General features: G+C 37.0%; 3 protein-coding genes across 3 annotated transcripts; 1 reads left to right on the forward strand and 2 right to left on the reverse strand.

Moving 5' to 3' along the window:
• The first annotated feature begins 9,141 nt into the window (after nucleotides 1-9,141).
• Nucleotides 9,142-13,497, forward strand: LOC145058061 (auxin response factor 18-like). The gene is made up of 13 exons (XM_079005984.1): nucleotides 9,142-9,577; nucleotides 9,958-10,061; nucleotides 10,191-10,286; nucleotides 10,368-10,424; nucleotides 10,499-10,651; nucleotides 10,737-10,821; nucleotides 10,928-11,018; nucleotides 11,106-11,270; nucleotides 11,366-11,479; nucleotides 11,552-11,624; nucleotides 12,082-12,405; nucleotides 12,927-13,114; nucleotides 13,221-13,497. Exons 1-13 carry the CDS (start codon nucleotides 9,541-9,543, stop codon nucleotides 13,360-13,362), a joined length of 1,629 nt encoding a protein of 542 aa, XP_078862110.1. The 5' UTR covers nucleotides 9,142-9,540; the 3' UTR covers nucleotides 13,363-13,497.
• Nucleotides 13,498-13,921: 424 nt separating this feature from the next.
• Nucleotides 13,922-16,199, reverse strand: LOC145058062 (putative E3 ubiquitin-protein ligase RHA4A). Its single transcript, XM_079005985.1, has 3 exons — nucleotides 15,057-16,199; nucleotides 14,899-14,981; nucleotides 13,922-14,499 (listed from the first exon to the last, which is right to left on the reverse strand). Exons 1-3 carry the CDS (start codon nucleotides 15,306-15,308, stop codon nucleotides 14,151-14,153), a joined length of 684 nt encoding a protein of 227 aa, XP_078862111.1. The 5' UTR covers nucleotides 15,309-16,199; the 3' UTR covers nucleotides 13,922-14,150.
• A 6,088-nt stretch (nucleotides 16,200-22,287) lies between these two features.
• Nucleotides 22,288-24,894, reverse strand: LOC145057891 (Translation elongation factor EF1B/ribosomal protein S6 family protein). The gene is made up of 2 exons (XM_079005803.1): nucleotides 24,456-24,894; nucleotides 22,288-22,692 (listed from the first exon to the last, which is right to left on the reverse strand). The coding sequence occupies exons 1-2, from the start codon at nucleotides 24,792-24,794 to the stop codon at nucleotides 22,453-22,455; spliced, it is 579 nt and encodes a 192-aa protein (XP_078861929.1). The 5' UTR covers nucleotides 24,795-24,894; the 3' UTR covers nucleotides 22,288-22,452.
• Between the last annotated feature and the right edge of the window lie 47,195 nt (nucleotides 24,895-72,089).

Genomic DNA, 72,089 nt, shown 5'->3' on the forward strand with positions numbered 1-72,089 from the left:
CTAGGCAAAAGTGAATTGATGCAATTCCATGAAATTACACTTTGTACCCTTGCGAAGACGTTAGTGGAGCGTGTGTGGTTAACCGGCACACTAAATGGTTCTAAGCAAAGGTAGCAAAAGGTGACTCAATGTTTATCATAGTTCGGTGGAGCGTGTGTGGTTAACCGGCACATCGAATAAGTGACTGTAACATGTGGGGGCACCATGTAAGTTTGCATGGTTATTCACACCCGCTTTGTGATCCTCGGTATCCCAGTCACAAACTAGAGGGGCATATCGAGATTTAAACATGCCATTGAAATGTTCAATGAATCTCAAAAGATCTAGGAATTTTCAATAGATTTAAAACTTAAATTTCTTTTCGTTTTTCATGGTGGAAATTGGTAAATCGTCATTTACCTACCTTCAAATAACTAGATTACGACATCCCTTTTCTAGGTTGTAGTATATTGTGTTGGATCCTAGCCTCGATGTTTCATTTGGGTGTCACATCGAGGATTCTAATCAACTAACTTGAATTTGTTTTCTCTGGTTTTGTAGATGTCAAAGTATGACAACTATGGCATTCCCAAATCCCGTGGAACAAGCTTTCCACATGAAGATGATATTCCACGACTCGATCGAGGAACTAAGAGATCATGCTTCACTTCCTCCACCTCCTCCTATTATTCTCCCTAACCCACAAGTTCAAAAGATTGAAAAGTTCAAACTCAATCAAGCCCTTTTGGCAACTAAACATGAAGAAGGAAAGTCAGTGTGTGCACACATCCTAGAGATGAAGTCACACATTGATAGATTAAGAATTTTGGGATCTGTTGTCTGTGAGGAGCTGGCTGTTGACTGGGTTCTTCAGTCACTTCCTGACTCATATAGTGAGTTCGTAAGAGAGTACTATATGATGAACCACGACGTAACCCTCATTGATCTCACCTATATGTTTATTGTTGTTGAATCAGCAATGATTTGGCGCACTGCAAAAGCAAAGTTGATTGGTGGATCTACCTTCCGAACCTCTATGGATATAGGCAATAGCAACGAAAGGCATGCCATGATCAAAAAGTTTGATCATAAGAGAAAGGCAAAGTCAGAAGTAGTTCCGTGTGCTGTTCCAAAGAAGTCAATTTGCTTTTATTGCCAAGAGAAGGGGCATTGGAGATGAAGCTGCCATATTTACCTAAGAAATCTAAGAGATGGGAGAGTCAAAACGTATGGCTCTGCTTTAGGTAAATTCCATTAACTAACTCTTCCTATTCTAGATTCTTAATACATGATGTGATAAGATTACATTTGATGTTTTGTAGGATCGAAGAAAGGAAATGAAGCTTAAGGGAAGAAGTGAGCAGAATCTAATCGTGAAGAAATGGATTTCGATCGCATTGCTTGAAGATTGGATTCTTGAGCTACTACTTAGAGTTAGAATAGATTGTTAAGAAATATGTATTAACATAGTTTTTCAATGAATTGCATTGTAAGGACAAATTTTTCCGCAATAAAATAAAATTTTATTTTATCTATTTATTTATCCTTGCAATGGCGTGTATGAAAAATTGATGTTTGAATGTTTCTGTTATTAGCAATAATGGATTTGATTCTTAATTATGTTATTTGTGGAAAATGTCGATATTTTACCAAATGGGGAGAGTTTCTCATCGCCCAAGTTTCAAGTGGATAGAAACTTGGAATCATGCAACTTGGTTGCACGATGAATGAGAAAGTTCATATTTGAAAATTAGACTAATCCATTGACAAAGTGTCAGGTGAAGGACTAAGAGATCTAGTACACAAAGTTGTGTGTTGATCAAGTCCGCCACAAGAGTGACAAAGATATTCTTCATGATTCACTAAAGGTTTAGTAAATATGATTATACTTATAAGATTAAGTGTGATTTTGAATTGATTGAAAGAGTTTAAATCAATAGCAGAACGAATAAGAAGAATCCAGTAGGCAGAAAGATAAAAGTTTCTCTATTCTAAGAAGAAGGGAGAGTACCTTTTATTATGTTTTATGATAGGTCTTAATGATTAAGAACCATATCTCAATTGATCCTCTAAGTGAGTCTTAGTACAATTGCATGTCTAAGAAGAGGAATCAAGAATCGAAGAAATGGTTAAATCAAAAGGTCAATCATACTTCGTTCTAAAAACAAGTCTTAGAGTTAAGATTGTGACATTGAGTGACAAGTATTAAGAAGGTTTATAACATTCATCAAATGTAGAATTTGGAAAAAGGTTTTCTTATTCTTGCACATTTGAAATTGCTAAGTTGTGATGTCTTGGATTAGACAAAGACAAACGAGGACAAATTTTGTGAAGTGTTTTGTCTTGATAAAAGCTACACTAACTCTTGAATATTTGTTTGTCAAGAAATGTTTATTGACAAGAGAATCTTATATGTCAAGGAGTCAGTGGGAGTCTTAATGGTCTTGAAAGGGTTCAAGAACAAATCAAAATAAACCTTATCGAACATCACTAGCACACGACTTGAGGTTTACAACCTATCGTGTTGACACTATCTTGTTTCTGTGTCGTTCCAATCGAGTTAATTATGAATATGAGTTCTATGAGTTCTCATTTGAACGCATAAAAGGCAAGCACCTTGATCAATGAAAAGTACATTGATAGGAAAGGGTGAGCTGCTTAACTACTTGGAAGACATGGTGGGCAGCCGTGTTACCATAAGGCAAGAGATCAAGATTGAGAAAGTTCGGTCCATATGAGTTTGGATTTGTCGCAAACTTTGGTTTTGACAAATTCACATGGATAGGAACACATACACCATAAAATCTAAGTGTCATAAGATTCCCTCCTTCATAAAAATGACTGTGAGGAAATGCTTTCACTAAGAGAGATTTTAAGAAGATAGTGATTGTGAAAATTGGATTCTCGAATTCGATTATGGTTACGGTATCCCATTCCATGATTCGAATTGTGAGATTTGGCAATTAGTCTGAATTGTTTAGACACATATGTGAGCTATTTAAGGCAAAGGTGTATAAGTTTACGAAGCTTAGATAAAGGATTATCATGTCAAAGCTAGTAGGAGCATAAGTGTTATACTTATTCGATAATAATCATCATGATAGTAGGAGCCTAAATGTTGTGCTTGTATGATTATTAAAACTAGTATTGCAAGTTAGCAATATTAATTATAGAAAACAAGAGTTATACTTTGCAAAGTCGTAAGGGTTGAATAGTTGTTTTGCTATAATTAAGGGAGAGAATATTATGCTTCATTTCAAATCTAAAGGCTTAGGTTGTGGAATGTTAATAAATTTAGTCAAGGATACATAGTGCGTTCTCAAATTTCGATTATGATCATGGCATCCCTCTTCATACTTCGAATTGTGAGAACGTGACACATTAAATATTATGGCAGAAGATTGATAAAGTATCATATCTTTATGTAATACATTATGCATCGTGTCTCATACGCTTCGGGTATAGGATCGATTGCAAGCGTTATAATATTTAACCATTCTAAAATTTTCCAAATGTCTAGCGCATTTAGAGGGAAAAAGGACAAGAATCGGTTTTGACTAAGATAATTAAACAACTATCACAGGATGATCCAAAGTTCGCCGAGGATTGGTCGCTTGTGAGTAGTTGGAAGTATAGTATTGGATGGACCATATCGACATTATTATGAATAGATAAGATTCTATTAAGAATGAGTTGTCATATGGAAAATATGGAAATGGTTCCATATTAGGAGTTGGATATTGAGAGTCTATGTCTAGATTAGAAAATTTTATGCAAAAGGATGTTCAAGGAATATATTTTGAGTGAGAGACATCATGTCTATGGAATTGTATTGTAACAATCTCAGATAGAGGACTTTGTAATTTCATTAGCAATAGTCATTGTGACTTTTGTACTATGACATTATGAAAGGATCATTGCATAAAATGTTAGAATCTAGCATATTCTATAAGTGGTAAGAATTTGATATTCTTTCAGTTGTGAAAAAGGATTAGGAGTTGTGAAATGAGTATGATTGGAAATGTGTTCATTTGATCTATTTCACAAAGTAAGAACCGTAGGTAAACATTGTGTACATGCTAAGAGCATGGGACAAGTGTAGTAATAATTCAAGTAAGAAGTTGATTACCCGAAACAACAAATAATGAGTAATCAATATGGTGATAGATAAAAGGTGTTTTATTTATACTCAAAAGTTTGGGGCCATAAGGGCTTAGTATTATTCTTGTGTTTCACTTTGCATGTTTTGACTTCCTGAATAATTTAATTGGTTCAGAACAGTCAAATTATTCGAACGGACCACAGTCGTTCATATGTTGGAAGTAGGTATGAATGAAGACTATCGTGAATTGGTGTGTGGATTGTCTAAAGTGTATTAGACATAAGCAATTGTTTGCTGCAACGTTCATGAGTGCTTATGAATATGATTTGAGCATTGGATTAAACCCACACTCACTTGGATCACTTCATGAATTGTATCACGAGTGATTGGTGAGACGATAACATCTTATATTCTTGAAACCGAGATGTGTGAGTTGTATCTTGCGAGTCGGTTACACATTGATAACATGTAAACGCACCAGTAACTTGGTGTTATAAAACATATTGTTGTGTGTAATTCGGTAAGTGAGTGCAAGCGAGCATTGAGTCAAAGTTTATCCGTTCCTTTTATTCAAAGTAGGATAAAAGCGATATCTTTGGGCCCCTCGATGATTTAGTGATGACACCTAAGCGCTTGGCCGAGCCGGGACTAATTTGATGTGATCAATTGTAGTCTGTTGCCAGTCGTCATAAATCGGAAGTCGGGAAATAGTATAGAGAGAATGATTAGAATTCATGTCTTATATCTATACGATATCTAGAATGGACGAATATATGATCCCTTATCTAAAGGACACGCGTATCTGATAAGATCAGAGTTGACAACGACTTTGGAAAGCTACGATTGCAGATCAGGATCTAAATTCAAACGCAGAATAGTTATTAGACTTATCCAAGCGGGAGACTGTTGGATTAGTGTCTAAGTCCATAACTATTTTGATATGTACTTGACCCGATGGTGCATGGTCCTTTTGGGTTGCCTTCACCAAAGCAACTTGATAGGAGAATTATGGAGAGAAAGGATTAATTATGATTTATTAATATATTATGAGAATAATATATTAAAGGAGAAATCATATTGTTTAATTAATATTAGTCAAGAATTAATAAGAATTAAGTTTGTGGCTAAAAGACATTAATTAAACTTAAGGGACTAGAACTGTCAATTGTGTGATAGTTGAATATTGGGCTAATGGACTCCATATTAGAGGGGTGGACAAATTCTATGGGGAAACCCATTAGAAATCGTCCTAGGCCTCTAAGGAGGGAGTCCATGGGTTGCTTAGGGCCTAAGCATCCAAATTAGGGTCTCCTTGTTAGATAACCCTAATAGCCTCACTATTTAAAGGACCCTTGAGACTCAAAAACGTGGTGAACTTATTCCTTAGGGTTTCCACACGTTTTGGGCAACCTCCTATTTCCTTATTCTTCATCCTCTTGCTCTTGGTGTTTGTGAACCATTAGAGGAGTGACATTTGTGACTCTAAGCTTTCTAAAGTCATTACAAGGAGGGTTTGAGATTGTTATTGCTACATAACAATCAAGGTAAGATCTAAATCCCATTCATAAGTTAATTTAATTAATTGTATGCTAGAACTAGGGTTTAAAGTCTTGGATGAATTGCATATACAATAGAGAAACCTAGATCCAAGCATTAGGGTTTGTATGAGCACATAGGATGTTCTTATGGCCAAAACCCATCAGTATGAACAACTCGTCAAGTCCCTCCACTACTAGATCTGAGCCCTAACTCACCGAGTCCATTACCTACTCACCGATTCCACCCTAAACTCTCAAACGGGGAAAAACTCGGGAACTCGCGACTCGACTCGTCGAGTCTGAAGAACGACTTGTCGAGTCCTATGCATGTCATTACTATATAGTCGATTCTGCTCGAATCCAGTGCATTCCATTCATAGATCTGGGCTCCTAGGGCTGGTTTTTCACGTAAAGTTTCTAACTTTACGTGCATACATGCTAATATGATGCTCAAATACCCAAAATAAGCTAAAAGAAGACATCTAAGCTTGGAATGGAAACTTGGCTCAATAAAGGGGGCAACCTTGAGCTTAAGAGGCTCTGGAAAGCTTAGATCTGAAGTCCATTCATCATATCAACTCTTAATTCGACCTTAAAGTCTAGAAAGGGCTCAAAATCAACAAGAGCAAGCTTTTCAAGAGATCTAATTGATAATAAGCAAAGGTTAGAGCTTGATACCTCAAAGGGGACTGAAATGCAACAAGAAATTCGGATCTACTTACTCCCCTTGAATACTTCTCTTCTCTCTTCTTCCTCAAATCCCCAAGATGCACTAAAAACCTTCACAAGTGAGAAAATGCTCCAAAAATGCTTAAGAACGGCTAGGGTTTCGTATGGGACTCTTTGTGGGTGAGGGAGGCTGGTCTTGGGGCACATAAGATGTTTAAATAGGGTGCAAACCCTAGAAATTAGGGTTTCATCCAGACTGGCAGACTCGCCGAGTCCGAGAATATAGACTCGTCGAGTCGCCAACTTAAACCGCGTGCAATCCTGTCTCTACTCGACGAGTCGGGCTACTGACTCGTCGAGTGCCTCTTAAGAAATAAAAATTATTTTATTTAAACCACATACCAGAAATGGGGCGTTACAGATTAAAATACATACCTTTTGCTACAATAAAATATAGGAAACCTTGATCTTCAATTCTTCATTGGAAAACAAGCACCAATATTATAGATATCTCTAATGGCTAACACTTAAAACCCTAGAAAAATAGGAACGAAATAGTAGAGAATAGGGAGGAAAGAAATTTTGATTTTTGCCTTTAAAAGGATAGGGTCGAATTTTGTTTCCCAATGGTCCCTATTTATAGCTAGTGGATCTATATGATAAACCCTAATTTGAATAATTAAATAATAAAATTTAATCTATTCAAAATAGTTACCGTTATTAGTTACCAGGAGGCTTGTAGAACCTTTTTGGAACTCCTAGAAACCATCCATACTAAGGATGGTTCTAGAATTGTCTTCCTGGTTCAATTATGAACAATTACAATTCAACCATTTCACATTTTGATTAATTCTAATTAATCCAAAATTAATTCATAATTAATTCTGATTAATTCTAATTTAATTCTAAACGATTTCTAATTAATTTATTAATCATATAATAAATTAACAAACCATTTCCTCACTATCCTAAAGGCATTTCTAGATATTTCTAGTTATTGAGATCAATCCAAAAAGGACTTTGCTTTTATTCCATAAAAGTTATATCAATTTAATTATGACATTAGACACTTAATCCAATAGATGTGATGTGAAAAGATGAATTTAGGATTTATTAATGATTATGAATAAAACCTTTTAGTAAAACCTACACTCTGATTTTTCAAAAATAATTATGGTTGGACTTTCAGGATGTTACACACACACACACACAGAGAGTTAACATAAAACTTAATCAAATGTCGTTACCATTAGTAATAAGTCAATTGGGGTCTTGTTATTATTGTGAGTGGATGATGCCTAATATTAAAATCATTTTTAATAAGTCAAGAGTGGTCACTTGTCGTTACTGTTAGTAGATGACGCATAATGAATTCATGATCCATGAGCAGGAAAGACGTCGACTTATAATTGGTCTTGCTCGAGGAGATGAAAAAGAATTAGGGCTTGCTTTCTCAATTCACATCTATGAGCGATGATTTATCTATCTCTTGCTCGCTTCGATTGGACTCTGGCAGCTTAGGGAAGAATGATGGTTCGCTAACAAGGCTCCTAAATGACCGCTCAGAAGGTCTATCGCTTTTTTTCCCAATCTATCACTCGCTCGTCCCTCTCTCATGAAAGATTGTCTCTCCTCTCCTGGCTGGCCAGGAAAACTCTGGCATAAAGTCATTATTATTTCCTCTTGTCTTCGTTATTACTCATTTGACCTCGAATCACCATTAAGTACATATATTTCCACTTTTATTTTTCATTTTCTTTTATAAAGATGTTGAGTTGACATAAAACTTGACCAAATGTGAAAAGTATCATCCAAATACGATCATTCTAAATAATCATATGTGTTGCAATGAACAAAATCACGAAGAACAAAATATTTGATACCGATTATATGAGAGTAAAAGTGATAACAATTGGTAGGAGAAGTCTAATGGGGAAGTAGAAACAATGGCAAAGGCATACCGGGGACTAAGAAAAAGAAACACAATAAATAAATAAAATATAGAGTAAAAGTGATAACAATTGATAGGAGAAGCCTAATGGAGAAGTAGAAACAATGGCAAAGAGATGTTAGGGGATTAAGGAAGAGAAACACAAAAAATAAATAAAATATAAAAATTCTTTGTAAAAACATGGTTACAAGGTTTGAACAGAAGTCTTTTTATGTGACACAAAAAATAAATAAAATATAAAAATTCTTTGTAAAAACGTGGTTACAAGGTTTGAACACAGGTCTTTTTTGTGACACTTTAAGCCTTACCATCTCAACTCCAAGTGCGTTTATTTTGTAAGAGTATTTACATTTATATTTATCTAAAAGGCTAAAACTATACATACACTAATTGTAATTTTTTTGTTTAACTGAGATCATATTTGTTGGTTTATTTGGTACAAATATGATTTTTTTTTTTGTAATTTTGTTTATCGCAGAAAATATGATTATTTAGTTTCACATTTGATTAAGTTTGATGTTGGAATTAATGTACAAAAGTCCTGTTATTTTGGAAAATTTTTTAATAAAATCCTAAAAGTTTTTTTTTAATAAAAAAATCCTGATTATTTAACATTTTACCCAAATTAATGAAAAAATCATTTTTTATATTTGAACATACAAATTATATGATTTTTCTCAAAATAATAAGAATTTTTTGTTAAAAAAAGTTTAGAATTTTTTTGAAAATTTTCTTAAAAGTCTAGGAAGTTTTATGTAGGTTTTCCTTTTATGTTAACTCAAAACCGAAAACTACAAGTGGCATATCCGTAATTAATGGCAATTAGAAGGTCAAAGGAGTGATATTGAAGAAGACAAGAGAAAAGGAGAATGACACTATACCTGACTTTTCGTGGCCAATCCTGTTGCCTGCTCGTGGAACAGGAATTCATTACGCGCCGTCTACTGGCGTAGTATATAAATCAATTTCTGGGTTAAGTAACGGCGTTTTCGATCATATCCTGGATTCTGGAGAGAGAGAGAGAGAGAGAGAGAGAGAGAGTCTTGGAGCTGAAACCTGAAGCAGCAGCATCATCAGTTCTTCTGGTTTTCTAATCTGTTTATTTGTAACTGAAGATTGGCGATTCAGGGTTTCGATTGAGCTGATTAAAGTGTTATAAACTTATAAATTTATTTGGGATGTTATGATCGTAAGTATGCATATAATGTGGCGAATTTAATGGTTTTGGAGGTTTATGTTTATAGAGATTTATGTAATACAAGAATTTGAGTTGCTTGTGTCGTTTAATTTACGTTTTGACCATGGAGAATCGGGGGTCAGCATCTCTCTCATCTGAAGGTGAAACTTCTTCGCCTATTTATTCTTTTGATAATTTTCAGGGCTATGATAATTTTGTTGAATATTATTCTTCGAGTTTTTGTTTGAATATGTTATTGACGTGTTCATGGGGATGATTCTCCTCGGTCACGAATCCACTCGGTCTTCTTGACTCACGACTCAAATCCTCAATGAATTGATTTTGAATATCAATATTCAAGGTTGAAATCTTGAACAATAAGAATACGATTTCAAAATCAAAATTGGACTCTGATAATGTGTTGGAAGATTCAATGATTTTTGTTTTATATTGATATATCGTTTTCTATTATAATCAATTATGCTGAAAGTGTTATATTCTCTGTGGATTTGTCGTTTGATTCGATTATGAGCAATGGAAGATCTGCTGTATAAGGAGCTATGGAAGGCATGTGCGGGTCCACTAGTAGATGTTCCAAGAGATGGAGAAAGAGTTTTCTACTTTCCTCAAGGCCACATGGAGCAAGTAAGTATAATTAAACTTGTTAATTTTCCTTCAAAATCTCTCATATCCTTTATATTTTCAACATTCTTTTGACCTTCAACTTCTATTATTCTTCTTCTTAAATCTTGATTATATACGGTTTTTTCTCAGTTAGAGGAATCCAATAATCAGGAAATCGATCAGAGTATTCCTCACTTCAATCTCAAATCAAAGATTCTCTGTCGTGTTGTTTATACTCAGCTTCTGGTAAGTATGTACACATGTTGTTCTTACAGTGTGTGATTTGGATTATGAAGTTTTAGAATCTGGATTTTGTTACCATTACAGGCTGAACAAGATACAGATGAAGTTTATGCTCAAATCACTCTACTTCCAGAAGCAGATGTAAGAGTTCACATCTTTAAATTCTTTTCAATTTATAACCTTTTGTAACTGTTTTCTTTTGTAATAATGGACAGCAAAGTGATCCTACTAGTCTTGACAAATGCATTGATGACCCTCCAAAGGCAAGTATTCACTCTTTCTGCAAAGTCTTAACAGCTTCAGACACAAGCACTCATGGTGGTTTTTCAGTGCTCAGAAAACACGCAAATGAATGCCTACCTGCATTGGTAATTTCACTCTCTTTCTTTTCTTCTAATTTCATATGTTTTCAACAGTTTAATTTTCTAATTTTTTTGAAGTATTTTTGTTCAGGACATGTCTCAGCCTACTCCTACTCAAGAACTTGTAGCTAAAGATCTTCATGGGACTGAGTGGCGATTTAAGCATATATTCAGAGGTCATTCATTATGTTCTCATGTTTATATGTTAGTACAAATTATAAAACATATATATTTGTGTTTTTATTAAAATTTAAAAGTAAGATCTTTTTTTTGATTGACCAGGTCAACCGCGAAGGCATTTGCTTACAACAGGATGGAGTACTTTTGTTACTGCTAAAAGATTGGTGGCTGGGGATTCATTTGTATTCCTTAGGTATTAATCGCAATGTTTGACTGTTTTTCAAACATCTAAAAGACTAACATACCCTTTTCTTTTGTTTTACTATGTGATCATTTATAGGGGCGAAAATGGAGAATTACGTGTTGGAGTCAAACGTGTTGGTCAACAACATAACTCCATGCCATCTTCAGTGATTTCAAGCAGAAGCATGCGCCTTGGTGTTCTTGCAACTGCTTCACATGCAGTTTCTACACAAACCAGATTTGTTGTTTACTACAAACCAAGGTTTTTTTTTTTTTTTTTTTTTTTTTTTTTTTTTTTTTACTTGATTCCATAAAAGTGAATATTTACTGTATTAAACACTTGCTGTAATTTTACAGGACAAGTCAGTTTATCATAGGCTTGAACAAGTATATTGAATCTGTAAACAATAAATTTAGCATTGGCATGAGATTTAATATGCGGTTTGAGTGTGAAGACTCTCCAGAAAGAAGGTAAACATAATATTTATAAGCAACTGATACAAAAATATACTTTTCCATGAAAATTTTCTTCATATTTATTAGGTTTACGGGTATGATTACTGGAGTAGAAGACCTTTCTCACCAATGGGAATGCTCTCAATGGCGCTCATTGAAGGTAAACTAATCACACAAATTATTTCAGGTTTTTTTATTTAGAATAAAAACACAAAAATAACCACTTTTAGAGGTGACATTTTGCAAAATGGCCAACCTTTTTGGCTTTTTATGCAATGGCCCACTACAAAATTGTTTTATGCTGCAAAATGGGTTTTTTAATGGTGTCCCCCACAATATAACTTATATATATATATATATATATATATATATATATATATATATATATATATATATATATATATTGTGAAACTGTTCTTCATATACTCTGCAACATTCCAAAAGCAATATTGCAGCATAAAATGATTTCCACATTGAGAAATTTGTGCAAAAAATATAAAAGAAAATGTCATTTTGTTAAAAACCCCCCACCCATTTGGGTCAAATTTGTAAATTTCAGTTTTTGTACACTAGTCAAAGGTTTGACCTTTGTCTTAAATGCATGACGTACACTACAGGTCCAATGGGTTGAACCCACATCAATAGTGAGACCAGACAGGGTTTCACCATGGGAGATTGAAACTGAAACTCACGCCACCACATTTATTCCAACAAGTTCGGGTCAACCCGTGGGCGTGGGAGTGGGACCCAACAAAACTAAAAGGCCTCGACCTCCGGTCAACCTCCCTCTCCCTAATGTTGACTTATTAAAGAAGTCTGAAAACGTTTCTACTTGTAGATTATTTGGTTTTGACTTAAAGATTGTAGTCCCATCTGTTGAAAGACATGAACCTGACCAAAAAGATTGCAAACAAACTGGTTTGACCCGGACCCGCACTAAGGTACAGTTGTCAATTCAAGTCTTTTTTTTTTTTTTTTTTATGGTAATATGTTTTTGTTTCGCCTGCATTTAAATGGGTATGTAGAGTAAGTTACAATTTTGGTACCTTAGTATTTTTGATTTTTTCAATATTGGTCCCAAAAGGTTTTTCTCTTGCAACTTTGGTCCGAAAAAGTTTTCTCTTTCAATTATGCTCCTTATTTGAGGTTTTCTAATGTTTTTTGCTTCTTGTTCCAAGTAAAATAGATGTAGGGTAAATTACATTTTCAGACTCATATTTTGTTTTTTGTGATTTTGGTCCTTATTCGAGCTTTTTCATAATGTTTTTGGTCCCTGTTCTAAGTAAAATGATTACTTTTGGGACCAAATTTACAAAAATCGGTTATACCCAGGGACCAAAATTTGTCATTTTACTCTGAACATGGACCAAAATCGTTACAAGAACGTAAAATAAGGACCAAAATTACAGAAATCAGCTATACTCAGGGACTAAAAATGTAATTTACTTGTTAATGATTGAAGGTTCAAATGCAAGGAGTAGCAGTGGGTCGTGCAGTGGATTTAACAATGCTAAAAGGGTACAATCATCTCATAGATGAACTTGAAGAGATGTTTGAAATCAAAGGGAAGCTTCGGTCAAAAAGTCAATGGGAAATTGTGTTTACTGATGATGAAGGAGATATGATGCTCATGGGTGATGATCCATGGCAGTAAGTAACCATGTTTATTATATATATATATATATATATATATATATATATATATATATATATATATATATATATATTTTACTAATTATTGAAAGTTCAAATGCAGGGAGTTCTGTAAAATGGTGAAACGGATTTTAATATGTTCGTGTCAAGATGTGAAAAAAATGAGTTGTGGAAGCAAACTGCAACTTTCTTCCTATTTAGACAATGAGCTTTCTGGGTTTAGCTTGGAGGCTGCTGAACATTGACAAAATTGCCCTTTTTTTATTTTTTTTTTTATTTTTTTTATTTTTTTTTATTTTTTAATGTTTTAGTCTCTTGAAATCAGGTGTTTGAATGTTTGATGTAGTTTCTTGTGGTTGTAATTTATGTTATTTGCTTAAGCCTTTTTTTCCTCTGATGTTGGATAAGGTGTTGTCTAGATAAAAAAAATGTAGACAAGGGCAAAAAGGTCATTTCGCATTAACTTAAGGGCCCAGCTGTTAAGTCTAATGATCCAAGGACGAAAAAGTCACTTCTGTCTGAATCTTGTTCTGTACAAGTGGTTTTCATCTTATTGGTCATTTTTTTTATTATATTTGATTCGAGAGTTCTTAAAAGAGAAGAAACACAAGGGCAATTACCATTTTGCCCATTTTGCCCGGACTTAACAGGACCAGCTGATGGTGTAAAGTCTAATGATTCAAGTACAAAAAACGCATCCATGTTTTTTGTAATTATATTTAATTTTGGGGTTCTTGAAAGAGACAAAGAAGATAGGGGCAAAATAGTCAATTTGCATTGACTTAATAGTTAAGATGAAAAAAGTGACAAAAGGTGGCCAAATCTCATATCTTGTTTTCTATCGTAGTTCATAGGTCACAGTTTATTTGTAATTAAAGCCTAACTATTACTACCAAAGTCATGAGTGATCTTGTACGTACATACAACTTGGATGACAATTGGTACAACATTGAAGCATGTATTATTGATCTAGTCTAAAGAGTAATGACTATTCTACCCTTCTAGCAAAATTACTTTCATGCAAATCCAAGAATCATGGATAAGGAACATTAATAACAACAGATTCTTGATTTGGATGTGACTTGTCGTCCATACTTGAACTAGATGATGACCCTTCGTCAAATATGATGATCACACTATGTTCTGAAGGAACTCTTTGTAAGCTCGAACTCATGTTGGTCATGGTGGCTGGTTCAGGAACCACTGGCGGCTCTTGGTGGCTGTCTTTGGCGGCATTATTGACGACTGAGCATCTGCAGAGTGGACATGTGGTGTTGGAATGGAGCCAGTTTCTAATGCAATCACCATGGAACATGTGATGGCAGGATGGTATTTGATGTAGCTTCTCATTCATCTCAAAATCTCCAAGACAAACACAACACCTTCAAATTGAATTTTCATGGAGTTTCCATTAGATTTTGTTACAATCCATTGATGAATGACTTTTTTAAAACAGTTTATGAAGAATTTTGATATTCTTGTGGAAATGAATAGATATACTATAGTATATAATTCATATTAAGAATTCATTCCCACAAGAATGTTCTTAATATTGTGATTTTAGTAACTCATGTTGGTAGTAAGAGTGGGTGTGGGACCCAGAGTGGCCTTACTTTTTTTTAGTTTATAAGAATGTGTTACTTTTCAAATTATCACTTACAAAATTAGTGTTTTTCACATCTTTGAGGACACTATGGTTGGTTTGTAATAAAAAACTACATGCAATGATTCAAGAACTAGTCGATCACTCAAAAATCTAGCCTCAAGTATGGGATACGTACATTGAATCCTTTGTGTATAAATCTTCATCAAACAAGATCACACTGAGCTTGTCTTCAAGGTTTATCTTCGATCCCATATCGCTCTATAAGAAAAATAGACAACATAAGAATTAAGATGAGAGAGAGAGAGAGAGAGAGAGAGAGATGCTTATACATACATATTGATGAAGAGTTGAAGAATCAGCTTGATTCCTTGAGGTTCTTAGATGGAGTATAGATGAAGAAGACGAAGAATTGGTGTTGCTAAAAGTTTTTTTGAGGTAGAACAAGTAAAACAAGAGGAAAAGTATTATGGAGAAGAGTATTGGGATGGAAAATATGAATGCTTGGTATAATTTCATTTGAAGTGCTTGAGAATACAAGTGAGAGCCAACACCACCACTTGTACTTGAAGATTGAAGGTACCCCATTGCCTTTTTAACTACTTAATTTTCTTCTGGTCACCAACCAAAATTAGTCTAGATATATCACAAGAGTGAAAAGAAAGATCCTTCTTCGGTTTCTATTATAAAGACTAAAATAGACCCTAGTGGTGTTTTCTTGATTTCTTGATCAAGCTAGGATCTGATCAGTATATGGATGTGAATGTAAACAGATAAAGTAGGAATCTTTTGACAGAAAGAGAAGGAGGGTGTCTTATGGTTTGTGCTTTCGAACACCTACTCAAAGCTTATATAGGAAGGGAATAAAGATACTTTTATCGGTTTTGTACACGAAACTTAAAGAAACCCTAGTGGATTGATTGCTTCTTCATGGAATGGGAACCCGAGTGTACGGATGCAAGTTAAGTGAAAGTTAGTATCTTTTAGTGGAAAAGAAGACGGGTTTGTGTTTATAAGTACCAACTCAGAGTTTACAAGCAAAAGAGCGAAAAGATGCTTGTTCCGTTTTTATGCATGAAACATAAAGAAACCCTAGTGGATGTCAAGTTACTTGATTGAGTCAAGACATGAGTCTATAAATGAAGCTGAATGAGAAAGTGAAAGTTAGAATCTTTTGGGAGATAAAGAAGGCTGTGCTTCTTTCTAGTGACCAACTTATCAATTGATATGAGAATAGTTGAAAGACCCTAGCTTGTTTGGTTTTATATATGAAAAATACATAACAGAATCCCTAGTGGATTACTTAATTGAGTGAGTAACCAAGGGATGGGGTGTATATATGGAACAAGCTATAGTGGATCATGTTTGATGGAGATTACATGGGTTGTGAGTTAGATATGAAAACGACAATGAAAAAAGCAAAAACAAAGGTGAATATGATCGGTATAAGTAATGGCTTTTGACATGAAGCAACAATTGATCAAAGGGAAACATTATGATTATTCCTTCCCATCACAAGCTCATTATAACATGGCACTAAGGACCAAGGGACCCTCCAACATTTCACACACACACACACATTATATATATATATATATATATATATATATATATATATATATATATAAATTACAAACATCACATCATTCATATTGGTGCACTAAACTAATATGCTTAATTTCACTAGCAAAGGCTTGATCTTGGGTAGGTATTTAATTTGCATATAATAGAGCATGCAATCTCTTTTTGGCATACTTTGTGCGAGATGGACAAAAGATTTTATACCCTTTTTTTAGATGTATTATATTCAGTAGTTTGAATATATGTTGTCATATCAAAATTTAAGTAAAAATCTGTTTATATAATGTTGCAAATTGTTAATTGTTTGCGTATAACAACATAGGTCGTATACATTTACTAGTTCCATTGTGACATGAGAGTAATGTAAATGAATTAAAGTTCTATCAAATCACATGTAAAGATTGTTATTAAAGAAAAACACAATTCCAAGTTAAAACGGATTTCACATTTAATTTTAGACAAATAAAAAATAGTATGTAAAGGAAGTATGACTTGATGTCATGTCTCTCTCAAACAGTGTTGTATCAAAATGGGCCACCAAATAAAGATTCTCTACATGCATTTTAATCTAGAGAGTGTCTTAAATTCCTCATATTTGATTTGTTTATAGCTTTATATACTAAAACCAAGTGCTCCAACCTTTTCTTTACAACTCATAATTACTCTTTTTTAAAATGATTTTAAATACCAATTGTTAAGTTTCAAAAACCATTTCTCTGATACAGTTTAATGAATGTTAAAGTACGTTTGTAAATTAAAAAATAAAAAAAAAACAAAATAAAAAAAAAATTTGTATACAACTGAATATTGTTTTTTTCCCTATCCACTCCTACCCATGTCCATACTCCATACCCAAACGTAAACCTAAGTCGAAAAAAAAACAGCAAACAATTTCTTTTTTTTCATTTCGATTATCTGGTTAACCAATTAACCGTTTTATAATCCTCATTTGAAATATATTAAAAACACATATATAATTCAATACATATCAATAGAAGGCAAACGGGCAACAAATTGCACCATTAGCCCTTTCTGAATGACAAAACTAATTCTTTTGAATACATCTATGGATCTAGGAGATATAACATTAGAATGCATGACCCGTTGGACTTTGTTGAGGAGCTTCACCGTCTTTGGTGCGAGAAAATCAAATGTGTCAAATGCAAAAGGCACAAACACATGTTGATTTTCTATACATGCATTCTCGTGTTTTGCCACTTTGCACGCAACGACTTTCAAAGCGGTATGCCCTGCTATGAAACCCCCGCTCCTCAAACCGACGAGAGGAGAGACCCTAGTAAGATCCACACAAGTGTGTTTCCCTCCTACCCATCTAAAGACCAAAATGTCAGCCGACCTGAGTATGGATCTTCGATCCCGCGGGTGCGTCAAAAAGTTCACTGACGCTTCTTTCTTCACGGAAATACCAGCATGCCAAGAAGCATCAAAGAGAACATCCTAAACCACATCATGTCGGTACTTGAAAGCATGGAGCTCTCTACAATGAACAACATGTTCCCCAAAAGTGCCCAAACATGCCTTACGGCAAACTGGCATATCTCGTCAATTGAGAATAGAGGAATCATGAGGCGGTAACGAATGATAGTTCGGTACTCCACATGAGACATATGTTGGCCAAAGCCATCAATATGGATAGTTAGCAGAAAATACTGAGCATGAGGTGCCCGACGACACTCAAAAAATGCTTTATGTCTAATAGGCATGTCGAAGTCGACTTCCATATCTTTGACGATTTTGCTAAAAAGGGCACGGGCCAATGCTTTTTGGGATTTAGGGGGAGGGTGTCCTTATTAGTGAAACGGCTACAGTCGAATCTCGGAATCATATCGCGAAGACAAGTCAAAGCACATAAGTAATCAGAGTCCATACCATATATGCCACTGCCACGTAAGATGTGGTCTTGTAATGTCCAAGATTGGGCCCTCGAGGCTACAAATGCATAGGAGAAAACCTCGTATGCTGAGTATAAACCCAAACCACCGAAACGAATAGGTAAGGAAGCCAAACGCCACTAGATGTCTCTAAAGAAGGGGCCTCCACATACCACCATATCCTCGATAGACCCGTGCAATCCTTTATCAAAGAACAAAGTTGCATCTTCTATATGCATCGGTTAGCATGTCCTTAAACCAAAGAAAAGTTTTGCAAAGCCCATACATGAATGAAGCAAATGGAGCTCACTCTGCAAGTCACATAGTTGTGGAAGAAGACCCATCAAGTCAACAACATTAACTGCTCTCTTCATGGCCAGCCCGCTAATAAACCTTGCGTCTCTGCTTACAGCCCCCCCCCCCCCCCCCCCAAGGAGCTTCACCCCCAAAGAAGGACTCCCTATATCCGTCGAGAATAAATCGGCACGAAGCTTCCTACCATCACAGGAGGACCAAAAAATCTTCGTTTTCTTGATGTTTAACTCAAGACCCAATCCTGGACCATTCGCCTGAATACTGTTCAACACGCTAGCCACCTCCTCTGAATCCCCAATGACAGTCCCATCATCTAGATACCAAGCATGGAGAATGAGCTTACAATTGTTTCTAATCTTGTGTACAAGGGAGTGCAAAATGAGGGCAAAAAAAAGAGGGCCCAAGGGGTCACCTTGTAGCACCCCAGTGGCAGACCGTATATGTTGGTCTCCTATATAAAGTCTCGATGCTTGCCCATATAAGAAATTCACCCACAAAGAAATAAAAGGGCACATCCTCTCAACCTCGTGGACCAAGGCTAATCTATCCACCAGGTTAAAGGTATTTGAGAAATCCACTGTAAGCATTGCAAGAGACCCATCAGTGTGGTGTTCACTCAACATCCTATTAGCACTGTGTAACACAGCCTCAGCACCCCCGGATACACCAACCCCAAACTGAAAATAATTAAGGTACTTGGCCATTTCTTTACCCACACCTTTCATGGCAACCTTGGAAACCAGACGCCTCCCATATAGTGCCTACTGCAATTGGACGGATCCTGTTGTCAGATTTAATCAGAGGCATGAGAGGAGCGGATACAAACTCTGCCAAAATGGATAGACATCTTCCCGCTAACCATAAATTAATTAACCACTGTAGTGATAGCACGTAGGAGATCTATAGCTATAGCAGACGCTTCTCCACAAAGGGCATCCAGGATGTGTTGAGCCCTCAAGCCATCTCTCCCGCATGAAGTTCCTTTAAGGAAAGATTTAATATAACCAAATACACAATCAGGGTATGCTACAAGGGGGTTCGGAAATTATGGGGCTCATCATGGATGGGGGTGGCCTGAAAGGGTGTTTGTCCTCCAAAGTTTTAATAGTATCACCATTGTCTAGCGCAACACCCAATGAGCATAACACTTTCATTGTTGCGGTAAAATGCTCATCCGCAACTTTACGGAGATACTGTCTGATGTTGGTGTTACTTGATGTAGACTCCTTCTGAAGGACGCCTCCACCCTGTCCCATTGATTGAATATTTTTTAAAATTAACAAACTCATAATGAATTTCCAAAATAAGAATACTTTTTTATATAATTTTTCCACAATTTCAAGATAATAAATTTAGAATTCAAGTTTAAACACACATCTTCAAAAAGTACTAAGAAATTAAATAATTGTCTCCTCTTTTACGTACTTCAGTAATCTTCTAAAACATTATGAGATATTCATCAACTTCCCCTTGATTTAACTGAAGAGGATGAATCACATGATTCTTGTGCTCTTGATCAAGTTTCGCTCTCTGAGATGACAATTAATCATTTATGGGATTTATGGTAAATATATAGTAGTTTTTATTATGTCCTTTATTTCTTATAATACTTGAACCATACAAGTTATCAATTCACCACGAAATAGAAAATAATATAATATTTATTTATTTACATAGCTTGAAAGCTTTTAATCATGCGGTTATCCAAAAAGTAGAAGGAGGTTTGTAAATGAAGATTAAGCCAAAGGTTTATAAATGAAGATTAAGCTCTTTGGATAAATTTGGAAAAACCAACTAATAACGGGTAGCGGGAAGTTGGTAGTTGATAGTGTTTTGTTAAAAGCTATGTAAGATAGCTTTTAGATTTGAAGTGTTTTGTTTAAATTAAACGCTAGAAGCTTGTAGTGTCAAACGATGTTTTTTGCTCAAAACGGAGCGTTTAGTTAAGCGCTAGAAGCTACAAGCTTCCAAACGCTCCGTACAAAATATGCCTCAAGTCTTTTCATGGTGACAATATGGGGATATAATTTGGGCTTGGTTAGCTTCGAGGATACATGGTTTGATCGAGGATTATTGGCTTGATTAACAAGATGCACAAAAATGTATCGTTCTTCATTCAAATTCGAGAAAACGAGTTGGAGATGGTGGGTTAATGATGTTTTGAAAAGATGTGTGGTATGAAATTCACCCTTAAAAACCCGTTTTCTAGGTTATTCTACTTAGAAAGAAATAAAGATTATTTTGTTAAAGAACGTTGGATAGAAAACATGTGGTTGTTGGATTAGTGGTGTGAAGTAAGAGGCAGTACCGAAAATATACAACTAGTGGGAATGTTACTTTTACCTCAAAATTTTCAACCTAAGGGTAATATTGAAAAATAGATGTGGGATTTTGGATAATTCATAAGCATTTATGACAAATATTACTAGAAAACGGGCTTCTTAACGAACTTGGATAGTTTACATACAACAACATATTAAAATATAATATATTAAGTATAATATGTTAAAAGTTAAAGACATGACTTTATAAGTAGAAGTAAATATATTATTTTAATATTGAAATTTAGTTTATTTATTATTACACTTTAAGTTTGATATTTATTTAACATTATTAACCAACTTATAATCATTATTAGAAAGACACTACAATTTATCACTTTTAACTATTTACAAAATATTTTTTGGGTGGTTTAAGTTAAACTAAAACTTATATTTAAGTTGAGCCTGTAATGTTATATTTAAATTTATAATTTAAGTAGTTTATACAAATTGTTTCAAAATTGTATATATTAAAACTAATAAATTAAGTATAATATGTTAAAAGTTAACAAAACATAACTTTATAAATAGAAATAAAGATATTATTTTATTATTGAAATTTAGTTTATATGATTACACTTTAGGTTTGATATTTATTTAACCTTATTAACCAATTTATAATTATTATTAGAAATAAATTGAAAAGTAATGAAAGTTTCAAATGAATGTGATGAAAAGAAAAATACATGACAGTTTCAAATGAATGTGGTGAAAGGAAAAATGTTTCCTTTATAATATAGTATGATGATGTTTTACGAGTTCTAAAAAATGGCTTTGGAAATCATTGGTGGATGCTATGTTGTTTTCATAATTCCAACTTGTTCCATACAGTTCATCAAGGCTTTTGTTCGGTTTTGGATGTTTTGAACATCCATAGAATACGAAACACACAAATCTTGTGCGTTCTTTATTTTTCTTTACATCTTATTAGACCAACCCTAACCCTAACACTACTCAACAGTTTGCTCCAATCGGGAAAATGACCGATCATCAAGGAGTAAGATTGCAATTAGAAGAGTCCCCACACAACCATTGTTGAACTCGAGCATAATGTACCATGTTCCCAAACCCAAAAACACCACCTTAGAGTCATGATGCATCTATGGTTTTTCAAGGCATGTGAAATTAAAGTGATGGTAATTGATTGGTTGGTCTCTAGCCATCTATTACAACCAAAAAGAATTATAAAGTACGACAACATTGTGTGGCTACAAATCTAACATAAAGTGAGTTTGGAACTTGTTAGTCTCATTGGCATGGGTCTCACCTTCTTTTCCTTTTGTAATTTTGGTGTTATTATTATTAGTTTTATGAGTAGTGCTCTTTGACATGAAAAGTTGGTTTTCTTACCCAACAAGTCTTCTTGTATATAAAAGATTGTGATAATCCCTTTAGCCCATGTCTACTTTTACTCATTAAATACTATCCAGATAAATATATTTTTTAATAAACATCGAATTCAATAGAATGCCAATGTTGATGTTGAGCAATATATGTAACATTTCTACAAAATACACTACATATTCTCTTGCAACATCATAGGTTTCATATGACAAACTTTCAACAACTCCTTATAAACGACTCTATAAACCTTCCTATACCGAAAGATATATAGAAATAGAACTAATACTTCCTCTTCCTTACTAAAAAGGTGGATGATCTTATGACATCATCATCCATGGTCAAAGTTGTCTCAAGAACCTCCAAAGATTCTGGTTTTGTGAAAAAGGTAAACAAGAGATAAATTCCATCTAAATAAGTGTTGGTTTCACCAGCTTTGTTTTTCTTCTTGATGCTATAAGCAAGAGGGATTACTCCTCTGTTGAATACCTCCACATACATGCCCCCTCCGGCAACAAGCAACTGTAAAAAAAAAAAAAAAAGGTATAAATTCATTTAATTAAATATATATATATATATATATATATATATATATATATATATATATATATAGACATTAAATTAAATTAAACCACTAGATGGATTTAATAATTCAAGATTTGTTCTTCCCACTTCCCCTTTACATGGCATACATCAGAAAGCACTAAACTTTTTAATTGGGTTTATATATATTTAAAGTTGTTTTGTTATTTAAGAAGATGTAAAGTGTAGCAAGTCAATTGAATCATCGTCCTCATATTGTGTTCTTGACTCAGAAGTGTGTAAACCCAACCAACCAACCAACAGATTTGTGTAAAGGAATCCATGTCATATGCATACAGAACATGATTTTTAAAATAAAATTTTATAAAAATTATATATTAAAAAAAAGGGAGAGAGAGAAGTGAAAATGGTAAGCCTAAACAGACAACAAAAAGCAAGGACCTTTTATGATATCCAATTAGCAGAGATTTGAGAAGGCAACTGTAAATGTTTGAATTGAATTCTGCCACTGCTGATGTCAGCAAAGACAGATATAAGTGACCTAAAATTTAGTTTACATTATATCAAGTAATCTGGAATCATGATTAACATATTTCTTTGTTTTAACATTGTGTAAAATAATGAGACCCACAAAATGAAAATGCTAAACAAATGAGTTTCTATGTTCTCAAGGGTGTGTTGGGAGTTTTTTTTTGTTGTTGTTTTCACCACTTGAAGTGTTTTTTTTTCTTTTGTATTTTTAGAATTATATCAATTGTTTAGAAGTGAAGAGCCAAGTAGTTGAGTTTGACATGTTAATCACCCTAATTAAAACCACACTAGTAACTAGTAAATGATATAGTTCATCACATCAGTTGTTCGGTTGTTACTTATTGATTTTGAGACAAAACTCTACGTCTCAATTTCCTTCACATTCTTATCAAAATAAAGTAAAAAGCTTTAAAAAAAGTAAAGCTCTGAAAATGAAACATTTCAAAAATCAAAATAGTAGTCAAGTAAGTCAAGTAAGACTTTAAAATGAATTGAGTGATTCTTGCACCAAACTAAATTTTTTTGTTAGAAATACCGGGGGGGGGGGGGGGGGGGGGGGGGGGGGGGGTGAAGGTGTGTTTGTGATAATCAATAACCAGGTAATTTGGATCATGTAGATTTGCTTTCTTCAAAACTATAAACTATGAGAGTGATCCTAAAACCATAGACTGAGAAGAGAGGAATGACAAGGAACATGAACCTTGATTGGGGGTTTTGGGCCTGAAGGGAGAAGATCAAATAAACAAGGCCAAAGCCCATAAAGATCATGCTAAGAAGCCCAACTAATTGCAGGATGAATCTTGAAGGGAAATATGATTCAAGGCCCAATTAGCCCTAACGAGACAAAAGACTTGAGGGAGCAATAAACCCTATCTAGACTCTTTACTCTAACTGATATTTTGATCGGGTTCTAATCACCTCCAATTGTGATACATTCCTATAATGCAATTGCTTCTCTATCTACGTCTATGAAAACATAAAATTTATCATATTGGAACTGTATTCCTAAAACGGATGGAGTCAAATCAGATAAATTATAGTAACAATAGTCCCATTGGGAATACTTTCAGATAAAAAAATTGGTTATCAGAACTGAAGGAAGTGAGGTATGAGAAACACACAAAAATCTACTTACAATTGAGTGCTGGAATCCATCGATGGAATAAATGTATATAAAACCGTTATGAAATTGCAAAATCAAGTAATAATACCTCTTCATATTTCTGGGTAAGAGAGAGTCGCTCATCTTCGGACATGTCGGGCCTCAAAACAGCCATTGTTTCATACTGTCTCAACCCCGGTGGGCATTGGGGCTCTTCTTTTTCTTCAATTGCAGTGGCAACCGACCCGGATGAATTGTTGAGGTCATCTTCGCCTCCCAATCCTCCTTCAAAGAATGTGCCAGAGAAATCAAGGGTTTGAGCTTTGATTGAGAAACCCTGGCTTCCAATTTGATGTTGGCAGTGAAGTATTGGCGTAGGTTTGTTCTTGGGGAAAGGGGCTAGGGTTTGTAGTAAAGGAGATGAGGTGAGTATGTAAGAAGAGGCCATTGTCGTTTGTTAAGGTGTAGAGATGCGATTGATGATGCGCGAAGTGTTGTATTGAGGACCGAAAGAGATGATAGGAGTGGATAAGGGCCGTTGGCCGGTGGCGGTGAGTTTATTTTTATTTTTATATCTAAACCTAATTTTATTTTAGGTAATGAATTTTTTTTTTTATGTATATTGATGGTATATTTTGATTTTCGTTCGTTATAATCGAATTATTTTCCTTTTTTTAATGCCATAATTGCATACTTTAAAGGGAAATTAAGTAAACTAATCCATATAAATAAAGTATTAAAAAAATAACCAATATCAAAGGGCTTCTAGTCTAGTGGTATCAGGTTGTGTCCTTCCTTCTTGAAATCGAGAGTTCAAGTCTTGTCATTGACATATAGATGGATTTAGGTCAAGTCTTGTCGTTGACATATAGATGGATTTAGGTGTTAGTTTAAAAGTAGATTATTTATATTATATTTATATGTTAAAAAAAATAAAATAAAATAACCAATATTTATAAATTTGGTAAAATAACTATTTTCTTCAGAATGTGATATTTCAAAGTATTTATAACCATTCGTTAGGTTTCGAATCTGAAATTTGACACATGTACGTCCCGAACTGAAAACCGTACTCCGGAATATAGGTGGATTTAGGTGTTAGTTTAGGAGTAGATTATTTATATTATATTTGCCTGTTAAATAAAATAACCAATATTTATAAATTTTGTAAAATAAATATTTTCTTTGGAAGGTGATATTTCAAAGTGTTTATAACCATTCCAGAGTTGATGATGGTCGTTAGGTTCCGAATCTGAAATTTGACACCCGTACTATAACGACCCAATTTTCACGTCCAAAAATTTCGTTTTAAAAAAACAATACTTAGAAAACATTACTAATTAAAACATTGTTCAATTAAACCATTTCACATCGAAAACCCAAATTTGAAATCCACAACATGTAAACAACCAAACTATCAGAGTATCAATCCCACGGTAAACTCATAAATGTGGAATCAAGGAGTGTGTGTGTGATGAGCCGCTACCGCGCCTGCTCCTTCCCCTTGGCTGAAGAGGTACCTGAAACAGCAACTGAAAACGTAAGCACAAAGCTTAGTGAGTTCCCCCATCGTACCACATACCATACAACACATATCATACATACTGCCAGGCTATTCTGGGGTGCCTGACTACCCGGTACGGCCATTCTGGGGTGTCGACTACCCGTGCGGCCATTCTGGGGTGTCGTCCTACCCGTGTCAAGCCATTCTAGGGTGCTGACTACCCGTGTCAAGCTATTCTAGGGTGCTGACTACCCGCCGGTCCTGACAACCGATCCTCGGGGACTATTTCATTCCTACTGCTACTACTATCACATATCATAACATAACATATTATCAGACATATTTGGGGTGTCTGAACTACCCTTCAGTCCAAACAACCGAACTCGGGGACTGCTCCCCTCCTACTACCTCTAACTCATATAACAGATCATGCTAGCATATAAACATAACATCACATACTGTCAGACGTATCTGGGGTGTTTGACTACCCTCCGGTCCTAACAACCGAACTCTACTACTATCACATATAACATATCATGCTAGCATATAACATATCAGGTAGTAGCAAACCTAGATGATATCACAGAGACAATCATCTATCATACGTCTCCTACTGGTGGGCCGGCATTGTGGCCTTAGACCCACCGCTACTGGAAGGTAACTCACCTCAAAGTAGCTGCTGATCTGATCGGGAACTGACTGTCTACTGCTGCTGTTGTTGCTCCGGAAATCCTCTGGCTGTAATTCCCATAACATACTCAATCAAACACTGCTAACTGTCCTTTGGGTAAAATGACCATTTTACCCCTGATCATGCCCTAAGTCAAAGTCAGAGTCAACTTTCAGTTGACCCGACTCGCCGAGTTGGCTCTCCAACTCGCCGAGTCCCTACCCAAACGATTGTCCTGAATCTCGTTTCTACTCGTCGAGTTAGGCGATGACTCGACGAGTTCTCCTTCTAAACTGATATTCAAGTCCTTCATCCTACTCGCCGAGTTGTATGAACAACTCGTCGAGTTCATCTTCATCCGATGAACACTTATGCTAAGACTCGCCGAGTTGTATGAACAACTCGCCGAGTCTGTTCTTGATCTAAGAAGATTGACTTGAACTCGCCGAGTCAGGGCACTGACTCGCCGAGTTCCTCCATGGATGAGTTCGGCTTCCAACTCACTGAGTCACACCCCGTGACTCACTGCTCACACTCGACACTACGAAAAAGGGGACAACTCGAAGACTCGCGAGCAGACTCGCCCAGTCAGATGAACGACTCGCCGAGTCGTTGCCATGCAATCACCAAATACGCGGTTTTGCTCGATTCCAGTCCATGCCATTCACAGATCTGGGTTCCTAGAGCATGAATCACACGTAAATTTTCCAACTTTACGTGTAGATATTCACCAATAAGGGTTTTAGGGTTCAAAATGCACCCAAAAGGGTAGATCTAGGGTCTTCATGCAATGTGGGTCCATAAAGACAACAGATCTGAGCTCCTGGAGCTCGACCATGCCTAGATCTAAAGGCCAATCAACTTATTACGGATTATATTGCACATACAAGCTTGGGGAAGGGCTCAAGAAAGACTTAATGTAGTAATAAGCATATAAACAGAGGGAAAATGGGTTATACCTCAAAGGAACCACTGAGAGAACACTAAGATGCTTGGTTTCCTTCCCTTCCTCTTGATCTACACCGCTTCCTTCTCAAAACCTTCAAGATCACACAAAATGCTTCAAACTCTCTAGGAAATAAGCTTTGAATGAGGGTTGGGGGGGCTCTGAGGGTGAATGGGGGCTGGCTTGGGGCGGACATGAGGCTTAAATAGGGTGCAAACCCCTGAAACTTAGGGTTTCATCCAACAGCGGTGACTCGCCGAGTCCAGAATATGGACTCGCCGAGTCACCAACTTAAACGTGTCCCGGGTCCCGTCTCTACTCGGTGAGTCGGACCTATGACTCGCCAAGTCCAAGGCTAAAAAAATGGAAAATACTCACATAAGATTTACGTACCAGGAACCAGGTGCTACACATACGTCCCGAGCTGAAAATCGTACTCCGGAATATACAATCATTCTGGAGTGGTAAAATTGGGTTATTTGAAGGTTCTTTGGTTTTGTATCGTGTTTATTTGATTTCAGATAAGGACTGTCATTCCGTAGTGGTAAAAAATGAGTTCGTATAAGGAATTTTATCGAGTGTCGGTTTCTAGTAGAAGGCAATGGCAGAATCGAGGGATCTATGTAGTATATTGTTTCAAACTACACATGTTTTGGTGTAATATAAGCAATGATATCAACTTCGTTTGGTTAATCATGTTGGTTGCTTCCAAGTTCAGGTTACACACTAATCAAATACGTTTATCTTTTCAATGTCCTTGATCAAATATAGTTTTGCAGATTCTTGATGAGAATGATGTCAGATATTTTCTTAGTTTTATTAGTAGTACGTCTCCTAACACACTACAATTGTTGTTGTTAATAATAATGTTATGGAAAGTGGTATTCGGCGGTTTCCTAGAGCCTTTAGATGGCGATTTCCCGGGTCTTTCGGTGCTAGAAGTAACCAAAATTGTAAATGTCCTTGATCAAATATAGTTTTGTAGATTCTTGATGAGAATGATGTCAGATATTTTCTTAGTTTTATTAGTAGTATGTCTCCTAACACACTACAATTGTTGTTGTTAATAATAATGTTATGGAAAGTGGTATTCGGCGGTTTCCTGGAGCCTTTAGATGGCGATTTCCCAGGTCTTTTTCGCGATAGAAATAACTAAATTTGTAATTTATTACATATGACATTCAATCATGTTCCTTCTTACGATGGGCCTGTAGATGGGGATGATTTTAGGTATAAAGGTAAGATTATTGATGATGCTTCTCCCAAATATGATGTTATGAATCTACAAATGATAAAGACAAAACTAATGTTGTTAGTTGATGATGGTAATATAATTCCACGTAGAGAGTCAGTTGAACAATTTCAAAGTTTCACTGAATTTGATGGGGATGATACTGAACCTAAAGAAGAGGAAACTGAGTCCTTAAAACATCGAAAAACCCAAGAGGAAAAGTTTCCTTATTATTTATTCTAACTCTAAAGAAACACAAACAACTCATTAGGGGATGCATGAACCTTAACCATTGCTTGAATTAGCTCAACAAAAAACGTAAAAGTGACATGGCCCACAATTATACTTCTTATGTGATGCTTTATCAACTATTCAAAAGCAAAGAAGAACTTAAGCTTAATTTAGGATTCAAATATGTTACCGAATATTTCAAATTAGAGTGAGAAATTCTACAAACAACAAGTTTACAATTGTTTCCATTGCGAAAAATTGTAAACGGCGATTACGGGTTACAACCAATACAGACAATGATTCATTTCAAGTGGTTAAACTATCGAACAACTGCACTTTCTCAAACACACAACTCCTTCCCCGTAATCACAAAGCCAACAAAAAAGTGTCGGGTCATTTCTTAAAGGGTATATTAACTGATGGTATAGATATTATGTTACGGGGAAACATATCCAACAAATGTTAAATGTGTTGGATTAAGGTGTCTAAGGTCCTAACTAAATTGGTATAATGTTGATGAAAAAGAGTAAAGTCATTTTTGGGTTGCCCTCATAACCAGGAAATGGATTGGATTGATCAAAAGGATAGAGATAAATAATTTATTAATATATTAACTATAAATTCTGTCGTTCTAATATATATATATATATATATATATATATATATATATATATAAACTATAAATAGTAATAATTAATTAAGAGTTAATTAAAATTAATTTAGAATTAATTTTGGGTTAATTAAAATTAGAGTAAATTACACGAATGGTCCCTATGGTTTAGGGTAATTTGCGCGTTTGGTCCCTAACTTCATTTTTTAACTCGGAATGTCCCTACTGTTTGTTTCTGTTACGCACTTGGTCCCTGTCTTAACTAAAAGAATATTTTGCCCTTGATTTTTTAATTTATTTGAATAAACACACCCCCAATCCCACCTCCCTCATCTCACATTACCCACCCCACCATTTTTCCATATTTAAATAAGACAAAATTTCACAATTGGTCCTTGTGGTTTACAGAATATCGCACTTTGAGGACTTCCTAGCAAAAAGGCACGTCACTGGTCCTTATGGTTTTAGTTCATTGCGCGATTGGTCCTTGATCCTAACCCCGTCACTTTTTTACCGTTAGTATAGGGGTATTTTTGTCTTTTCATTTATCAAAACTAGCACCACAAAATCCTGCCATGCACTAAATAAACAAACATGTAAGAATTCAGGAATTCTAAATTCTCCATTAAAATTTGAAAATTTAATGAAGCTACCTTATTTTTCCTGAATTCAGATGTTGATTTTGTGGATTCATATTCATGGTTTGTTTTTTAACATAACTTGGCATATGAAGCAAAGTTACTGATAAATTTGAAACTTCACCACCACAAATATCACAGTTTTTGTTCCACACTAAACCATTTAACTTCACATTCTTCATGAACAAGTGCATTCCATCTTCAACTGATTACCTTCATCGCATGAATCAAAGCAGATTCTGCAAATCGCTTCTTCCTCATCAATCTCTTCATCGTTCTTCACTTCAACATAATGGATTTGATCTTTATTTGAAACAAAATCGTTTCAATAAAATTGGAATATAAAAATCAAATTGCAAACTAGCCCAATAAACATAACGGGCTTCAGTTAAGTTTTGAATCTATATTTTTCATGAATATGATCGATCTTACCCGTGATTTCTGTTGTTCGCTATATGTTCTTGCGGAAACGGGAGTGGTGGCTGAAGGGATTACGAACGATGATTCTTCCCGTTTCCTCCCCAAAGATCCGACAACACCCTAAAAATCGGAGCCCAACAATCACAGGAGAATAAAGAGATTACAAATGATGATTCTTTGGAACATACAAATCAGAACCTACAAATCGAACATAACTTTCTTAACCTTCTTCATCTCCCTCTCTCTCTCTCTCTATCTCTCTTAGATCGATCAGTACTTTCATCTCCTTTAACAGCTTCAAGAACGCTAACCCTAGTCCTATCACACAAGTCGTCGTAGTTGGGTGAAGAAATCATCATCAGCAACAACACATACCCTTATTGCTGATCATAAATCAACGACATCAGAAGTTGAAACGAAGGTTGAATTAGCTGATGTTCCAAAAGTCAAGATCGATGTGTTGGGAGATAGCTTTGGTGATGAAGGATTACAGTGACTGCTAAATGAAAAGACTAAAATACCCCTGCACTAACGGTACAAAAGTGACGGGGTTAGGGTCAAGAACCAATCGCGTAATGAACTGAAACCATAAGGACCATTGGCGTGACTTTTTGCTAGGAAGTCCTCAAAGTGCGATATTCTGTAAACCACAGGGACCAATTGTGAAATTTTGTCTTTAAATAATAGTCTTTTTAGGTAAGACAGGGACCAAGCGCGTAACAAAAACAAACAGTAGGGACCAAACGCGTAACAAAAACAAATAGTGGGGACCTTCCGAGTTAAAAAAATAAGTTAGGACCAAGCACGCAAATTACCCCAAACCATAGGGACCATTCGTGTAATTCACTCTTAAAATTAATCAAAGGTGCAAGAGCTAAGCTACAATTGTTCAATAGTTGAACAAAAGAGATGATCTAGTATCCTTCTAAGACTTTGACATTTTTGGAGGCTCTTGATAGAGCTACTAGAGCCTCCAACTGATAAAAGAAAACTAGATAAATATTGACTTAAAATATTATTATTTTAAGTTCAAATCTAGGGTTTATGGGATTATCAGGCAACTATATAAATGGATGTACCCTTGGTATTTTCGGCCTAACCTAACCACATAGAGAATTCTGGAATTATCTATCATCTCCACTCTTTCCTTCAATCCTAGGTTTTTTTGAGTTTTAGGTGTGACACGTTAGAGGAAGCCATACTTTTGGAGCTAGTTTGTCAAAGAGACTACAAGGCTTTGGGTTAGCTTGTTTCGAATCAAGCAAGATGTATGTGGTTCTATTCATGAATTTGATTTCATAGGGTTTATAGATTTTGTTTCATAAGTATGTTGTAATAAATTAAGAAAATACATATATCCATCTTAGGTTGTGTGTACCCTTAAGTGATAAGTGAAATTTCGCATGTACAAATTGATTGTAACCTAAAACCCCTAATAAAATGATCGTCTTAGTGTACATATTTCATACTGGCAAGCATGGAGTGCAAAAATGCATGCTTTAAATCTGTTGAGAGGGTCCCCTGAAAAAAGCTTTAAAGATTTCATTTATATTGTTACAATTTAGAAAGGAAGAATCCAGGGACTGTTACACATATAAAGACAGGTCACGACAACTTTTTAATGGCAACCGGTTGCGCGGTAATATTTCTTATATAATGAGTACTTACAATTCTTTTTATACGTGTATTCGGTTTTATTACTAATCTATTAATTTATTTGTGTATTTTTTAGCGTTTCACACATGTTTGTGTCCTATTATTATCATTGACAGAGCATATATTAAAAGGAAATACTTACGCACGATGTTCCTAGCATAGGCATGGACCGTAATAACCAAATCCTCCCAATAGTATTTGGTTTTGGAAAAACAAAAAGTAGGGATTCATGGATATGGTTTTTATCAAGACTAGAGAATGTATTGAGGACATAGACTCTTTGGCTATCATATCTGATAGAGCCAATTCCAATCAAATGACCATTTAAGTTGTGTTTCTGAATGCATATCACGGACTTTACTATTGTAATCTATACTAATAAAAGAGTAGCTCTTTTGCCATGTGTCACCATATTAGACATTTTAATTAATGTGTTGCCACTTGTCAATCTATTAGTTTTCCATTTTAAATTTATTAAACCTCCTCATTAATGTGATTCTATTTTAAATTTTAAATTATTGTTTTCATTAATTCACAAATAAAAAATATCTAATATATATTAAAAATTAATTTTATATATTTATTTGAATCAATGATTATAATTTCACATAACTAATAAAAAATATCTCTTAAATTAATATTTTATTCAAAATAACTTATTAATAATTTTGAGTTTTTACTATAAAAGTTTGATTAATATAATAATCGTGGTTCCCACGGGTTATAAACTAGTTTATTGATAAATATGAGAACAAAGATTGGAAAACAAGACACAACCGAACTTTGTTTTGGGTGGCTGCAAAAGCTTGTTGAGAGTCTGATTTTAAAGAAAGCTTGGCTAGGCTACATCGTGTCTTATCTGATAATTGTCGTACATAGATATATGTAACATCCCCCTCTGGCACGTATCACAATATTGTCCGCTTTGGGCCACTCGGCATGAGGACTTCCCAGGGGGTCACCCATCCTGGTACTACTCCCGCCCGAGCACGCTTAACTGCAGAGTTCTTATGGGATCTGCTGCCCTCACAGCTTTAAAACGCGTTGTGATAGTGAAGGTATCCACACCCCTTATAAGGAATGCTTAGTTCTCCTTCCCAGTCAATGTGAGATCAGATCTAACCCACTTTAAACTGTGGCATCCCCAATTTCACGGCCAGAAAAGACCGATTTGTTTATGCTTTGTTTTATAAATTAGAGTGATCGTTTAAAGAAAACGGTTGCGGAATTTATTCCCAAAACAAAATATGATAAGAGTTTATCAAAGCATTTCTTTAAAGAAATGTATTTTCATTATATAACAAAATCTCGGGATGTCATGTTCAATACAGACCAAAAGCATAAACAGAACAAAATAGACCTTACAACAGTTATTTATAACTACTGATCTATATTCCAAAATCTCTCGTCAAGTCCACCAACTTATACTCTTGTGTCATTACCTGTAATGCAAAGAAAACTGAGTGAGTCAGGCTTGGGAGCCTGGTGAGCATATAGGGTTTTCAACCCACAATAAATAATTAATTTAATTTCATCAACCAATAATAACCCAATTATCCATTCCCGTTATTCTCACTTTACATCCCTAAGACAACTAACACAAGGGACCTAGTCTAAGAATATTTCATCGGGGCGACAACACATGCTTTGGGGGTTCCTAAGAAATATAAGTCAAATAAGGCAACCGTGAGGGGGATGGAATACAATGAATGAACACCCAAGTTCATTAACACCTACAGGTTATGAGCCTACTGGTGTTCCACGGGACTGTCTAGAAAGAGTACGTGGTCGTCATCTAAATTCCGCTAGATGATTGGATCACAATGACATCGAGGCCTCTCAACATTTTTATTTCATCACACATCACTATCTACCCATGTTCTACCCACATTGAAGACAAAATATATTTGTTTATATACAACATAAAACCTGTATAACAAATTCTTTCGACACTCATAACACATGAGAAATAGTATATATTCACATAGCACGTATTTTATAGAGTATAATCTATATATGTGTGTTAACAGAAAGCAACCACACACACTTAACCATTCCAAATAACGAGATAATATACATATAACACATAGCACGTATTTTATAGAGATACTTTATATCTATGTGTTAGAAGAAAGTAACTACACACTCACACCAAACATATACTTAATACATTCAAACAATACTTGTATTAAAATCGTGTTTATGAAAGGGACTATACACTCACTTGATCAGAAGATGATCAGACAGCACTACGGCTTGTAGAAGTAGTATTCTTCGGTAGATCTGGAAGATCTTCACAAAAACCGGACTCCTCGCGGGCAGAGCTTCGGCTCGGAAACTTTTTTCTTCTTGGGATCTTCGGGCTTCGGGATATTTCTTGCATGCAAATCGAGGTAAAACGGGAGAGAGAGAGAGAGAGGAGAGAAAATAGCAACCCTAAACGGCGCCCTTCAAATCTATTTATAGGGCAAAATCTGCCTTTGCCACGTCGTGGCACCTTTTTCCACGTCGTGGGTTTGATCGTCACTGCATGCGTCATCGCAAGTTGCGTCTGGGGGACTCCCAGAGGTGTCAGAAGACCTGCCACATCGTGGCACTGCTTGCCACGTCGTGGTCTCTGACACAGCTTTGGGGTTCGCGCCCCGAACTTCAGAAATTCATAACTTTTGCATACGAACTCCGTTTTCGACGTTCTTTATATCGACGCGAAGGTGAGATTATGCTCTACAACTCTCATTTAGAATTAGTTGGCTAATTTTGAATTCATTTTTAATATATTATAAATATATTACTTATATATTATTTTTAGTAGGCCGAGACAGGAAAACTCCGTTCGAAATTCATAACTCCTTCATCTGAACTCCGTTTTTGTCTGTCTTTTTATCGTTGGAATACTATTGATGAGATCTTCAATTCTCATTTAGAAAGTTTTGGCGAAATATCACTCGACCTCAATCTCGAGTTTCGGGCTGCATACTGCTAATGCTGAAACTTCGAAAAATCATAACTTCCTTATCCGAAGTCAGATTTAGACGTTCTTTTTATGCACGCTCTTGGTTTTACGTATTCTACGACTTTTATTTAGATCGCTAAGGCCAAATATCGCTCTAATGTAAATTTACTATTTACATCGCGCTGTGTCGTGTCGGTTCTTTCGCGAAACTTTGACAGGTCATAACTTCTTCGTAGGCCGAGACAGGAAAACTCCGTTCGAAATTCATAACTCCTTCATCTGAACTCCGTTTTTGTCTGTCTTTTTATCGTTGGAATACTATTGATGAGATCTTCAATTCTCATTTAGAAAGTTTTGGCTAAATATCACTCGACCTCAATCTCGAGTTTCGGGCTGCATACTGCTAATGCTGAAACTTCGAAAAATCATAACTTCCTTATCCGAAGTCAGATTTAGACGTTCTTTTTATGCACGCTCTCGGTTTTACGTATTCTACGACTTTTATTTAGATCGCTAAGGCCAAATATCGCTCTAATGTAAATTTACTATTTACATCGCGCTGTGTCGTGTCGGTTCTTTTGCGAAACTTTGACAGGTCATAACTTCTTCGTTATAACTCGGATTTCGGCGTTCTTTATATGTACGAAATCCTTGTAACATATAATACAACTTAGCTAAGATTAATCCTTCTAAATAATCTTCCATCAAAAAGTCATTTTTTGATGCTTATCGTCTCTAAATTGACTAGCCCGGATCTACAGGCGTTACAATATACATCACTGGTAATCAAAAATAAGAAAAGCTGTGTTTCAATGTGGTTCATTATAATTTATTGATATCAAAAATTTTTGAGTCCATCAATGCATTATCAAAAGATGCATGAAAACTACCAATAAAATTGTAGACTGGCTTCTTTAGAGCAAAAATGCAACAACGGTGGTGTCAACGACGTAATGTTGGAGGTCCCTTATATAAACTATAGTACTTTCAAATTACTAGACCATAACTTATTGTTCATGACAATATGTTTGTATTTTTTATAACTTAAAGTGAAAAACAAGTTACTGAGTATGTTGAGAAGGTTATCGAAAGGAGGATCAACAAATCCTTCGATTTCGGGGCATACCAGATTGATAAAAACATATATGAAGTGACTGACCAAATAAAAAATGGTATAGACAATTTGGAATATCGTTTTTGTACATGTGGGAAATAACAATTATCTAGTATACCTTTTCATGCTATGGCGGTATTCAAGGAATTGAGATATCAACACTGCAATATGTGGGTGTCATCTTACTTCACAATGGAAACATACTGAGCAACATATAGAGAGGTTGTGTTTCATGTTCCAAATCCATCTGAATACGAACAACCAGATGAATTCATGGTTGTATTAGCACCATTGATGGACAAACAAAAAGGAAGACGTCCACAAAACCATAAATGTATCCCATCCCAAGGTGAATGTCTGATTAAAAAAAATACAGTCGTTGCAAAAAGGATCGGGTACACAAGAAGAAATTGTGATGCTCAATTCCCCGCATATTCAACAAAAAAATAAATTTTCAAGTAGGAATGAGTCGAGTGTCAAAAGTAAGGGTAAGTCTAAGAGTAGATCTAATTTCAAAACTAGTAAAAAATGAATTTTCAAGTAGATCTGAATTCATGTAGTCATGTTTGTACCAAATTAGAAAATTCTAAAAAAATCTTAAAAAAATGTTTTTCAGTCAGATAAACTATGTTTTTTCTACATCGTCATAAGGAAATTGTTTAAACATACACAAACACCACAATTTAAATGTCAGGTAAATCCCCAATCTCTATCCATAGCCAACTCTCAGACCACCACAAGGCAATATCTCGTTGGGGGAAGCTGCATAAGACAATAAATAAAGGTTAATGATATCTTATTCTCTCATATAAAGTTATAGATTATAAGGAAAAGTAAAATGCATACATTTTCTAACATCAATAATACATACACAATCATCAGCCTATAAATGCCTCATCCTAGGGTATGCAACTGGCCAAAGGAGCACACCCGGTGTATGCATACTAGCTATCCTACAGTTGGGAAATGTCTCCATGATCCAAATCTACAAAAATTAAGATGTAAAACAACTAAATAATATAATAATGTTGTGATACTTTTTGCATAAAAAGTATTATGAAACATAATGGACATACCTTAAATGCATAGACAAATCCATGCACAATATATGTAGGCCTATTGACGAGTCTTGGATGGTTGGGGTTCAAATGCTCCTTAATCTTATCAAAGACAACAGACAATTATCTATAAGTCAAATCCCATATTGCTCTTCCCCATGGGGTGTAACATCCCGACAATGAGGTATTTCCAAAATTAACTCTTAAGTATGAAGGTTTATGATTTTTAGCCCTTGGAATGAGTTTTGTTTGAAAATTGGTCCCACAGTGGCATTTTCGTAAATGCAGGTAAGGCTTAGTACGTTGGGCGTACATGCGCGTACATTAGTACGTTGGGCGTACACTGCGTACTGTAACATCCTGTTTCCTGCCATTTCTGAGCCATGGACCGAAAGTTAATTGTGTAAGGTTTTGGGCCTTAAGGAGGCAAAATTTAGTCCTTGTGGAAGGAGATAATGTTGGTTAAGAGATTTAACCCTTGAATTGTTTGGGTCGAAGGGTAGAAAGGGAAAAGGCATAGGCCATGTTCTAGCATGAAATATGGATTTTTGTTCGAGAAGTTTTTAGTCCAAGATATTTAGATAATATTGTAGAGCTCTTCAATACCTTTATGTGGATATAAAGAATGTAGAACATGAAGTTGATACAAAGAAGTTACGACCGTTTGAAGTTAGGAAGATTTTTGGGTCAGCCGCGTACGTTAGGCATAAATTGAGTACAATGGGCGTACTGAGTATGCCTGAGTACACTGGGCATATATTGAGTACGTTGGGTGTACTGGGTATGCTTGAGTACGTTGGGCGTAAATTGAGTACGTTGGGCGTACGCGATTAGTGCCTAAACCTTATTTTCATGGTTAGAACCTTATTTAAGCTCCTTAACTTCCCCAAACCCATTCCATTCTTAGCCTCCATCTCTCCAACACCCTCTCAAGAAACCCTAACCCTAGATCGAGCCTTGTGAGCAAAAATAATGTGTTTTTAAGTGCTTTGGAGTGTTCTTGGTGCACCTTGGAGAAGAAGGAACTCATTGAAGAAGTGGCGGTTGCATTGGAGCTTGTAGATCCGAACTTTTTATGCCTTGTTCTTTCTCCTAGAGGTATAAAGTTTGAATCTTGATGATGAAATTGTTAGATCTAGCTAGTTTTGCGTGTTATGAGCTTTTAGTCACTTTAAGTGCGTAAAGTTTAGATCTTGAAGGTTTATGACCTTGTTATGGATAAATTTGGAAACTTTATCCATCTAAACATCATTTTGATTCAGAACTGAAGGTTAGAGACTTGTACTTAATGGATTAAGTTGAAAAGATGCACTTTTGGGTCCCTTGAGACTTAAATACTAGATCTTGTTTGTTGGGACCATTCTAATGGATAAAATTGGAAACTTTATCCATTATGGAACTATTATGAACCATAAAAATGTGATCTTGGCCATTCCATCCCTTCCATATAAGAGTTGTGATGTCTTATTGGGTTAAGAACTTAGGGTTTTGGTCATTAAACACTTTATAGCCATGCAAAGTCATAAAGTTGGAAACTTTATGACTTAGGATACCATTTTGGGCTTGGATTTGAGTTTTGGATGTAAGAGCTTAACGAAATAAGCTCTTAATGGAGTTTTGGGAATCGGTTGGGTACGTTGGGCGTACTTGGTGGTACGATGCGCATACGCGGTCAGCGCCCCGCTTTTGGGTCAACATCAGAGTACGTTAGGTGTACTTTGTTGGTACGTTGGGCGTACTCTCTTGGTATGCAGGGCGTACTCTATTGGGAACAAATATTGACTTTTGGGACCTTGACCGTTTACTTTGACTTTGACCAGGGTTGACCCATTTTGACTTAAGGGTATTTTGGGTATTTTGAGCTATAGTTAAGCCTTGATCTCTATCTGCTAAATAGGTAACCTGTAGAGTTGGTATTCGAAGCAGTGTATTATTCAGCTATTGGTCAGACCATGAGGTGAGTTTTTCCTCACTGTACTTTCGAGTTGAAGGCACCAAGGCTGACCCATTTGATTGATATCCCACTTTACCATATGTTGTTATGTTGTAGTGATCTGTTAGATCTGTATCCTAGTTTATAGGATATTGTTATGCGGTATTGATCTATAGATCTTCCTGTTTGTCTATTGGTTGATTATATGTTTATCTGTTATGTATATGTCGACATATTTTGAGTTGTGGTTGAGGCTTTACTACTTTATGCGTGAGCCAAAAAACTGGGGGCATTCCAACCCGATGGTTGATTGGGCCCGAGGGTATTCCATCCCGAGGATGATTGGACCCATTATATATTGGCATTCCAGTCCAATGTTTGAGGGTATTCCATCCTGAGGATGACTGGACCCATTGTATATTGGCATTCCAACCTGGGGTATTCCATCCCGAGGATGACTGGACCCGGAGATTAACTGGGCCTGGGGTATTCTAACCCAATGGTTGATTGGACCTAACATGTTTGTTTGTATATGTTATCTGTTTGTATGGTGGTACTTTGGGGGAAAATCACTAAGCTTTGTGCTTATAGTTTTAGTTTATGGTTTTAGGTACTTTAAAGGATCGTGGGAAAGCAAAGGTGTGATCGTCTACAACTTCCTGTTTTTATGGCTTTGGGTCTTAAGAAAACTCTGATTTTGAAATAATGTTTTGGAAACAATGACTCTTTTATAAACAATGATGTTAAATGGTTGATTTTGAAAATTTTAAATTCCTTAATATTTTCGGAATGTTACAAGTACTTTGGGAGTACGTGAAGGATCCTCAAACGTTGGGCGTATGTCGGGCATGTACTACTGGAAGCACAGGACCCGTACACATAGTAGGGAAATCACAACCTCTAAGGTTGTTGCTTAGAATAGATCATATGGTATTAATTACGCCTCATCTGATATTTTCTGGTTTATTTTCACTATGGTGGTCACGAGGAGATTCGAGACAGAAGTTGGGTCGAGTGGCCAGGATAGTGTTGGATTAGTGTCTAAGTCCATAACTATTTTGGTATGTACTTGACCCGATGGTGCATGGTCCTTTTGGGTTGCCTTCATCAAAGCAACTTGATAGGATGAATTATGGAGAGAAATGATTAAATATGATTTATTAATATATTATGGGAATAATATATTAAAGGAGAAATCATATTGTTTAATTAATATTAGTCAATAATTAATTGGTAATTAGTTTTGTGACTAAAAGAGATTAATTAAACTTAAGGGACTGGAATTGTAATTATAAGATAATTGCAATTTGGGCCACAGATTGTCTTAAATCAAGAGGTGGACGAATTCTTATGGGAAGCCCATAAGGAAATCGTCCAAGGGCTTGATTAAAGGAGTATATGGATTGCTTACTGCTTAAGCATCCAAATTAGGGTTTCCATGTTAGATAACCCTAATTGCCTCACTATATATAGATCCCTTAAGGACCAAAAACGTGGCTAAGCTTCTTGCTAGGGTTTTCACACGGTTTTGGCAGCCTCCATCCTCTCTCCTCTTCATCCTCTTGCTTATGGTGTTTGTGAGCCATTAGAGGAGTGACACTTGTGACTCTAAGCCTTCCAAAGTCAATTCAAGGAGGAATTGGGATTGTTATTGCTACATAACAATCAAGGTAATATCATAAACCTAATTATATATTAATATCGATTTCCATATGCTAGAATTAGGGTTTATAGTCTTTGATTCAAAGCATGTACAATAGAGAAACCTAGATCCAAGCATCAGGGTTTGTATGAGCACATAGGATGTCTTATGACCAAAACCCATCAGTGGTATCAGAGCCTAGCTTGGTTTCAATTGTATTGATGCATTGCATATCTGGAAAATTTGTTTTTTGGGTTTCTAGAGGTTGGACTCGCCGAGTCCATAGCTGAACTCGCCGAGTCCAAGGTGACTCGACGAGTCCAGGCTTGACTCGACGAGTCAACTCGTCAGATGGAGGTTATCTCGGGATTTCTTGTTGTTTTTGCATTGGGATAGTTACCTTATCATGTTAGATCAATATTAATCCGATTATATGATATATTTGACTATAATTTTGATCTAATTAAAGATATTTATCAATTAATAAGATAATTGTTTCCTTATAAGATAATTGATTAATTATTTTGAGTAAATTGATAAATTGTTTTGCAAGAAATCATTAAACAAATCAAATATGGATAATTATGTGCTTAAATGTTAATTTAAATTATTTGTTATTTGATCCTTGTTGTTATGAAAAGTTTCATATTTTGCCCTTTAGGTTTTATAGTTTAAATTTGAACCAAAAAGTTTTGTTGTTTTAAAATTTAAATAGTTGAAACCCTAATGTTTTGAAATGTTTCAAAACTTGCCCTCAAGTTTTGGAATTTAAAAGTTGATTAAAAATTTAATTAGGAATGTTAAATTCTAAAACTCTAGTATTGTTTTGAAAAGGTTCAAATCACACCCGTATGGTTTTATTAATTAATTAAGGTGTATAATTAAAAGAGGTTTAATAAATCCATAAAAGTTTTGGTTTACAATTTAATTGAATTAAAAGTATAATTGTTAAATTTAACCACCTAATATTTTAAAAGTGTAAAATATACCCTATACTATATATAACATTAAAAGTCTAACATTATATATATATGAATGAGTAAAAGTCAGTCTTACCGTTAGTAGGCCTCATTTACGAAGCTGGTCTATAAGGGGTGTTTAATGAAATTGCCTATAAAATGGCGATTGAATGGGTATCCACTCTTACCCACCGCACTCTTGACTAGTGGAGGGTCGTTAGCCGAACGGGTAGGATAGGACGAAACCTTCCATTATAAGTATAATGAATTACTAAAGTAACTAAATGTTTTTCAAATTCCCAATCGTAGTTACTTAGGAAAAGTGAATTGATGCAATTCCATGAAATTACACTTTGTGCCCTTACGAAGACGTTAGTGGAGCATGTGTGGTTTACCGGCACACTAAATGGTTCTAAGCAAAGGTAGCAAAGGGTGACTCAATGTTTGTCATAGTTCGGTGGAGCGTGTGTGGTTTACCGGCACATCGAATAGGTGACTGCAACATGTGGGGGCACCATGTAGTTTGCATGGTTATTCACACCTACTTTGTGATCCTCGGCATCCCAATCACAAACAAGAGGGGCATATCGAGATTTAAAGATGCCATTGAAATGTTCAAGGAATCTCAAAGGATCTAGGAGTTTTCATAGAATTAAAACTTAAATTCTTTTTCGTTTTTCATGGTGGAAATTAGTGAATCGTCATTCACTTACCTTCAAATGTTCTGCAATTTGGGTTACGGCATCCCTCTCCCGAGTTGTAGAATATTGTGTTGGGTCCTAGCCTTAGTATCTCATTTGGGTGATTTTCTAAGGACTCATTCAATCAATCAACTAACTTGAACTCATTTTCTCCCGTATTGTAGATGTCAAAGTTCGACAACTATGGTTTTCCCAAATCCCGTGGAACAAGCATTCCACATGAAGATGATATTCCACAATTCGATCGAGGAACAAGAGATCATACTTCACTTCCTCCTCCTCCTCAAATTATTCTCCCTAACCCACAAGTTCAAAGGCTTGAAAAGTTCAAGATCACTCAAGCCCTTTTGGCAAGTAAACATAAAGAAGGAAAGTCGGTGTGTGCACACGTCCTAGGGATGAAGTCACACATTGATAGGTTAAGAATGTTGGGATCCGTTATTTGTGAGGAAATGGCTGTTGATTGGGTTCTTCAGTCACTTCCTAACTCATATAGTGAGTTCGTAAGAGAGTACTATATGATGAACCGCGACGTGACCCTTATAGATCTCACCTATATGCTTATTGCTGCTGAATCAGCAATGGTTTGGCGCAATAGAAAAGCAAAGTTGATTGGTGAATCTGCCTTCAAGACCTCTATGGATATAGACAATGGCAACGAAAGACATGCTATGATCGAAAAGTTTGATCATAAGAGAAAGGCAATGTTTGAAGTAGTTCCATGTCATGTTCCAAAAGAGTCAATTTGCTTTTATTGCCAAGAGAAAGGGCATTGGAGACGAAGCTGCCCCATTTGCCTAAGAGATCTAAGAGATGGGAGAGTCGAAACGTATGGCTCCAATATAGGTAAAATCCATTAACTAACTCTTTTAAGCTTCTATTCTAGATTCTTAATACATAATGTGATAAGATTACAACTGATGTTTTGTAGGATCGAAGAAAAGAAAGGAAGCTTAAGGGAATAAGTGAGCAAAATCTAACCGTGAAGGAATGGATTTCGATCACATTTCTCGAAGATTAGATTCTTGAGCTACTACTTAGAGTTAGAATTAGATTGCTAAGAAAGATGTATTAGCATAGTTTTTCAATGAATTGCATTGTAAGGACAAATTTTTCCGCAATAAAATAAATTTTGATTTTATATTATTTATTTATCATTGCAATGGCGTATATGAAAAATTGATGTTTGAATGTTTCTATTATTAGCAATAATGGATTTGGTTCTTATTATGTTATTTATGGAAAGTCGAGAATTTACCAAATAGGGAGAGTTTTTCATCGCCCAAGTTTCAATTGGACAGAAACTTGGAATCATGCAACTTGGTTGCACGATGAATGAGAAATTTCATATTTTGGAAATTAGACTAATTCATTGACAAAGTGTCAAGTGAAGGACTAGGAGATCGAGCACACAAAGTTGTGTGTTAATCAAGTCCACCATAAGAGTAACAATGATATTCGTCATGATTTACTAAAGGTTTAGTAAATATGATTATACTTACAAGATTAAGTGTAATTCTGAATTGATTGAAAAAATTTAAATCAATAGCAGAACGAATACGAAGAATCAAGTAGGCAGAAAGATAAAAGTTTCTCCATTCTATGAAGAACGGAGAGTACCTTTTATGCTTTATGATAGGTCTTAATGATTAAGAACCATATCTCAATTGATCCTCTAAGTGAGTCTTAGTACAATTGTATGTTTAAGAAGAGAAATCAAGGATTGAAGAAATGGTTAAATCAAGAAGTCAATCATATTTCGTTTCAATAACAAGTCTTAAAGTTAAGATTGTGACATTGAGTGAAAAGTATTAAGAAGGTTTGTAACATTCATCAAATGTGGAAAGTTGTGATGTCTTGGATAAGACAAAGACCAACTAGGACCAATTTATGAAGAGTTTTGATAAAAGCTACACTAACTCTTGAATATTTGTTTGTCAAGAAATGTTTTGACAAGAGAATCTTATATGTCAAGGAGTTAGTGGGAGTCTTAATGGTCTTGAAAGGTTTCAAGAACAAATCAAATAAACCTTATCAATCATCACTAGCACACAAGTTGAGGTTTACAACCTATCGTGTTGACATTATTTTGTTTTTGTGCTGTTCCAATTGAGTTAATTATGCATGTGAGTTCTATGAGTTCTCATAAAAGGCAAATCACCTTAATCACTGAAAGGTATATTGATAGGAAAGGGTGAGATGCTTAACTACTTGGAAGACATGGTGGGCAGCTGTGCTACCATAAGGCAAGAAATCAAGATTAAGAAAGTTCGGTCCATATGAGTTTGAATTTGTCGTAAACTTTGGTTTTAACAAATTCACATGGATAGGAACACATACACCATTTAAATCTAAGTGTCATAAGATTTCCTCCTTCATGAAAATGATTGTGAGGAAATGCTTTCACTATGAAAGATTTTAAGAAGATAGTGATTGTAAAACTGCATTCTCGAATTCGATCATGGTTACGGTATCCCTTTCCATGATTTGAGTTGTGAGGTTTGACAATTAGTCTTAATTGTTTAGACACACATATAAACTATCTAAGGAAAAGGTGTATAAGTTCAAAAAGCCTTGATAAAAGGTTATCAAAGCATTAAGTATTAGAAACATGGACTTAAGAAATTCAATAGGTATTGTTTTTCTGAAAGTTAAGATGTTTATGAATACATGTCGAAGCTAGTGGGAGCATAAGTGTTATGTTTATAATAATCATCATGATACTGGAAGCATAAATGTTATGATTGTATGATTATTAAGGCACGTATTGCAAGTTGGCAATATTAATTATAGAAAACAAGAGTTATACCTTGCAAATTCGTAAGGGTTGTAAAGTTGTTTTGCTATAATTAAGGGAGAGAATATTATGCTTCATTTCAAATCTAAAGGCTTAGGTTGTGGAATGTTAATAAATTTAGTCAAAGATACATAGTGTGTTCTTAAAATTTCGATTATGATTACGGCATTCCTCTTCACAATTCGAATTTTGAGAACATAGCAAATAAAATATTATGGCAGAAGATTGATAAAGTATCAAATCTTTATGTAAGACATTATGCATCGTGTCCCATACGCTTCGGGTATAGGATCGATTGCAAATGCTTTAATATTTGACCATTCTAAAATTTTCCAAATGTCTAGCGCATTTAGAGGGAAAAAGGACAAGAATCGGTTCTGACTAAGATAATTAAACAACTATCAAAGGACAATCCAAAGTTTGCCGAGGATTGGTCGCTTGTGAGTAGTTGGAAGTATAGCATTGGAAAATATGGAAATGTTTCCATATTGGATGGACCATATCGACATTATTAAGAATGAGTTGTCATATGGAAAATATAGAAACGTTTCCATATTGGGAATTGAATATTGAAAATCTATGACTAGATTAGAAACTTTTTTTGCAAAAGGATGTTCAAAGAATGTACTTTGATTAAGAGACATCACGTCTATGGAATTGTCTTGTAACAATCTCCGATAGAGGACTTTGTAATATCATTGGAAATAGTCTTTGTGACCTCGGTGCAGTGACATTACGAAAGGATCGTTGCATAGAATGTTAGAATCTAGCATATTCTATAAGTAGCAAGAATTTGATATTCTTTCACTTATGAAAAAGGATTTGGAGTTGTGAAATGAGAATGATTGGAAATGTGCTCAATTTGGTCTATTTCACAAAGTAAGAACCATAGGTAAACATTGTGTGCATGCTAAGAGCATGGGACAAGTGTAATAATTCAAGTAAGAAGTTGATTACCCGAAACGACAAATAATGAGTAATCGATATGGTGATAAATAAAAGGTGTTTTATTTATACTCAAAGGTTTGAGGCCATATGGGATTAGTATTATTCTTGTGTTTCACTTTGCATGTTTTGACTTCCAGAATAATTTAATTGGTTAAGAACAATCAAATTATTTAAACGGGCCAAAGTCATTCATATGTTGGAAGTAGATATGAATGAAGACTGTCGTGAATTGGTGTGTGGATTGTCTAAAGAGCATTAGACATAAGCAAATGTTTGCTGCAACGTTCATGAGTGCTTATGAATATGATTTGAGCATTGGATTAGACCCACGCTCACTTAGATCACTCTATGAATTGTATCACGAGTGATTGGTGAGACGATAACATCTTATATTCTTGAAACCGAGATGTGTGAGTTGTATCTTGCGAATCGGTTGCACATTGATAATATGTAAACGCATAAGTAACTTGGTGTTATAAAACATATTATTGTGTGTGATTCGGTGCGTGAGTGCAAGCGAGCATTGTATCAAAGTTTATCCGTTCCTTTTATCCAAAGTAGGATAAAAGCGATATCTTTGGGCCCCTCGATGATTTAGTGACGACAAACATAAATGCTCGGCCGGGCTAGGGCTAATTTGATTTGTTCAATTAGTCAGCCGTCATAAATCGGGAATCGAGATATAGTACAAAGAGAATGATTTGAAATCATATCTCATATGATATCTAGAATGAAGGAATATATGATCCCTTATCTAAAGGACACGCGTATCTGATATGATCAGAGTTGACAGCGGCTTTGGAAAGCTACGATTGCAGATCAGGATCTGAAGTCATATGCATAATAGTTGTTAGACTTATCCAAGTGGGAGACTGTTGGATTAGTGTCTAAGTCCATAACTATTTTGGTATGTACTTGACCCGATGGTGCATGGTCCTTTTGGGTTGCCTTCACCAAAGCAACTTGATAGGATGAATTATGGAGAGAAATGATTAAATATGATTTATTAATATATTATGGGAATAATATATTAAAGGAGAAATCATATTGTTTAATTAATATTAGTCAATAATTAATTGGTAATTAGTTTTGTGACTAAAAGAGATTAATTAATCTTAAGGGACTGGAATTGTAATTATAAGATAATTGCAATTTGGGCCACGGATTGTCTTAAATCAAGAGGTGGACGAATTCTTATGGGAAGCCCATAAGGAAATCGTCCAAGGGCTTGATTAAAGGAGTCTATGGGTTGCTTAGGGCTTAAGCATCCAAATTAGGGTTTCCATGTTAGATAACCCTAATTGTCTCACTATATATAGATCCCTTAAGGACCAAAAACGTGGCTAAGCTTCTTGCTAGGGTTTTCACACGGTTTTGGCAGCCTCCATCCTCTCTCCTCTTCATCCTCTTGCTTATGGTGTCTGTGAGCCATTAGAGGAGTGACACTTGTGACTCTAAGCCTTCCAAAGTCAATTCAAGGAGGAATTGGGATTGTTATTGCTACATAACAATCAAGGTAATATCATAAACCTAATTATATGTTAATATCGATTTCTATATGCTAGAATTAGGGTTTATAGTCTTGGATTCAAAGCATGTACAATAGAGAAACCTAGATCCAATCATTAGGGTTTGTATGAGCACATAGGATGTCTTATGACCAAAACCCATCAAATAGGTTGGGGTTGTCTGATGATGAGATTAGGGTATTGATTTCTTCTGAGGTTGTGACTGCTATTCGGGGGTAAATACCATAGCTATTTGGGTCTATCAACACATCCATGATTGAGTACTTATATGACCGATACGTTACTCTTATTGAGGTTGATGTTGTTGCAGCTACCACGGTCGTTGCCGCCGTTGGGGTTCGTAGAGAGAGAGCTTTCCAGTACCGAGACTTAGACAATACGAAGCCCCCGGTGTTCAATGGGGTTCAGGATCCGATCGTTGCTATAAGGTGGTTGTCTGATGTTAAGGGATGTTTCTTTACTTGCTCCTGCCCAGCAGACCAGAAGGTCAAGTGTTCCCTGAACCTTCTCAGGTTGGGGGCGAAGGATTGGTGGAGGTTGGTTACTAGCTCTTACACTCTGGGGTAGAGGGTTGCTGTTTTATGGGAGCAATTCTATGAGATGTTTCGCACGAGATATGTTCCATTGGTTGAGAGGGAGAGACTAGCCCAGGAGTATTTAGATCTGAGGTAGGGGACAGAGTCGGTGACTGAGATCACCAAGATGTATACCGAGAGAGCACTGTTTTGTCCAGAGTTGGCTGCTTCTGAGTAAGCTCAGATGACCCGGTGCTTCAGCATTCTCAAGAAGGACATCTGTCAGTTTGTCTCTACTCAGCATTATGGTACACATATGGAGTTACAGGAGGCCGATAGGAGGCGGGAGATCGAGTTGGAGCTCCAGGCGAAGGAGCGGAGGTAGGCTCCAGTGCAGTTACAACATGCAGCGAAGCTCAAGTCCGTTGATGTGAGATATGGGATTCATAGGGGCATTTGTACTTGTGGCAAGTATGGTAAGTTTCATGAGGGTTCTTGTCCATCTTTGTTTGGGTGCCACAAATGTGGCAAGGATGTGCATTATGCCAAGGATTGTCGCGAGCAGGTCCCTGCACCAACCACCAGGATCTGTTATCACTGTGAGCAAATTGGCGATATTAAGGCCAGATGTCCTTTGCTCACTGCGGTACTTGCACATGTTCCAGGGCTAACTACTTTTGAGGATCACCGATGGGTGTCAGGGTAGGGCAGAGCCCCCAAGGCTCGAGGTCGTGCTTTTTTCAGCTCATGACAGAGGAGGACAGGGTGGCGTCATACGTCATTACCTGTATGTTTCTATTTATCATTTTGTCAATTATTTTATGGCATGCTTATGTTTATTCTTCTGATAGGTACATTCTTAATGAATTCTTTTCCTGCTTTTGTGTTATTCAACTCGGGCGCGAGTCGGTCCTTTGTGGCCCACTCTTTTATTAGGGATTTCGATATGACCCTTAGTGAGTTGGAGTGTCCGTTGCAGTTTTCTATCGCCAATGAACATGGGATTTCTGCATCCATAGTGTATCCGAGTAGTGTCTTGGAGATTTATTGGGTACCTTATCCTATTGATTTGATTCCCATCCCCATAGGGGATGTATGCGTGACAATGGGGGTGGATTGGATGAGTAGGTTTGGTGTTATGATTGAATGTGAGGGTCAATCAGTAGTAGTTCGAACCCCAAGTGGGGGAGAACTGGTCATCTATGGAAAGGGTACCATGATTGGATTAGGGTTTTGTTCAACGGCCAGGGATCGATGGTACATTCAACATGGTTGTATGGGTTATCTTCCCTATGTGGTTGATACTCGGGTTGGGGAGTAGGTCTCGATTTCAGATGTGCCAGTTGTTAGGGAGTTTGCTGTTGTGTTTCTGGAGGAGTTACCTGGTGTGCCTCCCGAGAGGCAGGTTGATTTCAGGATTTACCTAGTGTTTGGTGCAGCTCTGATTGCTAAGGCGTCATACCCTTTGGCACCACATGAGACGCAGGAGTTATCCTCTCAGTTTCAGGAGTTGTTAGGCAAGCAGTTCATCACACCGAGCAGTTCGATGTGAGGAGCACCGATATTGTTCGTCACGAAAAAAGATGGTTCACACCGAATATGCATTGATTACCGGCGGTTGAACAAGTTGACGGTGAAGAACCTTTATCCTATTCCACGGACTAACGACCTCTTTGATCAGTTGCAGGGTGCTTTTTGGTTCTCCAAGATCGATCTGAGGTCAGGGTATCATCAGGTGAGGGTTAGAGAGGAGGGCATGGAGAAGACATCATTCCAGACTTGTTATGGGAATTACGAGTTCGTGGTGATGCCATTTAGGGTCACCAATGTGTTTGCGGTGTTTATGGACTTGATGAATCGGGTATGCAGGCTGATGCTCGATCGATCAATTATTGTTTTTATTGATGACATTTTGGTGTATTCCAAGACCAGATCGCAACATGAGGAGCACCTTCGAGAACTTTTACGAGTGTTGAGGCTAGAACAGTTGTATGCCAAGTTCTAGAAGTGTTAGTTTTGGTTATAAGAGGTCCAGTTCCCGGGGCATCTTGTTAACTAGAACTAAATTTTGGTCGATCCGGTCAAGATTGAGGCTGTGGTGAAGTGGGAGGTTCCGAATTCTTCCTCGGAGATAAGGAGTTTCTTAGGTTTAGCAGGATATTATCGGAGATTTATCCAAGATTGTTGTACCCCTCACTCGTCTGACAAGGAAGGGTGTAGATTTCTGATGGGGTCTTGAGCAGCAGACGGCGTTTGAGAGAATGCGACAGAGATTATGCGAGGCCCTAGTGTTGACCCTTCTGGAGGGTGTTGAGGATTTTGTTGTATTTAGTGATGCATCCATCACTAGTTTGGGGGCAGTTCTTATGTAGAGGGGGCGAGTGATTGTGTAAGCTTCTCGGCAACTGAAGCCGCATGAGGCACGATATCCTGCTCATGATCTGGAGTTGGGGGTGGTATTGTTTGCCTTCAAGATTTGGAGACATTATATGTATGGGTTCCGATGTACCATTTACACGGATCACAAGAACTTGCGACATTTTATAGACCTGCCGAACCTGAACATGAGGCAACGCAGGTGGCTTGACATGGTCAAAGATTATGATTGCGAGATCATTTACCATCCAAGTAAAACGAATGTGGTCACAAATGCTTTGAGCCGTAATTCAGCTGGATCTTCAACTAGGGATATGTGTATGAGGATATCCATTGATTCTCCACCTTTGGATTTGATCAGAGTAGCACAGGAAGAAGGAGCTAAGAATGAGAACCGGAAACATGAGAGGATCATGGGCAAGATCGACAGATTTTTCACCGATAGTCGGGGACTGTTAACCCAGTGTGGTCGGGTTTGGATTCTGGTTTCTGGAGGGTTCAGACAGATAGTTTTGGAGGAGGCACATAAGTCTTGTTTTTCGATACACCCGGTAGCCTCCAAGATGTATCAGGATTTGAGACAAAGTTAACGGTGGCCGTGTATGAAGAGGGATATAGTCTGGTATTGTAACAACCCGTTGTTTCAAGTTCATGTAAGTCAAACTAATCCAAATAAAGGTTACACTAATTCAAATAAAGATTAAACTTATTCATACACAAGCCTAATACTTAACTTAAATCTTAGTGTGTGTGTGTGTGTGTGTGTGTATATATATATATATATATATATAGATATATAGATTTTGGTTTAGGGAATCTTATCCCAAACCAAAAAACGAAAACCCTTTTCTAGAATAAAGCATGGCCGAAAAAACTTGCTTTTGGAAAAGTTAAAAATTGAAAACCCTAATTGAGATATGCCAAGATCGAAAAAGCAATTTTGTCCCACCTTAGGACCGAAATCAAGGAGATTTCGGTCATGTAGGACCGAAATCACAAGTTTGAGGCCCACTAAGGACCGAAAACCCCTCTTATATATATAGAATCAACCACAAACACAATTCATTTCTCAACTTTTAGGCTGCAAACACCTTCAGTTTGCTCTCAAATATCATCCGAAAACCTTCATATCTTCAGAAGCTATTGCCCAGACCTTCACCTAATCTTCAAATCTTCAACTGAAATCATCATCCCACCTTCAAATCTTCATAAACTCCTTCATATCTTAAAGTTTTTCCTCAAGAACACCAATCACATGTTCAAATATTCATATTTTCCCCAAGAACACCGAAAACACCCAAGAGCACCGAAAACGCCAAGAATACCTTCGAATAATTCCAAAGGCTTTTTGTAAGTATTTCTTACATAATTTAGTGTTGTCTAACACTTTAAATTATTATTTAAATTATTTTATTAATTTAAATACGATATTGTGTATAATTATTATTAGGATACGACTACTCGCACAGGTTCTAACCTGAGGATCATCGCTACTACTCCGTATCTAATCGAGAACGCACATTCGATGTGAGTTCATACCCCTACGTTTTCACCATTTTTCAATGTTTTTAGGGGGTGGGGAATACAAGTAAAACACAAGGAATCTTGTATTAACATTTAAATGATTTCAAACCATTTCAAATTATTTTAAACAGTTTCAAGCTATTTTAAACTATTTCAAGTCAATATGAATGATTTCAACTGTTTTCAACTATTGCTTTATTCAAATACAATTATATATATATATATATATATATATATATATGTGTGTGTGTGTGTGTGTGTGATTCAACAGACTTAGGACTGGTGTTTTCGCCTTAACTCATGTTCCTTGTTTGGTGGTGGGCTTAGGGTAAATTCACCTGTACGACTGCCTTTTTAATCACAATTATAAATGTTTTATATATGTGAGTATTAAGCTTTAACCCTTTTGTAACATGTTGAGCAAAAGGGGTATTTTCATAAATGTTTCAGTACACACATAACATACATATAAACCATAAAATTTATAGTTTATGAAGCATACATACTATCTTACTAGTACAAGAACCATACAAGAACATACATGATAAATTATAATAGGTATAATTTATGGAAGACTTACACTACTCTGCTAAGTTCAAAGATACATTATTAATATAATTATTTAAGTATAATTATTTTACACTACGAGTACGCTACAAAAGAGGTATACATACATTTACAAGAACAAGAGAACATTTACACACTATACGTAAACAAGTTAAGACAAGATTGTGAGCCACTACTTCATTGTACCTATTAGGGTATGTGTTAAAGTCCTGATTATAACCAGAGTCTCCTGGAGGGAGAGCGTGCATTTGCGTATAGATCTATATGGGATTGACAATCCCACACCTAAATTGTTAGCTACAGGTAGGCCAGCAAGCCTGGGGTGACAAATGTCATAACATTCCGACGCCTGAAGAACGTCGTGCAGGCCACTAGTCACTTTAGCATGGTTATAACATCATTCACAATAAGTATTAATTAAACATTTTGGTTTACGGGATAAACATGACTTCAAGGGTTTTATTTTTATAATAGAACTACACTACACTACTATACAGTACAACTGCAGGATTCCAACTATATACATATAAAAGGGTTTTCATACAAATACAATACGGTACACTATTTTCCCAATTCAGTACCCTATCTTTCTAATACAGTACATCATACAGTTTTGGGAAGCATTCATTTATATGGTTTTATTTATCAATAAGACTACATTATACTATTTCAGAGTACAGTAACAAACATACTTTTTGGTCTTAAGGCCTAAGACTACATTTCATTTATAATAGAAAATATTGGATTTTCTGGAGGAACACACTAACATTTTCAAAGAACAAAGACATGTCACTAAAACAAAAATGCTCATGAACTCACCAACTTAAATGTTGATACACTTTCAAAATCACTTGTATTCTCAGGGAACCAGTAGACAGGTACATTATAGGTTTTTGAGAAGACGGAGCATTCATGGTGTCATGTCTATAGTTTTTGCTATACATTTTGATGTTATAAAAACAACGTTGCAAACACAATGTAAACATTATATTATCAATGCAATGGTTGTTGTTACTTTGATTACTATTATTAAATTGGTGTGATATTGTACATGACGTCATCCGCCCCCGAACGTTTACGTCGTTCCAGTTTGGGGGTCTGACAGGTACGTTGAGAGGTGTTTGACATGTAGGATGGTCAAGGCCGAGTATCAGAGGATGTATGGAAAGCTGCAGCCGTTGGAGGTTCCCATGTGGAAGTGGGAATAGATCACCATGGATTTTATCACCAAGCTACCGAAGACTACCAAGGTTTTTTTTTTGCTATATGGGTCATCGTGGATCGATTGACCACGTGCCCACTTTTTGGCCATCTAGGAGAGCTTTTGGGTCGAAAAGTTTACCGATGTGTATGTTCATGAGATTGTTGCTCGTCATGGGGTTCTGGTTTCTATCATATCAGATCGAGATCTTCATTTCACTTCCCGATTATGGCAGAAGTTCAACGAGGAACTGGGTACGAGGCTATATTTCAGCACTGTTTATCATCCGCAGACTGGCGGAAAGAGTGAGCGAACCATCTAGACACTTGAGGATATGTTGCGGGTTTGTGTCATAGATTATAGTAGGAGTTGGGATTCCTACCTACCTATTGCAGAGTTCTCCTACAACAACAACTATCACTCTAGCATTGGTGCACCACCCTTCGAGCTTTTGTATGGTCGGAGATGTTGTACCCCAGTGTGTTGGGGGAGGTTGGTCACAGAGTTATGAGTAGAATTGAGGTGGTCCTATAGACTACAGAGCTCATACAGCAGATCAGAAAGAGATTGTACACAACTCACAGTCGGCAGAAGAGCTATGCCAACCGGCTTCGATCAGAGTTGGAGTTCCACGTCGGCAATATGGTACTAATGAAGCTCTCACCTTGGAAGGGTGTGATACGCTTCAGAAAGAGAGTAAATTGGGTCCCCAGTATATTGGACCGTTCCGTGTGATCGTCAGGGTAGGCAAAGTGGCCTATGGTTGGATTTGCCGAGTGATCTCAACTAGATCCATAACACTTTCCATGTTTCATAGTTGTGGAAGTGCGTGTTGGTCGATGAGGAAGTGGTCCCTTTGGATGATATTCAAGTCGATGAGCGTCTGAATTATATTGAGAGGTTGATAGCGATAGTGGAGAGAAAGATGAAGGTCTCATGTAACAAGGATATACCATTGGTAAAGGTTCAGCGGCAGCATCATAGAGGCTCCGAGTGGAACTGGGAGTCGGAGGCGGACATACGGGATCATTACCCTGAGTTATTCGCAGCAGCTAACTTCAAGGAAGAAGTCTAGTTCAAGTGGGGGAGAATTGTAACATCCCGAAAATGAGGTATTTCCAAAATTAACTCTTAAGTATGAGGGTTTATTATTTTTAGCCCTTAGAATGATTATTGTTTGTAAATTGGTCCCATAGTGGCATTTTCATAAATTAAGGGCAAGGCTTAGTACGTTGAGCGTACGTTGCGTACGTTGGGTGTACGTTGCGTACGTTGGGCGTACATGCACGGGCAATAGTATGTTGGGCGTACACCGCGTACACCGAGCATACGTGAAGGATCCTCAACCCTTAAGTTTTAGGGTTTTGTACATATATAAACATCATTAACTCCTCATTTCTCGTTCCCTCATCATCCTCCACCTGAGAAAATGTCCCTCTAGCTAACCTTAAGTGAGAAGAGTGCATCTTGAGCTCATTTTTGTGTTTTGGTGGTATTCTTGAAGCAGAAGAAAGTATTGGAAAGACTTTGGAGCTTGGAAGCAACTTGGATTTGGGATTCTCTCCTTGCTAGCAACCTTCAGGAGGTAAAAAGCTCCTAGCTTGGTCATCTTATCTTATAGATCTAGACAATATTTATTTAGGGCATTTTTTATCCCAACTATGATGATTCTTGAGCATGGCATGCTCTTAATCGAATATGTCATCCTTTCAGACTCAATGAGAGGTCTCGAGTCATAAAAATGTGGTCTTGATGCTTAGTTTTCCCCATGCATGCTCTAGAAGGTCTTAAGGTGTTAAGAAGTTGGGATTTTGTGTATTAAGCACTTAATGGATATGCAAAGTCATAAAGTTGGAAACTTTATGACTCTTAGTGGTATTTTGGCCTTGGATATGAAATTTGGACTTGAAAGCTTAATACATTAAGCTATTATTGAGGAAAAAGGGATTATATGTATACGTCGTGCATAACCCAACGTACGTTGTGCGTACAGGGTCAACCTAACGACTCCGGTCAAAGACATAGTATGCACGGCGTATGAGTTGAGTACTCCCCGCATACTCAGCTGAGTGGACCGAGTTGAATCGTTGACCTTGACCTTTAACCAAAGTTTTGACCAAGTTGACCTACGACTATTTAAGGTATTTTGAGCTGATTAATTGAGATTAGGTCCTCAAATTTGGTTAGGCGATCATTGTGCCGATTTTTAGAACCGAGATTTATTTAGCTTGCATTGAGACTAAGATATGAGTTTTCCTCACTGTACCCATGGGTCAAAGGCACCAATTCCGGTCCACTAGATTATTTATCCTAGTCAGGACAGTGATATGATAGTTTGTAGTTGTTCAATAGATTCGTATGATTATATGTATTTTTGGCTCTATGTTTATGTTTATTTGTTATATATGTTGACATTATGTTGGGTTGATGCGGTCTTACTTTGTGTTGTAGGCCAAGACACCCGGGGACGACCAGATAGGCTGTAGGCCCTACGAGGTGATCCAGTTAGGGCGACGGCCCCTTGAGCGGTCAGGATAGGTTGTAAACCCTGCGAGGTGGTCCAGTCAGGCCAAAGGCTCATAGAGCGGTCCGAATAGGTTGTAGGCCCTATGAGGTGGTCTAGACAGGCTGGCTACTCATATTGTATGCTTGTTTGTTATGTGGTGTGCTGATACTTTGGGGGTACTCACTAAGCTTTGACATATAGTTTTTAGTTCATCGTTTCAGGTACTTCTGAGGATCGTGGGAAGGTAAAAGCGTGATCGTACATAACTTTTTGTTTTTATGGCTCTAGGTCTTGGGAAAACTCTAATTTGAAGTAATGCTTTTAAAATAATGATTCTTTTTGTAAACAATGATTCTTTTTGTAAACAATATTGATTCATGGTTGGTTTTGAAAATTTTAAATTTATTGTGATTTTTGGAGTGTTACATGGGGTACTTGTTTCTACAATAACATTTAATAACTATAAATTAAAAGAATCATTTGATGTAATATAAATAACTTTATACTTGTTAAACTCGTACAAATCAGAGAAGAGTGCAAGATATTCATCCTGAATTGGATGTCGAGGGTATCTACCATAAAATCCATGTTCTAATTATATCATCATATCATACTATATTATAAAGTAAACATTTTTCCTTTCACCACATTCATTTGAAACTCCCATGTATTTTTCCTTTCACCTCATTCATTTGAACTCTCATGACTTTTCAATTTCTTTCTACTAATAATTATAAGTTGTTTAAATAAATATCAAACCTAAAATGTAATCATATATAAACTAAATTTCAATATTAAAATAATATATTTACTTCTACTTATAAAGTTATGTTTTTTAACTTTAACATATTATACTTAATTTATTAGTTTTAATATATTGTTAGATGTAAACCATTATCATTTTAAAGATACAATTTTGGAACAATTTGTACAAAATATTTAAATTATTATTTTGAATATAACATTATAGGGTCAACCTAAATATAAATTTTAGTTTAACTTAAACAACCTAAAGAATATTTTGTAAGTAATTAAAAGTATTTAATTGTAGTGTCTTTCTGATAATGATTATAAGTTGGTTAACAAGGTTAAATAAATATCAAACCTAAAGTATAATTATAAATATACTAAATTTCAATTTTAAAATAATATCTTACTTCTACTTATAAAGTTATGTATTTAACTTTTAACATATTATATTTAATTTATTAGATTTAATATGTTGTTGTATGTAAACCACTATCAGTTTAAAACCACAACTTTTGAACAATTTGGACAAAATACTTAAAATTTTAATTTAAATATAACATTACAATGTCAACTTAAATATAAATTTCAGTTCCACTTAAAAAACCAAAGAATATTTTGTAAATAGTTAAAAGTGATAAATACAAAAACTAAATTATAATCTCAATTTAACTAAAATATTTCCTAAAGATATTTTTATAATCGTTAAAAGTTTTCAAATAAGTAGCTTAAAAATAAACTACAATAACAATAGTTAAAAATAACTCTATATAAATGATTATATTGTTACCTTTAAAATCAAAAAACAATGTTTGATGTTTTAAAGAATTATAATGATAGAAATTAAAACATTAAGGAAATAAATTTTAAAAAATTAATTAACAATAACAACAACTATAAATAACATTAAACCATATATTATATTTAATTTTATTCATGTGTAACTCGCGGATAGAAGTCATTCAAACGATTGAGATTATGCAGTTATAATAGATGTATATATTATCATATAATTCAAAATAATCAATATATTATATCAATTTAGTATAGATATTATTATATCAAATTTAATAACAACGTATTGATATAGTTAAAAAAACATATATTTGTAAAGACTTCAACTATATAGATGCTTCTGCGGAACGCGCGGGCATTCGCCGTGTGTGTGTGTGTGCATATATATATATATATATATATATATATATATATATATATATACACACACACACATACACAATAGAGAGACTCACACAATATATGTAGGTCTATTGCCGAGTCTTGGATGGTTCGGGTTCAAATGCTCCTCAATTTTATCAAAGAAAATAGACAACTATCTGTAAGTCAAATCTCATATTGCTCTTACCCATGGGGTGCCTGTGTCAAAAATAGCATTTAATAACTATAAATAAAAAGAATCATTTGATATAATATAAATAACTTTAGACCAGTTAAACTCGTCCAAATCAGAGATTGTGCAAGATATTCATCCTGAATTGGATATCGAGGGTATCTGCCATAAAATCCATGTTCTAATATATATGCAATAGAAAGACTCGCACAACATCGACATCTGATAATAAATGAAGTGGATAATTGAACACCTGAATAACATCAGTAACTTTCACTAACTTTGAAGCTAATACAAATGGATATACACGTTGTCTGAACTGTGTCGAAGATGAAGTAGCCGAGAATTACTTCCCGAACTGCAAGCCAGTAACAAAGCAGAAAGCTCTCATGTCAAAGCAAACCCAATGGTTGTGTACCGGAAATATAAGTCCTCCGGGTCAAGCCAAGGATAACTAGTAGCTTCCTTGCATATAAGGTAATGATATAGTAAAGGGTGACTTTCTACACCTATCTACATGTCAACATAAGCACCAAAATAGAATGCCCTAAACATGTCATCACGTTCCAGTGTGTGTAAACGGGCCATGATTTTTCGGTCGAGTATGTTGGCGGATATAAACAATTTTAATCTAACACAAGTAAACAACTAAAACCTACAAGGATCTTAACCTAAATTATATGAACAAATACAAGAGGGATAAAAACTACTAACCTTTAGCAAAACCAAATTGTTTGAAGAACCTTTGATGTATATCAAATTCCAACAAGCCAATGAAGATATCAACCAAAGTAGATTGTCTCTAACGGTTTACACCCACAATAACAAAATATTAATGTTAGAAATTAATCCTTAGAACAATAGAGATTGACTAATGAATTAGTCAAGAGATAAGAGAAAACACCAATTGTATAAAGAGTGGAACGATTCTGATTGTACAAGATGTCTAATTGTTGATCCAACACCTAAACTATTAGGTATAACTATATTACATAACCTTTTAGGGATTTAGTGTGCATTCTTCTTTAACTATTTATATAAGAGGTTTAATTACATGTTTATAAAAACCCATTAAATATATTATAATATTTATTTATTGATTTCGTTATATAAAAACTTGTTTTATATATCTATATGTATAAAAAAAACTTATTACACATATAAACACATAAAATACATACTTATACAAATAAAATACTTATATATATATATATATATATATATATATAGTATTTTTCATATTTAAATTCATATAAATGTGGTACAATACATATGTATAAGGGATAAAGAGGAACACAATAAAGCGTATTTAAGTAGTATAACATATTTATATGTATTTAAATCTTAAAAATACAGTAAAATCATTTATATGTATAAAAAGGAATTTTATATGTATAACCACGTATTATATATATTATGTGTGTAATAATGTTTTTATACATATAAATATATAAAATAAGTCTTTTTGCAACACCCAGTTTCTGGATGTTTCTTATTTTTGGATTGTGGACCGTAATTTGATCATGTAGAGGTCTTGGGGATTCAAAGGAATAGGGTTTAGACCTTTTTGGATGTTAATGATGTTGGTTAAGTGATTTAAGCCTTGAATTGTGTTTTGGATCCAAAGGGGAAAAATGGAGAAAATGATATTTCAGACTTCTTGCATGAGTTTATGAATTTAGTTCGGTATATTTAAGTAAAAAACAATTGGATAAATTGTACCTTCACATGGATATAAAGATCATCAAAAACAGAGTTGAAATGAAGAATTTATTACCATTTAAAGTTGAAATGGAAATTGGAAAATTTTCCCTATGTTGAGCGTAGGTGAAGAATATTGGACCCAAATTTAATGACTTATGTTGAGCGTAGGTTAGGCTACGCTAAACGTAGCTATATCAGATATAAAACCTAAACTAAGGTTGTAAGCCCTATCTAATGGCTTCAACTTTTTGGGATCCTCCCCATGAGTAACCTCCAACATCCCCAAATGATCTCCTTGAAACCCTAGCCACCATTTATGAGTTTTGAGCTTTTAGAGTGTTTTGTGGTCACTTTTGATGGAAAAGGAGTATTGTAGAACCACTTAGGAGCTTAAATTAGTGTAGATACGAAAATTACATCCTCTCATCCATCTAAAGAAGGTATAAAGTTTCTATTTTGATGCTTATTCATGTTTGATCTAGTTTGGTTTTGAGATTATAAGCTTTTATCCCCATAATCTTGGTTTTTGTGATCATGGGTTACTCTAAACCATGTGAATGCTAATTTCTAATGTCTTTGAGTTGGAAGAGTCATACAAATGAGAGTTTGGACACTCTTATTTATCTATGCATGAGTTCTTGATAAAAATGTGATATTATGGACTTAGGGTTTGTTTTTGTGCTCTTCTTGGCCATGCAAATGGATAAAGTCATAGACTTTATCCATTAAGACATCCATTAGATTCGAATATGAAAGTTTGGGAGATTGGCCTTCGGTGTTGAGAGCTTAATGAAAAGTTTGGACATCAGGGGAGCTACATTGAGCGTAGCTTTCTCTACGCTTAGCATAGCATGAAATCTCCCATTTCTCACTTGGAGCTCTACGTCGAGCATAGAGCAGTGTGCTACATTGAGTGTAGTTATGTGTTACGTCGAGCGTAACACCCGACCTTTGACTTTTTGACCAATTTGAATTTTGGTCAATTGTGTTGGGACTTAGTATTGGAAGGGCAAGATGGTCTTTTTCCCAAAGGATGATTAATTGTGAACCAAGACTCTGTTTGATTTAGATATTACCTTAATTGCTAATTAGGGTTTATTATGAGTATGTTTTGTGTGAGGAGACTCGGTATCATCAACTCAAGTGCATGTATTAAATTGTCTTCAAATTGAGGTGAGTTTCTCACTATGTCATGTATTCCGTTGTATATCCTTTACATACTAGGATAGAGGTACTATTAGATTATAAGTATGCTAGATGGATAGGATACCTCTTTTGTTATATTTATGTAGTTTGGAACACTTGGTGTCTTCGTATGCTAGAGTGGTAGGGTATTTCCTGTTGATTGTATGATACTGTTAGGAGTTATATTTAGTTAGGGAAACTGGGGTAGACCAATTATTAGGATTATGTATGGTTGACCAAGGAAGGACTTAATTGAGAAGTGACCAATGAAGGGTAACTAAGGAAGGCTAGTTGCTAAGGGTATGTATATGCTAGTATCTATTATATATGGTTAGGTGGTAATGACATCTTTGGTTTTATGGAGTTTAAGTTTGATAGCCTGAAAACTCTTGGTCTAATGCCTAATTGTGATTTTCTTGTCTGATTGTTCACTCTCGGGTAGGTCATATGTTCGACTAGTTATCTTATCATTGACTACATATAACTTTATGTATGGTATCTAAGACCAAGATCTGGCCCATGGTAATTATATGCAAGACTAGGATCTGGCCCCTGACAATTATGTGCAAGACCAGGATCTAGCCCATGACAGTCTTAAGGAAGACCAGGATCTATCACGTGACAATTATATGCAAGACCAAGATTTGGCCCATGGTAGTTGTATGTAACATCGGGATTTGGCCCTCAGCATTGCAAAGAAGACCATGTTTGGACCATGACAAAATATGACTCTAAGACTATGATGTGGCCCATAGCATTCACCTGGGATTGGAGCAGACCCGTCACTTCATGTATCTTTTTTACGCATGTTTATGTGGATAAGAGATCTTGGCTTGTCGGTGCTAGATCTGAACTCTTGTGTGGATGTATTGTATGTATGACGAAATATGTGGTATACCGGGGAACTCACTAAGCTTTATGCTTACAGTTGTGAATTAAATATTTTGCAGGTTGTTCATGAGAAGAGCTCGGTGGGACTGTACACACGCATCGAAGATGTTCGTTTCCGTAGTTTTGTATATTTAACTCCGATGATGTATGGTTTCAATCAAGAAAATGTTACTAAATGGTTTTTGAAGCAAATGTTTAATTGATTATTCTATTTTAAAAATGAAACATCTCTTTGTAATTTTCAGGACGTTACAGATTTATATAGAGAAATAAATAAATAAATGTTATTATATATATATATATATATATATATATATATTATAATTCGTTATTCGTTATTATAAACAATAAAATATGTAATTAAACCTTTTATATAAATAGATAAAGAATAATGTATACTAGATCCTTTAATGGTTCATTGGTAATGATATTTTCTTTGTTAATTCAAGGTCATGGGGTTGAATTCGCATTTTAAACTTTGGGCATGGAAGTTTTCAAAATTGCAGGGGCTCCTCTAAACAAAAGTTTTGAGTAGGTAGATTTTCCATTCTATGTCGTGTTAGGTAAGTTCAGAGTCAACCATTGACTGAAGATTAGGACAAAGAAGATGACAACTAGCTGACTTCTTATTGTCACTCCTACACATCTGATTGAAGATATTACATTAAAAATGATACAAAGTAGCTCCAAAGATTGAAAGAAAAACAATCCAAATTTAATATTGGTCTTGTTGCCCTTCTTCAAGTAAATGGCAGATACTAGGGACTGCTTGGCTTGTTAGCGAGAAGGCACATAAAATATGTCATTTCTCGATTGAGAAAATAGGCTTGAGTACGTTAGTCAGTTACTATCATTATAACTAGGTGGATTTTGTCTTATCTTTTTTAATTTTTCAAGGATATGTTAAGTAATATAGTCATTCCTAACAATATCAATTCAAGCATTAGATCAATCAGTTAGGTGTCTTGCCTTAACACAACAAGTTAAGGGTTTAATTCCCCTCCATTACATGCCTCTTCACCTTATTTTAAAATATGATTGTAGTAGCACACAACAAGTTAAGGGTTTAATTCCCTTCCATTGCATTCCTCTTCACCTAATTTTAAAATATGATTGTAGTAGCTACTGCATCTGTTTGTAAAACTAATAACTTTTGTTGTAATAATTGTAAATTTTAAGGTCACCAATGAATTTGGATAATGAAAACTTTTTAAAGTGTCTTCAAATTGTTAACAAATGTATTTTGTTTTTTTAAAAGGTAACGAACTCATTTCTTTTTTATATATTTACCTGTCATCTTAGGTTGAACAAGCCACACTTTTTTTCCAATTTTATATTTTTGGCTTAAATTTTGATTTTTATTATAAATTTGATCCAACATTAAACTTTATGATTAATCATAATTTTAGTTCACTTTACAAATTTATTTTTTTGACAACTTTTTTTAAATATTTTTACAGTCCTTTTTTTAAAATTCTTTTTTTTTAAAACAGCAAACTAACTAATCTACTCCTAAATAGCCACCTATGTCTCCATAGAGACTTGAACCCCTGACCTCTCATATGAGAAGGTCACTCCTAAATTCTTTTACAACACTTTTTTATAGAAGACATTATTACTTATACTTATTTACAAAAACATGTTATAATGTAACATCCTAAAATTTAAGACCAATATTTCATTTTTAGTTTAATTATTCATAAAACCAACAGTATAAAAACATCCATACATCCATAAAACATCCCATGTCAAAACCAAAGTGTCAATAATCAAAACATGTTATCATAAAACAATATCAGAGTGCAATCCCAAAGATATCATGTGCGGACAACATAGTGTGATGCGTTGCGATCGAGCCGACTCCTTTTCCTTTGAAAACGAAGTACCTGAAACCAAAACTGAAAACCGTAAGCATGAAGCTTAGTGAGTTCCCCAAATACCACATACCATACATATCAACATACTGCCTAGCATATTTGGGTGCTGGCCTACCCCTGCAGTCTCTTTCAACCGGATAATGTCTAGCATATAAGCACATAACTCGCATAATGTGATACATAACCATGAGACATACATATATCATAATCAATAAAGATGTTATGTGCCATACATAGTCTTGCCATTATGCCACGGGCCGCCACGTGGTCTTTCTTGCCAAGCCGGGGGCCAACCCTCGGTCTCACAGACAAGTGCCAAAAGCCACCTCCTGGTCTTCCATGCAAGCATCACAAGGACAACTATCATACATACTACTTTACTTAGCTAATCAACATATAGTGTGCCAGGAGCCACCTCCTGGTCTTTCATACATAATAGCATATAGTGTGCCAGGAGCCACCTCTTAGTCTTTCATACATATTGCCTAGGGCTAACCCCCAGGTCTTCCTACTATACATAATAACATACTATGTGCCAGGAGCCGCCTCCTGCTCTTTCATGCATAATGCCTAGGGCTAACCCCGGGACTTCCAACCATACATAAACTAAATGGGTCAGCATTGGTGCCTTAGACCCATACAAACAGTGATGAGACTAACCTCACACTGCTGAAGTCCCGCGGATAAAGTTGTGGCTGCTGGTTGACAGATTCCCGAATCTGTCAACAACAAAATAACACCAATTAATAATTGGGTCCCAATACATATCCGTAAATCCATGTTTGGGGTAAAAGACTACTTTACCACTAACTTAGCTTGATTCAAGCCCAAAGCCAACCCGAAGGCCCAAAAGTCAACTATAATTCAAAGCCCAACTGTAACAACGCAAATTTTCAAACAAAATTTTCATTTAAAAAAAATAAAGTATTTCCATTCAAAACAAGGCATAATGATTTAAGTGTCATGTCAAATACAAATTGTCTAAATCCCAAGATCATAAAAACATTCTTCAGTGTGTATCGATCACGCCGGCGCCTTCCCACGGTCCTCGCTAGTACCTGAAACACATACATAACAACTGTAAGCATAAATGCTTAGTGAGTTCCCCAATATACAACTTACGCACATACGCCTTTCCAGGCCCTGACCTTCCGGTCCTCAACACAACGCCTTCCGGCCCATAACATAATCGCCTTCCGGCCCATGACATACATAGCACATATAAAAAATAACTTACCACATATAGCATACATATCACATATCATATCTGACCTTCCGGTCACACAGTCAAACCCTTCCGGGTACAGTATAGTGAGAAGACTCACCTCGTGAATGCTGAAAGCTAGCAAATCCTGAAATCACTCGTGCACAATCCGCCGAGCTACAACCTCCTTATAGCGTCACATATATCTCATTAACACTTATATCTTCTAAGTGTGACTATCCCTAAGAAGTCAGACTTAGGTCAACTCTGGTCAACGGTCAACGGTCAACGGTCAACTCGACCGGACTCGGCGAGTGCCATGGGGACTCGGCGAGTCTAGACGTCCTCCAACTCTCTGAGATTCCCTTTCTACTCGTCGAGTATCCTCCTTGACCCGACGAGTTACTCCTGGAAGAATCGCGGGGCCACCCCGACTCAACTCGCCGAGTCTGAAGAACAACTCGGCGAGTCCCAGTTATTCTTCAAGCTACTCGCCGAGTCTGTTCATCGGACTCGGCGAGTCCATGCCATGCAACCGCTCAAACTGCATCCTAAGGTCAGAACTGCTCCGACCATTCATAGGTCTGGCCTTCCTAGACTAATCCATCATGTAAGGTCCTTATTTCGGTGCTCATGATACACCCCAAGACTTATAATTTACATATTGACCTAAGGCATAAGGATTCCAATCCAAAACCTTCACCAATTCCCGAAATGCACAGACATGGGACATTCTGGACCTCCAAAGGTCCCAATACAGGGTTACAATCGATTAGGGGACTAGGGTAACATTCAATCTATTCACAAAAGGGTTCCATAAACCCTAATTCTATAATCACATCAACATAGCAGAGTATACTCGAGTTCTTACCTGGATGATGTATTCTCTGTGTCCCCAATCCTCAGAATGTGACTCCCTTGCTGTTCCTTTAGCCAATCCCTTCTCTTCCTTGCACAACAACTCTTCTATAATAAACAATGGCCTATAATCCTTGCTCCAGATGCACACAACCGATTTAGGGTTCTTCTCAGAAGGCTAAAGTGAACAATGACGGCCAATAAGTCCTTTTTATACGTCCCAAACCTGAACGGTTAGGGTTTTCGCCAAACAGCGTAGACTCGCCGAGTCCATGTCTGGACTCGTCGAGTCCAGTCGCGAACCCGCGACCAAGTCTGCGATCCTACTCGGCGAGTCTAGGCTCCAACTCGTCGAGTCCCCTCTTAAAACACCCTAAAAACATAATTTTAACAATACCTGAGATTCCGGGCTGTTACAATTCTCCCCCACTAGGATTAGGCTTCGCCCTCGAAGTCTCACTCTGAAAATAGTTCCGGATGCTGCTCCCGCATCTCACATTCCGGTTCCCAAGTCATTTCCGATCCCTTCCGGTGTTGCCACTGAACCAACACCAGAGGTACCTCCTTGTTCCTCAGAACCTTGATCTTCCGATCCCTGATGGCCACTGGTCTCTCAGCATAATTCAGGCTCGCATCCACCTGAATATCCTCTAATGGAACCACTGCCGACTCATCGGCTATGCACTTCCTCAATTGCGACACATGAAAGGTGTCGTGGATCTGTCCCAACTCCGCTGGCAACTCCAACCGATAGGCTACCCGGCCTATCCTTGCAATCACCCGAAATGGCCTAATATACCGGAGCCCCAACTTGCCTCTCTTCCTGAATCGAATCACTCCTTTCCAAGGAGAGACCTTAAGGAGAACGAAGTCGCCGACTTGAAACTCAAGCTCGGATCGGCGCCTGTCTGCATAACTCTTCTGTCGGCTCTGGGCGGTCAATAATCTCTGTCTAACTTGCTGAATCTGCTCTGTCGTCTGAAGTACGATCTCTGTGCTGCCCATCACTCTTTGTCCCACCTCTCCCCAGCAAATGGGGGTCCGACACCTCCTACCATACAACAGCTCAAAAGGTGGCATACCAATGCTCGAATGATGGCTGTTGTTATAGGAAAACTCTGCCAAGGGTAAATACGCATCCCAGCTACCCTCAAAGTCTAACACACACGCTCGAAGCATGTCCTCCAGCGTCTGAATCGTCCGCTCGCTCTGACCGTCTGTCTGGGGATGGTATGCGGTACTAAAATGCAATTTAGTACCCGGCTCCTCATGGAATTTCTTCCAGAACCTGGAAGTGAAGCGCACGTCACGGTCTGAAACAATCGAGATCGGCACCCCATGCCGAGATACTACTTCTCTCACATATATCTCCGCCAACTTCTCCGCTGAAGAACTCTCGCTGATGGCAAGGAAGTGTGCACTCTTTGTCAACCTATCCACAATCACCCAAATTGCATCGACTCCCCTGGCAGTCCTTGGCAATTTGGTGATGAAATCCATAGTGATCTGTTCCCACTTCCACTCGGGAATCTCCAATGGCTGTAACTTGCCATGCGGCCTCTGGTGCTCGGCCTTAACCCTACGGCAGGTCAAGCACCTCTCAACGAACCATGCGACGTCCCTCTTCATACAGGGCCACCAATACTCCTTCCTCAAATCCAAATACATCTTCGTAGCACCGGGATGGATCGAGAATTTCGATCTATGAGCCTCTTCCATCAAAATAATACGTGTACCGCCCACGAACGGTACCCAAATCCGACCCTGAAATGTCATAAGCCCTCGTCCATCCTTAACGAACTCTGAAATTAACCCAACAACCCGCTCTTTCTTCTGCATCTCTGGTCGCACAGCCTCGGCATGTGCCCCACGAACAGCATCCAATACAGGAGTCATCACAGTCAATCTCAAACATACATCTCGCAATGGAGTGCTCTCCGCCCTGCGGCTCAATGCATCGGCTACCACATTAGCCTTGCCTGGGTGGTACAGGATCTCACAATCATAATCCTTGACCACATCCAACCACCTCCTCTGACGCATATTTAGGTTGGGCTGATCCATCAAATACTTCAAGCTCTTATGGTCCGTGTATATCGTACATCGAACCCCATACAGATAGTGACGCCAAATCTTGAGAGCGAACACTACTGCCCCCAACTCTAAATCATGTGTGGAATATCTCGCCTCATGAGGCTTCAGCTGCCTTGACGCATACGCTATCACATGACCCCTCTGCATCAACACTGCACCCAGTCCCGAAATCGATGCGTCGCAGTATACCACAAAATCTTCCATCCCTTCCGGGAGAGCTAATACCGGGGCTTCGCACAACCTCTGGCGAAGTGTCTCAAAGGAAGTCTGCTGCTCGGGTCCCCATGAGAATGCAACACCCTTGCGGGTCAATCTGGTGAGCGGCACTGCGATCTTGGAGAAATCCTTAATAAATCTCCGATAGTACCCTGCCAACCCAAGGAAACTCCTGATCTCAGATGGTGACTTCGGCACCTCCCAACTCATCACCGCCTCAACCTTGGCCGGATCGACCAATATCCCTTCCTGATTAACAACATGTCCTAGAAATTGGACCTCCCGCAACCAGAAGTCACATTTGGAGAACTTTGCATAAAGCTTCTCCGACCTCAATACCTCAAGGACCTCCCTCAAATGCTCCTCATGCTGCTCTCTAGATCTCGAATACACTAGAATGTCGTCGATAAATACAATCACTGACCGATCCAACATCGGCCTGCATACCCTGTTCATGAGATCCATGAACACAGCTGGGGCATTGGTGAGCCCGAAAGGCATCACCACAAACTCATAATGCCCATATCGCGTCCTAAACGCTGTCTTCTGGACGTCCTCATCCCGCACTCTCACCTGATGGTACCCTGACCTCAGATCGATCTTGGAAAACCAAGATGCTCCCTGCAACTGATCGAATAAGTCATTGATCCTCGGTAACGGATAACGGTTCTTGACCGTCAACTTGTTCAACTCCCGGTAATCAATGCACATCCGGTGTGAACCATCCTTCTTCTTGACGAACAGAATAGGTGCTCCCCACGGCGAACTGCTCGGCCGAATGAATCCCTTCCCCAGCAACTCTTGGAGCTGCGAGGACAACTCTTGCATCTCTGGAGGTGCAAGACGATAAGGCACCTTAGCAATAGGCGCGGCACCCGGAACCAGGTCGATACCAAACTCTACTTGTCTCACAGGCGGTACTCCCGGCAGCTCCTCGGGGAAAACATCTGGAAACTCACGCACCACTGGGACCTCCTCCACTGACCTCGGTCTCTCGGAAACCTCCCGCGTATCCATCACATACGCCACAAAACCCTTACAGCCCTGCTGTAGACACTGCCTCGCCCTAGCGGCCGAACAAAAAGCTGATCCTGAACGGTTACCCTCGCCGTACACCGAAAGGACTCCCCCACTATGGTCTCGTATACTCACCAGTTGACGCTCACAGTCGATGACAGCGCCGAATCGGCTCAACCAGTCCATGCCCACGATGACACAGACGTCACCCATCGCAATAGGAATCAGGTCAATCGGGAACTCAACCCCGAAAATCTCTAGCACGCATCCCCGAAGAACCTCCGTGGCATAAATCACTTTCTCTTCAGCTATAGAAACTCTCAAAGGTCGACTCAACGACTCACGACTAACGCTGATATGCTGACTAAAGGCTAAAGATACAAAGGACCTACTCGCACCCGAGTCAAATAACACTAAGGCAGGCACAGAGTTCACAAGGAAAGTACCTACGCATATAATAACATAAGCATAACATCTCGACATTAAAAATAAATACATGAATTACAGCATACCTGCCACAACATCGGGCGCAGCGCGGACCTCCTCCACAGTCAGCTGAAAGGCTCTCCCACGAGCCCTCGGGGCCTCGACCTTCACCGGTCGGGTCTCAGTAGTCCTGGCAGTAGGTGCAGATCCCTGACGAAGCTGAGGGCACTCGGCCTTCCGATGGCCGGTCTGGTTGCAATGAAAGCAAACCATAAACCCTTTGGGGCACTCCCTAGCAATGTGCCCCTCCTTGCCGCACTTGTAGCAAGCACCAGCTCGACACGCCCCATCGTGACCCTTGCCGCACTTTCCGCAAGTGCGGCCCTTCGGACCTCCCGTCCTCGAATCGGCGGACTTGGTCCGCTTGGCTGCCGGTTGAGACTGAGCGGCAGCCGGTCCACCTGCTGAGACTCGGCCTCCTCCCTGGCCTGGGTCTCCAACTCGATCTCACGCTTCCTGGCATTCGCCTGAAGCTCAGTAAAAGTATGATAGGTGGAGTTCGACACAAACTCCCGGATATCCCTCCTCAAAACACCCAAGTACCGGCTCATCTGAGCCTGCTCTGTGGACACCAGCTCGGGGCAGAACATCGCCCTCTCATGAAACTTCCGCGTGATCGCCGCAACCGAATCAGTACCCTGCTTAAGGGTTAAGAACTCCTGAACCAATTGTTCCCTCTCCACCGGGGGAACGTACTCGTCCCTGAACATAACAGTAAACCCCTCCCATTTCACTGCTGTAATCTCTGCCAGAGTGAAGTTCGCCGTCACGAACTTCCACCAATCCTTCGCTCCCAGACGGAGCTGGTTCAAAGCGAACCGTACCCTCAGGTGCTCCGGGCATGAACAAGTGTAGAAGCACCCCTCTATATCCGCGATCCACCTCATCGCAGCGATCGGATCCTGCGTCCCATCGAACTCAGGTGGCTTCGTGTTGCTGAACTCTCGGAACAGCAACGAGTCACCCCCCTGTGGCCTGGCAGCGGCCACAGCTGCGGTAGCTGCAGCGGCTGCAGCTTCAGTCAATGCGGCGTACCGCTCATCAAACGTCTCCATCAGGGTGGTCTTAATAGACCCAAACATCTCCGGGATCTCGGCCCGGATCGCCGCAGCTACCTCCTCGTTAATCATCTGACGAATCTCCTCGTCACTCACACCGCTCGAACTCGCTCTGTGGCGTGGTCTAACCATGATGTCTCTAAAATACAACATAAAACTATCAGAGACCCCATCGAGTATAATCGCACTCGATAACGCAACCCTACTCAGTCTCCGATATCCAGGGATTCTTACTTGGGTCTCCCACTGACCCGGTGTCTTCGGTAGTACGGGCCCAATACTACCGACCACACCGCATCAGCATTCATCCCAAATCTTCCTCCCCAAACCCCGGATAGTGAGTACTCTACTTCTGTTATGCACTATCTACCCGCACACTAGCAAAGCATCTCATATCGGCAAACTCCCCTAGACTAAGGCATCACAAATCAGGCTACTCTAGTCCTATCATGAATACCTAGTCTTCTAGCATGCATAACAATTCATATCATATAATATTGTAAGGTATTTTGGGGATCTTTACCGTTCGGGCGCTGACTGATCGTACACACTGCTTCTTTCTTGCTTACCACAAAACCATTTACAAAAGTTTATGCCTTTATTAAAAAATTTCCTCAAATCCTCGGTTTGAGTTCAGTTACTCCCGAAGGTGCACCCGAATCCCTCAAACCAAGGCTCTGATACCAATTGTAACAACGCAAATTTTCAAACAAAATTTTCATTTAAAAAAAATAAAGTATTTCCATTCAAAACAAGGCATAATGATTTAAGTGTCATGTCAAATACAAATTGTCTAAATCCCAAGATCATAAAAACATTCTTCAGTGTG

The sequence above is a fragment of the Lactuca serriola genome, chromosome 6, assembly GCF_051521515.1.
Source record: "Lactuca serriola cultivar US96UC23 chromosome 6, Lser_US96UC23_V15, whole genome shotgun sequence".
NCBI lineage: Eukaryota > Viridiplantae > Streptophyta > Magnoliopsida > Asterales > Asteraceae > Lactuca > Lactuca serriola.

Coding starts and splice junctions, on each gene's coding strand:
- LOC145058062 (XM_079005985.1), bottom strand. CDS start 15,308: ATGGGGTACCTTCAATCTTCAAGTACAAGTGGTGGTGTTGGCTCTCAC. Junction 14,982..15,056: donor CTTCAACTCTTCATCAATAT/GTATGTATAAGC, acceptor TTTTTCTTATAG/AGCGATATGGGATCGAAGAT. Junction 14,500..14,898: donor TTATACACAAAGGATTCAAT/GTACGTATCCCA, acceptor TTCAATTTGAAG/GTGTTGTGTTTGTCTTGGAG.
- LOC145057891 (XM_079005803.1), bottom strand. CDS start 24,794: ATGGCCTCTTCTTACATACTCACCTCATCTCCTTTACTACAAACCCTA. Junction 22,693..24,455: donor TTACCCAGAAATATGAAGAG/GTATTATTACTT, acceptor TTTTTTTTACAG/TTGCTTGTTGCCGGAGGGGG.
- LOC145058061 (XM_079005984.1), top strand. CDS start 9,541: ATGGAGAATCGGGGGTCAGCATCTCTCTCATCTGAAG. Junction 12,406..12,926: donor TGACCCGGACCCGCACTAAG/GTACAGTTGTCA, acceptor TAATGATTGAAG/GTTCAAATGCAAGGAGTAGC. Junction 13,115..13,220: donor ATGGGTGATGATCCATGGCA/GTAAGTAACCAT, acceptor GTTCAAATGCAG/GGAGTTCTGTAAAATGGTGA.